The sequence below is a fragment of the Chionomys nivalis genome, chromosome 2 (assembly GCF_950005125.1).
Source record: "Chionomys nivalis chromosome 2, mChiNiv1.1, whole genome shotgun sequence".
NCBI classification, from domain to species: domain Eukaryota; kingdom Metazoa; phylum Chordata; class Mammalia; order Rodentia; family Cricetidae; genus Chionomys; species Chionomys nivalis.
This window is the reverse complement of record NC_080087.1, coordinates 44843051-44915139: the sequence shown is the minus strand read 5'-3', so window position 1 is coordinate 44915139 and position 72089 is coordinate 44843051. Positions and strand designations below refer to the sequence as shown.

At 38.5% G+C, this 72089-nt stretch overlaps 1 protein-coding gene and 1 pseudogene across 1 annotated transcript; one reads left to right on the top strand and one right to left on the bottom strand.

The window, feature by feature from the left end:
- The first annotated feature begins 22413 nt into the window (after nt 1-22413).
- On the top strand, nt 22414-22886 carry LOC130869890 (40S ribosomal protein S15). Its single transcript, XM_057762374.1, has one exon. It carries the CDS (start codon nt 22429-22431, stop codon nt 22864-22866), a length of 438 nt encoding a protein of 145 aa, XP_057618357.1. The 5' UTR covers nt 22414-22428; the 3' UTR covers nt 22867-22886.
- Nucleotides 22887-26727: 3841 nt separating this feature from the next.
- On the bottom strand, nt 26728-58276 carry LOC130867605 (elongin-C-like; annotated as a pseudogene).
- Nucleotides 58277-72089: the final 13813 nt, after the last annotated feature.

Sequence of the window (72089 nt, the reverse complement as noted above, 5' to 3'; positions counted from 1 at the left end):
ACTTGAAAATTGAAAGAGAGATAATAAAGAAAACATAAACCAAGGGAGTTATAGAAACAGAAATAATGAGAAAATGATCAGGAACCACAAATACAAGCATAAACAGCAGAACACAAGAGATGGAAGAGAGAATCTCAAGCGCTGAGGATATAATAGAGGAAATAGGCTCATAAATCAAAGGAAACATTAAATCTAACAATAGCTAAGACAAAATATCCAGGAAATATGGGATACCAAGAAAAGAGGAAACCTAAGAATAATAGGTATAGAAGAAGGAGAAGAAATCCAACTCAAAAGCACAGAAATTATATTTAACAAAATCATAGAAGAAAGCTTCATCAATCTAAAGAAAGATATGCCTATGAAGATACAAGAAGCTTACAGAACACCAAATAGACTGAATCAAAAAAAGTCCCCTCGCCACATAATAATCAAAACACTAAACATACTGAATAAAGAAAAATATCATGTCTCGAAAAACCAAAAAAATAAAAAAATAAAATAAAAAAAAAAGAAAAAGAAAAATATCAAAACAACACACTCTCTTGGTGGTTTCCTTCTGACTTCTTTTTTATTCTTCTATTTCTCATTTTTTCTTTATATCTTTCCTTGTGATTTCCTTTCTCATTCTTGATATTTTTCTTTTAACACTCTCATTCTGAATGTTTTCTTTTTACCTCATTTTTTTCCCTTACAGCTTATATATCCCAGTAAAATTTTTCAAGCACTATAAAAATCACAATGTGGTTACATTCTATTTTTCAAGTGAATGGCTACAATGAATACAAATAAAAACCGGTATTCTGTATTCCTTACATGATTAAACATTTTTTTTTTCCTCACGGTGCAGTTTATTGTTCTTCCAGTGTTCAGGTGTGCAAGAGTGTTCACAAGAACAAGTCAGCAAGCTCTTCACAAGCCAATGGACTCTTGATCCCACAGGGAGACAAAAGCATGAGAGTAGAACACCTTAGAGGGGGTCCTTGTCTCAGCTCATTCCTCAAGCCATACTGCACACCAAGATGGCGGTACTTCCTGCCCTGTATGAGCTGAGCTCAGCTACTCAAAATATGACAGGGGAAGAACAAGTTATCCCAAGAACCCACATACATTCATGTCCAGGCAACTTGTTATAGATTAACAGAGTGTGAACAAGGAAGGTATTTTTCTCATCCAGTTCTTTTGTTGGCAGGCTGCATTTTGCAGTTACAAAGAAAGGACCAATTTCATTTATCTCAATATGTAATTGTATAAGAAATCCTAGACGAATCACAGATCTAAACTTTTATATATGAAAAAACCAGTCAGCTCTATTTTTAAATCCTCAGGGTGCACAGCCAGTCATCAACAGTTTTTTATATCAGGAAGATTTTTATTAACTCTACATCTGATAGAGGGGTACTATCCAAAATATATAAAGAACTTAAGAACTAGACATCAACAAGCCAAATAAGCCAATTGAAAAGTGTGGTTTAGATTTAAACAGAATTCTCAGTAGAGGTACCTCAATTGGCCAAGAAACTTAAAGAAATGTTCAATGTCCTTAGCCAACAGGAAAATGTAAATCAAAATGGCATTGAAATTCCATCTTATGTAGGTGGAGTTTATTTATGTCCCAGCAGCTGCTCCCAAATAACCACATTGAGATTTATTATTAATTGCAAATTCTCAGCCAATAGCTCAGTTACTAGCTAATGCTTACATTTTAAATCAACCCACATTTCTTACCTGTGCTTTATCATGTGGCTTGGTACATTTTCTCAGTATGGCAAGTTCATCTTTTCTCTGAATCTCCTCATGATCCTCAGACTCTTCCCCTTCTTTGCACACTCTTTCTGTCTGCAAGTTCCACCTAACCAATACCTGGCCAGCTATTGGCCAGTCATCTTCTTTTCTAACCCAGTCACAGTGACATATATCTACACAGTGTAAAGGACTATTCTATAATCTTACCCCTGTCAAAATGACTAAAATAAACACTAAAGACAGCTCATACTGATGAGGATGTGGAACAAGGGTAATACTCCTCCATTGCTGGTGGAAGTGCAAACTTATATAGTTAATTTTGAAATTCATATGAGAGTTTCTTAGAAAATTAGAACTCAGTCTGCCTCAATACCCTGCTATACCACTCCTGGGCATATACCCAGAGGATGTTTTCCTATCCCAAAGAGTGAGCTAACTCAGACTCAGAAAGACAAACATAGTATGTACTTATTTATAAGTGGATATTGACTGTTTAGTAAAAGATAATCGTGCTACAGTCCACAGACCCAAAGAGGCTATGTAATAAGGAGGGCTGAAGTGGGGAAGCGAGGATATCCTTGGGAAGGGCAAAGAGAATAGATTTTTCCCATAGTCTGGGGAATGGTGGGGTTGGGAACAGGAGGGCTCAGGTGTTGGGAGAGGGAAGAATAAAATACTAGGAAAAACTAATGGAATTGGGGCATTTCATGGGTGGCATAGAATCCTAATGCAATGGAAACTCCATGAAACTTCTGAGAGTAATCCTACCAAACATTCCTAGTAATCAGGGACTAGGAACCTGACAGGGTCATCTTCTGTAACCAGTTTGTCCTGCCTGTAGAATCTTCTGAGACTGAAGCCATCAGAGAGATCAGAGAGACTTTATTCAGTAACTGATAGGAGCATAGGCAGAGTCCCACAACTAAATATTAAAAGGATCTGTGGAGGAGAGGGAGAAAGGATTGGAAGAACCAAAGAGGTCAGGAACATCAAAAGAAATTGCCCCACAGAATCAATGGGCCAGGACTCATGGGGTCTCACAGAGATCAGGGAGCCTGTAGGAGTCTGATCTAGGTCCTCTGAATATATTGTATTTTGTAGGGTTCCTGATAGTGGGAGGGGGTTGGAAGTGGGGTGGAGTGGGGTGTCTCTGACTCTTTAGCCTGCTTGTGGGACTCTTCCTCCTGCTGGACTTCGTCATCCAGGCTTGATGAGATGATACATACCCGGTCTTATTGTAACTTGTTTGGCCTTGTTTGACTGATGTCAATGGGAGGCCTGCTGTTTTCTGAGGAGAGGCAGAAGGATGGGGGTAAAGGGGTAGGGGGTTGGGGAGGTGGGTAGATGTGGGGAGAAGGGAAATGGGGGGGGAAGAGACTCACAGGAGAGGAGGGAGGGTAGTAAATATGTAATATATGAGAGAAAAATTAAAAAAATTAAAAACAAAACAAAGTCAAAACCAAACCGAAAAAAAAGTGTAAGGATTTGATTAGAATTATTTTTACTATATAGATAAATTTGATGGCTAAGTATATATTTACTATACTAAAATTTGACTTTAAGGGAGAAAGAATCTTTCTATTTATGTACCTCTTAAATATTATGCAGTAAAAGTTTTTGGTTTTCTTCAATAATATTTCAGATATATTTTTACTCATATCACAAGTAGTATAATAGTTACTGAGGAGGTTTGAGAGAGAAATGTCCCCCATAGTCTTAGGTGTTTGGTATTTGGGCACTTGGTCTCCAGTCAATGGTTTTTTTGAGGAGGTCATGGAACTTTTGGGGAGTGGAGTCTTGCTGACAGAAGTTGTAATCTGGGTGGGGCTTTGAGTGTTTATAGTTCCCCCTCTCCCCTTCACTTCTTGTTCACTTTCTGTGCTTCTTGCTTGGGTTTGAAGATGTGAATTCTCAACTTCATGCTCCTGCAACTTCTGCCAAGCTTCCTGTTATGAGGTACTTAACCCTCTGGAGCCCAAATACATTAATTCTTCTATATATTGCTTTGATTATGGGGTTTGGCACAGCAACAGACAAGTAACAGAGTCATAGTGATAGTGATATAAAGACAGCTGTTTTGCTTTGTCTTTAACGCTAACTGACCTTTTAATGTTGAATATTAATATTCTAGTATTTCTTGGTGTAGTGTAATGTTGGCAGTTGGTTTCAGAGAGATACTGTTTGACGGTGAAAAGAGTATTTAACCACATTTTTTCCTATGGCTTTGCACAAGGAATTGTTTTCCAGTTAATTAAGATGGCCATTATTCTTTGATATATTAATGCAATAAAGGTCATGAATTAATTTTTTACTGCTAAACTATGGTAGCATTCGTGGAAGTAATAAGCACTTCCCAGAATTTTATTTTACAATGTGCTATTATTCACAAGTGGTAGCATCTCTGGTTTTCATTGTTTATTTCCATTTCTTTCAAATGTTTGTAGTAGATTTATTCTAGCTTTAAAAGACAAATGGATAAACTACTCCTTTTATTTCACAAATGATAAAGCCTAAAAATATTCATATAGGAAATATTTTGTACTTGAGAATTAAACATGACTCCTGGATAGATTAGATTTGTCTCTATCTTTCTTTTTTCCTTACACACTATTTTAAAAGGGAAATGAAAAGATTGCAAATACACACATGGTTGTAAGGAACAGTATCATTCATGCAATTTGCCTTTATATTAATGCCATTCATAACTACGCTACTATGTCACAAGCATATAGACATTAAAACAACCAAGATATTCCACCACATAATTTCTTATGTTTCCCATTTATAGATCAAGTATTTCCCTCTTCTTTCTACTTCTTTGGTTTTCCATCACCACTAATAAGTTCTTTGTGTCTACGATGTCACTTTAAGAAGTAATATAAATGGAACCGGACAGCTCAGTTATTGGTTGGAAATTTATTGATTCCTCAAAAAAAAAAAAGAGAAAATCTCTGGAAATTTATCTGATCACAACTCTAGTACCTTTGCTTTACACATAATTTTGAAAATAAGTTTGTTCACAGCTACAAAAACATCTTTCTGAAATTCTGTTTAAAATTATATTGTTTAAATGCTGATGTAAGAATAATTGTGGTCTTCTGATGAATGACCTCAATGTTTCTCATTTACTGATCTTCCTTGGCAGTTTTCAGCGCCTGTGTTTCATGCATGTTTTGATGATTTTGACCTAAGTATTTCACTGAAGTGATACATTAATGGCCACATGATGGTTGGGAACGAGGCACGGCAGTAAACAAAAGAATCTTGGGAATATTCGGAGTCTGGTCAAAGCCTCTAACCAGTAGAGACGCAGGAATTCTAGCATAGTGAACAAACTGTTCATAGTCTTTCCTTTTTCCAGTAAATGGTTTTCCAGGAATCCCATTTCCAGGGCAAGAACATGTACTTCTTGTAACATCCTAGTGCCTTTTGGTTTTATTTGTTATCTCCAGAACCAGTTTATAAACTCACTTATCAGAAGAAAGAAATGTGTGTTTGTAGTTTTTTTTTTTTTTTAAATCTTTTTCTTGTTTTTTGTTTTTGGCATTTATTTATTTATTTCTTCATTTATTTATTTTTATTTTTCTATTTATTTTACATCCTGGTCACAACCACCCTCCCCCCACCCAATTTTTATTCTACCCCACACCAGTCCCCTCCTCTTCCATATCCAGGAAAGGACAGGTCTCCCATGACAATCAATAAAACATGGCATTTCAAGTTGCACCGGGACTAAGTACCTTCCCATGTTTTAAGGATGGTCAAGGCAAACCAGTATGGGGAGTAGGGTCTCAAAAGCCAGTAAAAGAGTTGGAGACAGCCCCTGTTCCCACTATTAGAATCCTGAGGGCCAGCATACACAACTGTAACATATATGCAGAGTGCCTAGGTCAATCCCAAGATATGAAAGTTGCAAGCTACCAAAATGGTATGCAAATATTGCTAATGCTAAGACTGCTCTGACCCTCTTTGAGGATCTTACATGCATACAAGCCTATGTCATTCTTGGAGCTCTTCCCCGAGGAGCCCATCCCTACATGTGAACAGGGCTTACTTTAACTTGGAAAGGAAGGTCCCACACTTGAGTATGTGTTTCTTTCTATGCGTCTCTCTTCCTATTTAGCCCTCACGCTGAGCCTATATTAGAATATATTTGGTAAACTCTCCAGTTCTGCTTTACCTTACTGGCAAGCCCAAGGAGTTCTGATGTGGTTTGAGTTCCCTAAAGATTAGCAGAACTTTTCAGGCTGCGTAGGCTGTGGGACTGAATCTCTGATCCCTGACTGCTGGCAAGAAATGGGTTAATTCTGTGAGGTTTGTCTTGTATCCTGCATTCTGTGACTCTGCTGAACTTAGAAGGAATTTTCAAAACGAATTCCTCAAATTTTCTTACAGAAAGAATTATTTAATGTACAGAGATATTTTATAATCTGCATTCCTCCTATAATCTGCATTCATTATTATGGGGATGGGGTACTTCCTAAACTGGGGTGACTAGGTGTAGTGGGGAACACAACCTCCTGTCTTTCTCGCAGCTGGAGAGGAGGGTAGCTTTTGATCTTCACCATCAAGTATAATATTGGTCAAATTTTCTTAAATCCTGTTTCCTCATCACTAGACATCATTATGAGATTTTCTTTTTCCTGGTTAAGCTGTTACTATGGTGAATGAAGTATAGTAAATGTGTTTCTCAAATATTGAGTCAACTTCATGCCTGTAATAAACTCCAAAGAGGCCATGGTTTACAATTTATTCATTTGTTTGTTTTTTATATATAGGGTCTCCTATAGCCCGGGTTGGTCCCACATGGGCTTCACAATGACACCCAGTTTCCATACTCTTTATATGCTGATGAATCCTTTTTCCTTATCAGCTAATATTAGTTTTATAAGAAGAATTGAGACCTGCCCTTTTCTCTGTTATTACTTCTCATATGTTTGGAAATGATCATGTATACCTGCCTTTTCCTTTTGGGCCACCAACCAATTCTCAAATCATGGCATGGAGACTTATTATTAGTTTTGAGTGCTCAGCCTTAGCTTAACTCTTTTCTGGCTAGCTCTTTTAACTTAAATTAACCTGTTTCTCTTTGACCTCAGGGCTTTTTACTTTTCTTCATTGTAAATGGAGATTACACTCTTGTTTCCCTGCCACCCAGACCCAAATAATCACACAAAAACTGTATTAACTAGAACACCATATAGTCAACAACCCAGGCATATTCCTAGCTAGATTTTACATTTTCAGTTAACCCATTTCTATTATTTTATATTTTTCCACGAGGCTCATGGCTTGTTACCTCACATCTTGCTTCTTGGGCGGCTACTTGGCATCTGTCTGACTCCACATTTTTTTCTCCTTGTATTTAGTTTAGTTTCTCACCTAGCTATATTATGCCCTGCCATAGGCCAAAGCAGCTTATTTATTAACCAATGGTAATAAAACATATTCACAACACACAGAGGGAAATCCCAGATCACTTAATTCTATATGTCTTTCTTTCCTTTTCATTCCATGGCTGGATGGGCGACTGGCCCCTTGCCCGAGGCCACTCCCTCATTCTCTTGTTCTCCTTTTCTCTTGTTCTGCTCTTCTCTCTTAAGCCTAGATATCTCATCCTATTTATTCTCTCTGCCTGGAAGCTCTGCCTAGCCTTTTCCTGTTTAGATAGTGGTCATTCAGCTTTTTATTAGACCAATCAGGTGATTTAGGCAGGCAAGGTGAAACAGATGCAACACATCTTTAAAAAATTAAACATACCTCCTTACTTCATTAAACAAATGCATCATAAACAAACGTAAGACACCTTTGCACAGTTAAAATAATATTCTACAGCAATCGTCTAGAACTCTGATGTTGAATTCTCTTTCAATGTTTGATAAAGTTCTCAGTGAAACCATCTTTGAGTGAATTTTTGTTTGTTTATTTTTTTGTTTTTATATCTCAATCAGTGTTTCCCATCTTTCCCACTTCCCAATTTCTCCCCTCCTACTTCCTCTTGGCCTCCATCCTGTCTACTTTTCCACCACTGATTCTCTTCAGATATAGGCAGGCCTCCTATAGATATCAGCCAGCCATGATATATCAAGTTGCAGTGAGACTAGGCACCTCCTCTCCTATTAAGGCTGGATGAGGCAATCCAGTAGGAGGAATGGGTCCTAAAGGCAAGCATCAGAGTCAGAGACAGCTCCTGCTTTCGCTGTTAGGAGTCTCACAAGAAGACCACGTCACATAACTGTAACATACATGCAGAGGGCCTAGGTCAGTCTCATACTTGAAGTTTTAGCTAGAGCAGTAAGACAACTTAAGGAGATCAAGGCGATACAAATTTGAAAGGAAGAAGCCAAAGTATTGCTATTTTCAGATGATATAATAATGCATATAAACAACCCCCAAAACTCTACCAGAGAACTCCTACAGCAGTTTTTTTTTTTGTTTTTTTTTTTTTTATTTTAAAGAGACTCTTAGAAGAAAATTATTTTTTTCCAGTTGGTCTTTTTAACACATTTCTGAATGGCATTGTTCACTTCAGCCCTTGCTGCCCTCTTGATTTTACAGGGTGTTCACTAACATCCCACTATCATTCCCTCTAGTAGGTATCCTTTGTCTTGTTTCCTTTGCTAGATCTTTATCCGTTCTTTTGACTGCTTTAGAAAAAACAGCATATCTTTTGCTGATTATCACCCCCCCCCCCCCATACACACAAACACGGCCGCCCGCCTGAGTCAGGATTTCTCTGTGTAGCCCTGGCTATCCTAAAAAAAGAACTTGTTTTGTAGACCAGACTCAGACTGACCTTGGACTCACAAAGATCCACCCACCACTCCTTCTCAAATGCTGGAATTAAAGGACTGCATCACGAGTGAGATCTTAGCTTAACCCAAAACAAAACAAAGCACAGAAAGGATTCTGTAGCTAACAGTAGATAAGCTGCTGGTCCAATTCAGCATCTTCATTTCAAATAAAGAAGAGGAAATCGAACAAGGCACCTGTGACACAGGTTCCCAGTTGGGCTGTAGTGCAGTGGTAGAGGACCTCCCTGGCTTGTGCACTGCCCTGGGTTCCCTCTGCAGCACTGTAGAAGAGAAAATTAGTAAAACTGAGTGAGTGGATGAATAAGCAATCACCTATTAGGTCAGTCATTAATATTCTGCTTCCACTCAAGTCCAAGTCTACAATATTAGTAAAAATATCTAGGTTACCTGGATATTGTGAAGGAAAATCAACTAAGGAAATAAAACAATATTTATGGTGTGTTTTACCTTCAGATTCTACTCTGCAGTTCTTCTCACAATATTTTGAAAATGTAGCCTTGCCTTGTCTATGACTGTGCTAATTATGTCTGCATATCATGGCTTGGCCTTGAGTAGTTTATCTTCAATGGTAATCTGGGATTAAAGGCATTGGATATCACTGCCCTGATATTTTCTCTACAGCAGTGGTTCTCAACATTCTAAATGTTGAGAATCTTTAATGCAGTTCTGATGCCCCCAACCACAAAAATATTTTTTATTTTTACTTCATAACTATAATTTTGCTACTGTTACGAATTGTAAGTAAGCATTTGATATTCAGGATATCTGATCTGCAACCTCTGTAAAAGGGACTTTTGACCCCCAAAGGGGTCAAGACCCACAGGATGAGAACCTCTGCTTGTGCACAGCTTAACCCAAACAAATTGCTCAACAATTTTCCTGATTTCTGTTCTCATGTTTTTTTCCTCTCTACCCTTCTTCTGTTTGATTTGTGTGTGGATTTTCTTTTTAATGTTCTAGGTTCTTAAGGTGGAGATATTAGATATCTTTTGCAACATTTATCATACTTTTTGTCTATTAAACAATATTAGTCTATCTTTTGCAGCAAGCATCATAATTCTGTCTGTCACAGCTGCTATGCTCATAGAGTTCAATATGCTGCCATTTGTATTCACTTTAACAGAATCTTGGTTTTCCTTGCAGCTTCATCTCTTCCTCCCTCCCTCCCTACCTCCCTGATGGAGGAAGGTCATTGGTTAAAAAATAAAGAAACTGCTTGGCCCTCATAGGTTAGAACATAGGTGGGTGGAGTAAACAAAACAGAATGCTGGGAGGAAGAGGAAATGAGCTCAGACTGGATAGCTCTCCCCTCTGGGGCAGATGCAATGAAGCTCCGACTCAGGATGGACGTAGGCTAGAATCTTCCTGGTAAGCACACCTTGGAGTGCTACACACATTATTAGAAATGGGCTAGTCCAGGTGCGAGAGTTAGCCGAGAAGAGGCTAGATATAATGGGCCAAACAGTGTTTAAAAGAATACAGCTTGTGTGTTGTTATTTCTGGGCATAAGCTAGCCAGGCGACCAGGAGCTGGGGCGGCAGGAACACAACCTGCAGCTCCTACTACAAAACCTCCCTCCCTCCCTCCCTCCCTCCCTCCCTCCCTCCCTCCCTCCCTCCCTCCCTCCCTCCCTCCCTCCCTCCCTCTCTCCTCTCCTTTCCTCCTCCTCCTCCTCCTCCTCTCTCTCTCTCTCTCTCTCTCTCTCTCTCTCTCTCTCTCTCTCTCTCTTTCTTTCTTTCTAATACAGGGTTTCTCTGTGTATCCCTGGCTGTCCTGGAACTCATTCCGTAGACCAGGTTGGCCTTAAAATCCGAGATCCACCTCCTCTGCCTCCCAAGTGCTGGGAATAAACGTGCACACCACTACCCAGTCATCTTATGACTTCTTTAAGGACTCTTCGTGACAAATTCTGTTACTTTTTCAGTCATTACAATAACATGTACACTATTTTGAGACTTGGAACATGGGGAAGCACTCTAATTTACTTTGCATGCATGTGTATATGTGTTTGTGTGTTATACATGCTTGTGTGCACATGGGCATGTATGTGTGAAGGACATGGTGCTTTCTTTGATCCCTCTCATCTTTGTGTTGAGACAAGGTCTTTCAAGGAACCTAGAGTGCACTGCATTAGCACTGGCCTGGCAATCCACCTGTCTCCACCCTCCCGGCTCCACAACCACAGCAATCCACCTGTCATCTCCACCCTCCCAGCTCTGCAACCACGGGTCCGGACCAGCATGCCCTGCTTTGCACGTTCCTGCTGGAGACCTGAACTCAGATCCTCGTGCTAGTGCATCAAACATTTCACCAACAGTCATTTCCTCAGAAGCCCTTCTAATTCCTTTCTTCAAACTAGTTCAACTTTGATCTTGAAACAAAGAAAAATGCATAGGATTAAAAATATCAACAAAGATATTTATAGGCGCAAATGCAAAATCCTCAAGAAATTATTTTCAAGTGACTTCAGTTTTGTTTTCAATAACAATAACAGTATTTTCTCAAGAAAGAAGTTGTTAAAAAGAGTTTCAATGTATGGAAAGAGAACAATGAGAATGGGCTATCTTTCAATAAGTGCAGACACAGTTCATAAAATTTAGCAAAAAGTATTTTAAAAAGTTAAAATAAAACCTCAGTCCAGCAAACAAAGAACATAGATAAGTTCCTGGGCAGATTAAAGATCTTCATGAACCACACAGCAAAAAGTTCTACATATCCTTGTGCAAACTGTTTCCATTAGAGCCAGGAAGCCTGGTCAGTGACATGCTTTAGCTATGGGTATCTGATGGTGTCGCAGAAATGATGCTGGCGAGTGGCCAGCTGCACTGAGCATGTCTGACAGATGGTTTGCATAGAGAAACTTAAGATTTTTTATGGGTAAACTCTTAAAACTTACAAAGGCCTCATTGTTGTGACTGGATAAAATATCAATTGGTTTCATTTTATCAGCAATAGCAAATTAGTAATAAAAATAATCCAAGGAATAAACATTACAAAAATATTTCAGATTGTAAAAGCTACTGAAAAAAATGGAGGAATAGACAAAAAGGCAAAAAAGTGTTGGTGCTGTGTTTGCAAACTCCAAACGAAAGATTGGAGAGTAGGTGATGCTGGAAGGGATGAGCCACAAAACTAAATCCAAACGAAAGATGGGAAAGAAGGTGATGCTGGAAGGGATGAGCCACATAACTAATGCTGAGAACATCTGACTCACTCTAGTATAATTACAATCTGGAGAAAAAAGGCTTTCGGATGTTCATCTTAAGAGACGTTCACTCAACAAGTAATTACTGAATCTGTCCTGCACATGTCTCTCTGCAGGAGGAAGTAAGCACACTCCATCGTGTTCATTGCTGAGTTCGGGGGGTCTTGAGAAGATTAGTTACAGAAAGTCTGTGTAATGTGAGGACTGACGAAGGAGCCCTTGGATTAAATTCCTTCTCATGCCAGTTGAAGAGCTAAGACTTGGGGGGAGAATGAGAGGCCTTTGAACCTGGGGATAGTTTTCTCCAAATGGCTCAGTAGTGCAACCACTTTGTTCCCCCCAGAAAACTTTAGGAATTTAAATGAGTGGGTATTGAGACACATTTTACTTAGCCACCTGCAACATTTAGGTCTTGTCTCTCTGCTGGTCTCAACCTACTCCATAACCCAGGCTCCCGTCCAGTTGCGGTCTGGGTCAGGGAACGCTGGTCATATAAAGGAACAGCAATTGCGGTTCTTTAAAATGCAGACCTTAGCATTTCCCATTCTGGTCAGCTCAGTGGGTGATACTATTTGTTCTACGTCAAAATACTGGAACTTGCTTCCAAATGGCTTGACCTAAAATAAAGATGATAGAGGAGTTATTTGCTCTGGTTTCCTCTTCCAATTGCTTTGGGTTTTTTTTTGTTTGTTTTCATGGAAACACCAAGGATCTCTTCACTAGCTGGTTAGGACATATTTCTTGTAGGATCTTCTCTTTACCCCAGTGCAGCAAACACTGCTGTTTCAGTGCCTTCTAGAAATTTAATATATAAAGGGACTATTGTCACCTCTTTGTGTTGGGGGTATCCAAGTGTAAACTTTGTCTAATTCAAAGCTTCTGTTCTACAAAAGGCACCTGCTTTACCACCACTGATTACTTCAGGATTTCTCAGTGTCTAAACTGAATGAAGTCACTATGGGTCTTTAGGAAGCAGTCAAAACTTGCCTTATTCCCTGATAACCTCAAAAGCATTAATTTATTTCTCTGCCTGAGTTTTAAACTGATTTTTTTTTTACCAAGTATGTCTTCTGATTTTTCTCGTTGTGGGATAGACAAACATCATGCTATAAATTTTTAGTATAACTTAGTATTTTTTAATCAATAAACTCATTTCTTTCAACATGCACACATCAGCTTATTTATTGAATGTTTGTATGACCAAGCTGTACTGCAAATGCTTGGCCACCTGTCAAGTTTCATTCCCATTTTTCATCGTAAGTGATGTCTTCAGTGACAAGAACGTTGGGTTCTAAGTGAAGAGAGCATTTCCAGTTTAATTGTTTAGCTTTAAACCCTGATCTGCCTTGCAATTACAGTTTGTGGAAACATACATTTTTTAGTTCTGTTACTTTGAATTCACAAGCAGTTTTCAAAATAAATCACTTTAGCATGAGGAGTTTACTAATAGTTTTGTTAGTGGATGTTTCCCAGTACTTCTAAAGTAGCTGCTTGAACACTTGTCCAGTCCTAAACTCTGTATATTCTCAGCGAACTTTTCCACAGTTAGATGGCCATTCTGGGGCTGAGCTTAGGGTTATCTACTTTACTATCAATTATATTTTCATACACGTATGTGTCAGACAAAAAGGAAAAGAAAATTGTGACAGGGTTGAAACAAGAAAAGCAGTTAGCTTCATACCCCTCTTCCACGACTCATGGCTCCTTTTGCTTGTCTCCTGTTCTTCCTCATCACCCACTTTTACCCTCTCTTGGTCTTTTTATTTCCCCCACTAAATTTAATGCTATATCCAAGCTTATACTTGTGTGTGTGTTTCAGTTTTCTTTGGAGCTATTACATTTTGTGTATATCACATTTCCATTATCTATTAGTCGGTGGACAGACATTTAGACTGGTTCCATCTCCTTGCTAATGTAAATGAAAGAGTAAATGTGGAGGTGTGCCTATCTCTGTGGCAGGACAGGAAGGTCTCTGGGTGGCCCTGAAGAGGAACAGGTGGCTTATATGGTTCTGTTTTTAATGTTATGAGAAACCTCCAAACTGCTTTCCAACATGACTGTCTGAATGCGCACTCCCATCGGCAGCAATATCACTTTCCCGGCATCCTCTCCAGCATGCGTTGTCGGATGTGTTCTCTCCGACTGAAGTGGGTTGGTTTCTGAAAGTAGTTTTAACTTGCATTTCCCTGATGTCTAGGAATGTTGAAAACTTTTTGAGATAATCATTGACCATTCATATTTATTCCTTTAAAAACTGTTCCTTCCACTAGCATTTGTTTATTGGCAGTTCATTCTTTGGAATTTAATTTCTGGAGTTCCCTGCAAATTCTGGATATTAGCACTCCTATCTGGAGTATAGCTGGTGTTGGCTCCCACTTTGTAGGCTGTTTGTGAGCTCTTCTGATGGCTCCCTTTGCTGTGCAGAAGCCTTTTTATTTCATAAAGTCCCATCTACTGACACTTGGGGCTAGTTTCTGTGCTGCTGAAATTTTGTGCAGAGAGTTCAGCAAAACAACAATAATCCTAAGTATTTACATAGCAACATTTCTGAAGCTGCCAGCAATGAGTGTTCTGTGACCAACCTCTAAAGCCTTTTAATCTAATGGTAGATTAATTTGGTTTACAGCCTAATTACTGGCTGGAGCTGCTCTAAAAATTGTTAAGCCATCACATTAAAAACTCAAAAAAAAAAAAAATCAGCTTCCCAATGAACTCCAGTACGTTGTATGAATTCTCTTTTTCTGGTGAGTTAGTTGATAGTTTACAATTTTGCATAAAAGTTATTCTTTTGCCAGAATATATACTTCAATATTTGTTCTTTATAACCAGCAGAGTTTCCTATATTTCTTTTCTCTTTTCTTCATCCCTCCTTTCTTCCTTTTCATTTTGTCTTTTTACTAGTAGCTGGTCTCTAGTAATGTTACCAGCAGCAGTGGGGCACAAGCCAATGACATGACTCCACATTGCTGCCTCTAGTACACCATATTTGGCTGAAGTTGGGGTTCTCAACTTCTCTGCAGAGGAGAATTTTAGATCGAGAAGAGGTAGAGTGTGTGTAAAGGTGGTGTTACCGTTTAAGCATGGGAACAGAGACTAATGTTTTGTTGGACAAACATTTTGGTTGAATACATAAATATTTAACCTATATATTCCAATACCTATATATACCCTTTGCCATTCTAAAGACATCGGTTTCTTTTCTGGTTTCTGTTATTTTGACAATAATAGTTCCACAACAACCACAGTTGCCCTGTGGCCTTAAATTTATCTTCTTTGGCTCCGACCCAGCATCACATCGGGAAAGTCAGGTAGACACCTAAAATGAGGACAAAACTAACACTAATGTTTCCTCCCCAAGGACCAGAGTGTTGAACGTTTCTATGTTACATGCATGCTTAAGTTTACACAATGAATTAGTCACCAACAAGTATCACAGTTGTATAAAAAGGTGCTTTTATCAGTTGCTATAGTATAGTTTTATAAACAATGGCCGATATTACAAACAGTAAGGATTAACAGAAAATCAGAGTGATTGATTAAAGCAACTAGTAAGATAAAAAAAAGTCATCTAAAATATATATTGAAGACGTGCTGAGAAAAAAATTATAGTCATGATGTCAAATTCTAGAGATTGATTTAAGCCTGCCACTCCTGAGAAAAAATACACTGCACTTAGTGCTGACTTGAATTTCGGGTCCAAGGGGACAGCCACTGTTTTCTTTCAACATGAAGCTACAACCTCATGCAGTATAGACAGAGCCAGGAGGGGTTGTGTTGCCACCCATCCTGGTTTGTGGGTGTGTCACAGATACTTTTGCAGTTCAAATCTAAGTTAATCATCACGTTTAGAATGTGTCAAAGGACTCAAAATAACCGAAGAATCGCAAGCACAAGGCTTTTTAATTTTTTTATAATCTACCAGACAAGGTTTTATGCTATTCATCTGCTAATTATCCCATGTCTCTCTTTTATTTTCATTTCTGACACATATTTTAGAAATAAGTCATAGAAAAATCTTGGTGGTATGATTATGATACCAGAGTCTGGATTGGATGTTGGATGATTTCTAAAATTGTTTGATGAAAGAAAGGCCTAAAATTGTTTTGTTTGTTTATATTTTTGTTAAGATAAGTTGAAAATTATTGCAGTATACATTCCAGTGGGAAAAGGAAACATATTTTGTAAAACACATTGTAGGGGAAGAGAGAACAAAAGATAATGAGAGAGAATTATTTCCAAGAATTCTTTTGTTCTCAGAACACTTATGTAGTATTGCAATGAGGTAATAAAGGGTCCAGGGACATAATTTCATTTGTCACTGCTGGCTGTATTACTCTTCATTGTGATATAGGGTTCCTAAGACAAAATCATACTACTTCCTTGTCATGAGATAAGATGTAGTTCTGTGTCATTTTTATTCCTAACTTAGAAATAAAAAGTAAGAAAAATGGTACTTTATCCAAGGTAACACACAGATCTGCAATCCTGTGTACACAGGTCCATCTTGGGGAATTTTTCACCCTGAGAGAAAAGAAATAAAGAAGGAAAGGGAGTAAGGAAGGAAGGAAGAAGGAAAGAAGGAAGGAAAGAAGAAAGAAGGAAGGAAAAAAGATAGAGAAAAAAAGAAAAGAAAGTGTGAGCAGACAGATGAGAAAGGGAGAGAGAGAGAGGAAATGGGTGAGAAAGGAGGAAGGAAAAGGGAAAGGGTTGGAAAGGGGGAGGGGGAAAGAGAGAAAAGAGGAATAAAGGTATCTATGTAGAAAATATTTACATACATTGGCGGTGGCGGTGCATGCCTTTGAGTCCATCACTTGGGAGGCAGAGGCAGAGGCAGGTGGATCTCTGTGAGTTTGAGACCAGCTTGCTCTACAGAGTGAGTTCCAGGACAACCAAAGCTATATAGAGAAACCCTGTCTCAAAAAAAAACCCCAAACCAAAAACAAAACAAAACAAAAAAAAAAACCCAAACAAACAACAAAACAAAACAAAACAGAAAAAACCCACATGGCTTAGATTTTCTTTCATTTTGAATTTAGGTAATTTATTAATTAGTATGTTTTTTCCTTCTCCTTGTAAATTTTGCATATGGTTTATGGTTTGGTCTAAACATATTTAGTTATTACTTTGTAGATATGCTACAATCATATGACTTTCCAATTAAAAAAATTCTACATTCTTTTTTTCTAGGTAGTCATGGTATCTAACAGTGTTCTTACAGTGAGGAATAATAAATCACATATATTTTCAAGTTAGTGTACTTTTTACAGATGTCTGGGGTGATTTAGGAAGCCATCTTTTGTGTTCTGTGTGATGCATCCTATCAAACATTAAACACCAGAGACAAGTTCTAGACGAGTTCTACTAACTAGTGTGGGAAGTTCTGTCTGTGTTGCTTTTATTGATTATTGAATAAAGAAACTGCTTTTTGCCTATTATAGGGCAGAATAGAGCTGGGTGGTAAAACTAAACTGAATGTTGGGAGAAAGTAGGCAGAGTCAGGGAGAAGCCTTGTAGCTACCACAGGAGACAGACACTTCTGTTGGAGCCCGTGGAAACTTTGCCAGTAGGTCACTACCTTGTGGTGATGAACAGATTAATGGAGATATAGGATATAAGAGATATCTAGAAATACACTTAAGTTATTGGCCAAGCAATATTGCAAATAATATAGTTTCTGTGTGATTATTTCTGATCTGAGCACCAGAAATGAAGGAGCAGCCCCCGCCAACAACTAATCTCTTCATTCTGCACAGGATCAGGATTTCGGAAGAAACTGGGTATCACTTATTTCAATATTGACCTTTTGCAAATAAGGCACAAGTCTAAGAGCTGGGACATGGTCATTGAGTAACTGAGGTCAGACACACAGTTGATGGCAATGGTGAAGCTCAATCCATAGCCCTTGCTTGCTGATTCAGGTGTTTTCTCATCTTACCTAGTTTCTTTCATCATTGCTGAATTTATCAAATAGACATGTGCTTGTTATAGCTTGTGTATACTTAAATATTGTTGCTCTAAAGAATCAAATGAGTGATTCCCATTAAGTAGCCTTTTTATGTTAATGCGTAAAAATTTCTTCTCAAATCAAGGGTGAAATTATGTATATTCATGCAGCTCCAATTTATAAAAATACAACGCAAGATTTTAATCTGACCAAATGCTTTCTACTTCTCCCATAAAGTGTTACTATCATAAATGGTTCAGGTCTTGTATTCAGTGTATTACTTCAAAATATTTCAAAATGTTGATTTATTTTGATAAATTAATTCCTCCTACAACTTCTATACTTCTTTTTTAAGGTCTTCTAAATTAAAATCACATTCCTTAAACAAATATCAGTAATTTATGTTAGCCTAAATAGTTCTTAGCTACCTCTCAACTCAGAGATTCATATATGTGTGTTTGTGTTTGTGTGTGAATATTGGCCAACTACTTGTTAACTGTGCTTGAATTGCTACATTGCTTTTCCTTAATTTTAATATGCTTGTAATTTACATACATAAATATTGCCACTCATGAGAAATTTGGTCAGAGATTATATCTTATTTACTAATTACTAAACTACATTTAATTGGACGAAATAAAGTTTTTGTAATTCCTTAGCCACCCGAAAGGCTGCACTTTCGGGTTCTGAGGCCAGCCCGTGTATCCTAGGTGCACGTGCGTGAGTCACCCGCCATCTGCGTCACCCCCGCCCCCACGTCCGTGCACAGGCGCAGGGTGTAGTGTAGCCTGTCATCAGCATCTGATATAGATATGTCTTCCCCGTCCTGCACATTTGCTGGGAAACCTTTAAAAGCTAAAGGTGCCATTTCCACAGCTTCTTCTTCCACTCCCTCTGTCCACCCCCTCTGTTCACCACTCCCCCAAGCTCAGCCGCACAGATCTTCTTAATAAACTTATACACGTGGGTTTGTTTATGTCTCGTGCTCTATCCCCATCTCCGCAGGACATTTTAGTTCTAATATCCTCTTAGTAGTCATAAGAAGTCAGCGAAAGTGGCCTCCATCACGTGTGCTTATCTATGCGGGTTTCTGGAGCTGAAGTAGAGGAAAAACCTAATGGCGCTGAGAATAAAGGACAAAAAGTGCATCCAAAGACCAGACTGGAAGAGAGGGAGGGACATGGGAACAGTGAAGATGAAAAATACACTTTCTAATCAGTAATTGTTAATTGGTCATGAAAATGGTGAAGAAGCAACACTAACTCCAAAGTTTCCTTGCCTGAGAACACTACTAGATCTAATACAAAGACCTCCCATTCTAACAAAAGAAAATCTAATATTTATTCATTCAACATATTTTAGCATATATTATATCCTAATTTTTAACATTATTCTCCTATCTTACGTTATGAGACACAAGTTTTTCATGACTCTGTTTGGGATTCCTTAAACAGGAGTTGACTTTTGTGACTATGTATTCATGCTTTCCTTCGGCAGGACTTTTTTCAAACAAATAGAAATGTCATCAAAGTCCTATTAAATGGTCCCCAATAAGCCACCCTTTACCTATAGCAGTTCCATTTTTCAGCTTGACTGGTAGGTTTTTCAGTCTTGTTTATATAGGCAGTGCCGTTTTCTATGTCTTTAAGTGTCTACTCTTTTCAACTAATAGAAAGAAAAACAAATACCCAATCAGGTGTAAAAAGCCAAAATCTCATCTTTCTGACTTAGAAATGACTATTGTGTTTATTTAACCTATGTGTGAATGACTGTATCCTCACAATAGTTGTATCAGCCATGTATCCCGGAAATCAGAACAGATAGAGATAACCACCACTGTCTAAGTCAGAGCACGTACTCTGCAGCTGAGAAACCCAGAACTCTACACAGGCAAAGCAGCTCTCTCCCTCCTGCTTCCTATGCCCTTTGTCTATCTCCAATAAAAGGTTAAATGAATATGCGTCATTTCTTTGACTCTCACTGAAATGCATATTTTAGTTATTAACAAACTTTGAAGAAAAAACATTAAAAATGTCAAGAGATGATAAACCACCACGGGGCTTCCTTATTATTTATTATTTTTTTTAGTTTTTGGATGTCTAATGGTGACATGTTCATGGCTTCTGACTCTTCCAGGTTTCCTGTAGACAGTGATGTTCCAAAATTTCCTCATGCCCACCAATTACCAATGCTTTTCAGCCACCCGCAGAAAAGTATGCATTCTTTTTGTCTCCTTCACAAGTTCTTGTTCTCTTTTGATGCTTTTAGAAAACAAATCATGTGTGAAGCAAGACCATTTTTCACGTTCCTAGCACAGTAGAGGATCAGTCAAAATATTTGTACAAGACATGCCGTGCTTCATGGATGGCTGGTGCTAATTAGATGGAGGCCGGTAGGCGAGGCTTCTCTCCAGGGCACAGATGGATTCAGACATTCTGATAGAGACAATTGAATTGGAAGAATGACGGAATTCGCTCCATTAGGCTGAGCGAAGCATCTGAAATGAAATCAACATAACAGTGCCCCTGTCCTTTACTGTCAAGAGTGGAGACCGGGATTTATCTTGCATACGTGCCTCAAATGCATCTTACCAGGGCAACGTGTACCGCCTACCCTAATCCTGCCTCCACGGGAAAAGATTAAAAGGCTTGAGCAATTATAAAGCTGAAGATTGCAATGCGTGATGTGATTTATAAGTGGATAGCAAGGGGAAAGAGGCTGTAACAAGTTCCAGCCAGCATCTCTCTCTCTCAGGTGTGCTTTTGTTTTGAGGAAGTAGAAGGCGGTTATTTTTTCATGAGTCACTATGGCAAAAATTATTGCATTGCTTGTGTGTCTCCAGTGCGTAGAGGGTGGCTTGTCTCTTACGGAGTTCAGTATGTTGCCTTCAGTAATAAATAGTACTTTATTTTATAATGCCTTGTGAGTATTGTTGTGAATATTGTTTAACCATACCATGCTACCTTGTTGAGTTAGTCAATGCTGCTTCAAAGTTTGGTGGGGGTGGACCAGTGAGAGTTTATCCTGGCCTGTATTGGTCACTATGAGTACCCCTGAGTTAATACCACTGTGACCTGTGAGATCTTCTACAGGGAGTACCTCAAAGAATACAAGTATTTGAATAGATGATAGGAGAGAAAACTTAACTATTTTTAATGTTACATAAGAAAACAAACCCTAAATAAGAAAGTAAGTTTTAAAAAGTCAAAGTTTGAAGCCGGGCGGTGGTGGCACACGCCTTTAATCCCAGCACTTGGGAGGCAGAGGCAGGCGGATCTCTGTGAGTTTGAGACCAGCCTGGTCCAAATAATTCTCATTTATCCCTGGGCTTGTCAAGGACTCCTTGGTTTCCACGATATTCCAAATGTGCAGGTACACATTTCTTACTTACAATCCTTTTACCATATTAAAAACTGACGTATTAAATACAGACTCTATACTAACTACATCGACATTCATTGTGACATTATACATTACTTTATTGTTCTGATTTGATGGATAGAAAATTAGGTTCAAGACAAATAACTTGCTCAAAACTATATAGCTAGTGAGTTGTTGGACACAGAATTTAGACCACAGCAAGTCTGACTGCTGATATTAATAATGCTTTAAAAGAAACTGTATGGTTAGGTGTTAAATACATCACTGTTGTGTTATTTTTATGTATATTATATTATTTTTATTTTTTAACATCTGTTTTTTGTGTGTATGCACGTGTATGTATGCACGTGTGTGTGTGTGTGTATGTGTGTGTGTGCATGCCACAGCATGCTTATGGAGGTCAGAGGACAACTTTCTGACAGCTATTTTCTCTGTTCGCAAAGTAAGTTCCAGGAATAGCTTGGCAGCAAATACCCATACCCAGTAAGCCACATTGCCAGTACATATGAAGTTATGATAAAGTATGCAATACATATGTGTGTATAGGTTTCTATTATTGATCTGACAGTTTTGAATTTTTAGCTACATGACATCATAACAGAAATAAGATTGGACCTGAATGACAGATGAGCAGATAAGGGTGCTTGCTACTGAGTCTGATGGCCTGAATTCAATCTCTGGAATTCACATGGTAGAAGAAGAGAACCAACTCACACAAGTTATCCTCTGACCTCTATTCATGTGCTGTGGCATGCTCATGCCACCAGCCTTCTCCCTGGCCATGAAGAAATAAATAAATGTAATATAAGAAATAATTACATAACACATTTTTCATTGTTCTGATAGAATTTAAATTTTTGTGGAGTATTAGACACTGCTGCCAACTGGTAACCATACGAACACAACAAAATGTTCAGGGCAGTGCCCACACCATAGCAAGTGCTCAAGATATTTGTAAAATAACCAAATAAAAAACATCAAATGGTAAGCAAGAAAATAGTCTTCAAATTCAAAGAAGGAGAAAAGAAATAATGTTCTTTCTCAAAACGTGAATTAAAATACTATAACAAGAGAAAAGTTTGATCTGCAACTAAGTCTAAAAAGATTATGTAAATTATGCATATGCACAGACTTTCATACAAATAAATTCACATTTTTTTTCTCAAAATGTCATATCTGATAGTGGTAATGATGATGTTTTAATGGCTAGTGCCATTAGGGGGAAGAAAGATGCTCACACATCTGTATGCCAGGAGCTCTGAAGCCTGAGTAAAGAGTGTGCATTATAAGCTTGAGTGTCAAAAGCATGTCAAGTCCTTTTCCGAGTCGCCGCCAAGATGGCCGAAGTGGAGCAGAAGAAGAAGCGGACCTTCCGCAAGTTCACCTACCGCGGCGTGGATCTGGACCAGCTGCTGGACATGTCCTATGAGCAGCTGATGCAGCTCTACAGCGCCCGGCAGAGGCGACGCCTCAACCGCGGCCTGCGGCGGAAGCAGCACTCGCTGCTCAAGCGCCTGAGAAAGGCCAAGAAGGAGGCGCCGCCCATGGAGAAGCCCGAGGTGGTGAAGACCCACCTGCGGGACATGATCATCCTGCCCGAGATGGTGGGGAGCATGGTGGGCGTGTACAACGGCAAGACCTTCAACCAGGTGGAGATCAAGCCGGAGATGATCGGCCACTACCTGGGCGAGTTCTCCATCACCTACAAGCCTGTGAAGCACGGCCGGCCTGGCATCGGTGCCACCCACTCCTCCCGCTTCATCCCCCTCAAGTAGCTGTGGCCAATAAAGACTCATGTTCAAAAAAAAAAAAAAAAAAAAAAAAGCATGTCAACACTGTTGGCATATAAGAGGTACACATTAACTTCTGTGTACTTGAAATTAAATGACTAACTTTTCATATGAATATTTAAATTGTTTTTATGAAATGATAATAAATCACCATTCAACCAGCTTGCTTCGGAAAAATTCAGTGTAATACTTAATATCAACAGTCGGTGTAATAATTTAAGACTTTGTTCAGAGCTCAAGCTTCCCTCCCCAGCTATAGGACTGGTGCTGGAGGGAGGACTATCTGTTGCCTTTTCCTCACATGACTGGCTGCCTCCCGACTCCTTCAGCATCAAAACAGGGGTGATGCAAAAGAGAGCACGGATAGGGAAAGGACCAAAAAAGAGTTTAGATGACAAATTTTTCAAGATCTGGTACTCTAAAATTTTGGAAATGGTCAAATGTACTACTACATTTGTGGATCCTTAGATAACTTTGTAATACTTGATGTGTTGCCCTGAAGTTTACTGATTGTGGGTTGATGCAACTGTTTTGCCTTTCTCAGTCCTTGAGCATCTCTTGGACCACCTTAGCATCTTTTTATGAAGGATTTTCTACCATTCTGGATAGCATATACAATACTACTCTTGGACAGACTGTAGAATAGCTCCATTAGACAAATACCTTTATTTATTTGTATATTATTTGCTTATTGTGTGTGCATATGTGTCTATGGGTGTGACACATATGTGCTACTATGTCCATGTGAAGGTTGGAGGTGGAGGGAGTTGGTTCTTTTCTTCCACCATGTGGGTCTTAGGGAATCAATCTCAGGTCCTTAGAACTTGGAGGTAAATGTTTTTACCATTTTGTGACACATAGATCATCCCTAGAAATTATAACAACCTTGGCCTTGTGTTGACCACAGTTTTTTCCTCAGCAAAAGTCCTCTGCTTTACTGCCTCCTTCAGCAATTTATCCAACTTTTTGGCTCTGTCTTCATTTTGACAAGTATAATGGCTTTTTCAGAAGTCTCAGTCACTGTCCTTGAGGTAAGTGGTAAGCCTCCCGGTCACTCTCCGGTGGAGTGACAGTTGGCATACCTTATTGATAGCTCTCTGTAGGGAAAGTCTCTCTTCAACCACAAAGTTTCACCCTTTTCAACTTCTACCCTTTTAAATAAGGAAGATGTTCTGAAAATTGACTTGAAAACTCTCTTTTGTACATTATATCTAGGTGATCAAATAGCTGTGCCTCAGGTAAAATGGAGATAGAGTTAAAGACAGGATCTCTACTGTCTCAGTCTAGTTGAAGATGGCTAAATTTCTGATCCACTTGCTTAAACTTTCAGGGTGCTCCAATTACAGGCCCCCACACCACATCTAGTTCTGTGAAGCTGGGGCCGAACACTCTGCCGACCGAGCTGCATCACCATCCTTACTTTTTTTTTTTTTCATTACTGCTCTTGTTGACAGTCTCCTTTTGTAGCCCAGACTGGTCTCAAACTCGCAATTCTCCTTCCTCAGCTTCCCAACTGCTGAAATTGTAGATGCACACCACCACATCTGGTTACAGGAACATGAAACCAAAGGCACTTTGAAAAATGGCAGTATTAAGGATAGGACCCAGGGTTTCACACATGCTGGGCAAATGCTTTAACACTGAGCTAGATGTTAATACTTGGCAATCTTGTGTAACAGTTTCTACATAGAATCATCTGTATTCAATGATCATCCCTCTGCTGAATTTACCAGGAGTTCCAGATGTGTTCTCCAAGTAAGGGACATGGGAGTTATGGGAACACCTTTGAATCTATTTATCACAACATGATAAGCAATGATAACACATTAGATCCATACGGGTATTCACCCATGAGTGTGGCTATGTGTCTACAAGATTCTACAGCTATGGAGCAAACATGGACAGGCACTAGGGTTTGACATCAGTCATTTTAGGAGAAGGGTACAGAACATATTAGCATGAGAAGGAGAAATAGGGGAGGAAAAATGTAGCAATTTAAGAATAAGAATGCAGGGGCTGAAGAGATGGATCAGCAGCCGAGATTACTTGCTGCTCTTGAGGAAGACCAGAATTGGGCACACCCACCCACATCAAGCAGCTTAGCACTATCTGTTCGTCCAGCTCCAGGAGATCACATGCCCTCTTCTTGCCTCTTTGGGCACCTGCATGCCCATTTTATATTTACACACACACACACACACACGCACATGAAAATAGAAATAAATAAATATAATAAATATAACCATTTATATAAAGGTAGCATTTATTTTCTCATGTAACATGTGATCTATTTAGATATATATCATGTTTGAAGAAATTTATGAATACTACTTTAACAAAAGAAAAAGATTTACTCTTTCTGTCTCTTAAAATGCTTCTATAAAGTTGACTGTAGGGCCTAAGTGTTATTTTTTTTAAGGATAAAGTGAAAATAGCAACAACAGAAAACAACAGAAGAAGCAAAGATGTTAGTAACTAAAATAAATTTTTATCCTTAAATTATTGGAGACTTTGGGGATCTTAAGTTGTTTCCATGCATGATTGTAGCAATTTGACTTTAAATCAGAACCCACGTTTGTGTGTGCTTATGTGTGCAAGAGCATGTGCGCATGTGCACACACACATCTCACACAAACCCAGTCATATCATACCAAAGCAATGATTGCTTTAAATATGGTTTACAGAATTAGGAGGTGGAATTCAGTGAAGCAATGTCATGATACTAAAAGCTAACTATAGAGTGTTTTGGTTTTCCCAGGAAAAAGCAAGCAAAACTGTAGGCCAGCTTCCCCATAGTTCAGACAGTTTAAATAATCCCAATATGTGGAAACCAGTGACAGTAGATAAGATGAAAATTGTATAACATAATCATCTATATGCCTGTTTATTTTGTTATAACAAAATTCAATTGTCATTCCGAATCCCAGTGTGTTCAGTTGAAAGCAGGAGAAACTGAGCCAGTGAGGTGAGTTAGAGAAAAAGCGCACAGCTGCCTGGTCTGGCAGTCTGTGTTCATTTTCCAGGTCCCACGTGGTGGATGGAAGGAACTGACTCCCACAAATTGTTCTCTCCCCTTTGGACCTGGACTGGAGACTGGCTCAGTGGCTAAAATCACTTGTTGCTTTTGCAGAGAGCTAGGATTCAATTTCCAGCACCTACCTGGTGGCTCACAACCATCTGTAACTCTGTTGCCCAGAAATCTGAAACCTTCTTAACTTTGTGGACATTAGGCAGATATGAGGTGCATATACACACATGCAAGCAAAACACTTATATATGTAAAATAATAAAACGAATAAATCTATAAGGCATATTTTTGACTTTCATTTCCCAGTTGTGTCACATGCAACATTCTTTACCACATATACACAAAGAAAATATTAGATTCTTTTCTTTCTTTCTGGTTTTGGAAACAGTGTTCCTTTGTGTAGTCTTGGCTCTCCTGGAACTCACTCTGTAGACCAGGTTGGTCTTGAACTCACAGAGATCTGCCTGTCTCTCCCTCCTGAGTGCTGGGGTTAAAGTGGCACCTGCACTCCCACCCACATCCCATCCCCAACTTAGACATTTTTTTTTTTAACAGAAAGAATAAGAAAAGAAAAGGGGAAAGTCTTCTAGGTATGTTGATTGCATTGGTAGGCCTACAGAAACGAGCATCTGCGAGATTTTCCTGGGTCTGTCTGCTTTAGAGGTCACAGTCACCTCCCCACTGCTCCTCTCTCCGGAGCATCATACGCTTTGACACCTTTTGCAGTTTTTCTCTTTCTTCATCCAGACTCTTTATGCCGTCATTCATTTCAGTTTTTAATACTGAAAAGATTAGCACTGTGTTATCATTTACTTTATTTAACAGTCTAGGGGTTTGGCAGCCATTATCAGCGCGGGTGAGATTTCAGGTGCGGTTGGGAACTCAGCTTTGTCCGTGGAGCTGTTAGTGTAGACGACCTTGTAGGTCAAACATGTTTAAACTTTTCTCACGGGCACATGTGACTGTCGCTCTAAACCTGACTCTCATTTCCTTCTCAGCAAACTGGCCTGGTCGGTCCTTCAGCGTGGCCTTTATTGTTCCTCACGTTACTGCTTGCTCTCTTTCTATGATAAATTTATGACCTCCAGAAGGAATTAATTGGACACTCACGGCATCAGGCTCTTCACAGCCACTGTAGGTCTTTCAAAATGTAAAACTTTGTTCCTACTGGGACCTAAATAGTCTCCTGGTGAGGCAAGGACACAGTTATCTGCCTGTGTCTGAAGGAAAAACCTAGTGTTCCCCTTTCCCTACATTTTTAATCCAACATGCTCCCTCCCACTTGCAGAATGGAACATGGTTCACCGCCTACCCTTCACATCCCTGTGAGGACACGTCTCCTTTGTCTTTATTGGTTTGTGTTTTTAATTGGTCACCTCCAGCAAAAGGGCAATCCGTCCATCTACTTAGCATCAGTTATGTATGCTGTGATGTGTTTATTAGCAATAGTGTTGATAAATTGACACATCTTTTAATTAGTTTGTAATGTGCCTGTCCTCAATGACTCCACGCACTCATACACCATGTTCTCCTTAGTACTTTCTGTTTTTTGTGACTCGAACACTTCATAGCTGAAGGAATCTTAGCAACCAGGCATCAGTGTTTCTAAAATCTATGAAGTATCCTAGACCCAGGGGTGGTGTAGGAGGGTATTCTTTCTATGTGTTGTTTTCTTTGGTTGAATAAAGAAGCTGCCTTGGCCTTTTGATAGGGCAACCCTTAGGTGGGCAGAGTAGGCAGAACAGGATGTTGGGAAAAAGGCAGGCTGAGAGAGCCGCCATGGAGCCAGCTGCCAGGTAAAGACATGCTGAATCTCTCCCGGTAAGCCACAGTCACATGGTGATACACAGATTTAATAGAAATGAATTAATCAAGATGGAGAGTTAGTCAATAAGAGGCTAGAGCTAATGGGACAGGCAGTAATTTAATTAATACAATTTCCGTGTGGTTATTTTGGGGGTTAAGCTAGCTGGGTGGCTGGATGCAGCCTGCCACTCTTCTTACTACACAGGGGACAGGAGTACTTGTCTTTATGTATATATTTTGCAACCTTGATCAGAATCGCTCGGGAAGGGTGAAAGAACAGACTTTACATTGGTTGAGTATGGCCTTTGAGCCCAGCATTCAGGAGGCAGAGGCAGGCAGATTTCTGGGAGTTCAAGCTCAAGGCCAGCCTGACCTGTGTAGTAGTGAGTTCCAGGACAGCCAGAGCTACTCAGAAACCCTGCCTGTAAAACCAAACCAAAACAAACAACAGTAAAAAGAAAAGTCCTTGCTGACAGATTCCTAAACTATTGTTTTGCAATTTTGTACTTGAGATTCATTGTACATGATTTTTCAAATTAAAATTAAGAAGGAAAAAAGGATCAATTTTAAAATTTTACAGATTGAGAAGAATGCTAGGAATTGACTTGCCGGGCGGTGGTGGCGCACGCCTTTAATCCCAGCACTTGGGAGGCAGAGGCAGGCGGATCTCTGTGAGTTTGAGACCAGCCTGGTCTACAAGACAGGACAGCCTCCAAAACCACAGAGAAACCTTGTCTCGAAAAACCAAAAAAAAGGAATTGACTTAAGTGATTCTGAGATTATGACAAAAGTCAGTGTATTTCTTAAATTTACTTCTGTTTGATTTTATGTGACCTAATGAGTACAAGTAAGTATTAAATACTTGCATTTTTAGCTTGAATGAGCTTGTTCCAAAGATTGTGTATGTTGCTTTGACAGTATCAGAAATTGTGCTTGACCAATGAATAAAATGATTGAGAATCAGCATATGAGATGGGCCTGTCTGTAGCTGAGTATTGCCGAAGCAAACATGAGACACCTATACCATTCCATAATCAGAACTGAGTTCAGGTCTTAAGAAATTAATTCTATGCTCTCAGATTATATAGTGTAGTATTGTTCTCTAGATTTTTCTTAGTTTAATGTTTAAAAATATATGAGGTTTTTGAGGCAAGATCTCGGTATGCAGCCCACAATGGCCCAGAATCCATGATTCTCCTGCCTCAGCTTCCCAAGTGCTGGGTTTACAGGTATGTGTCACGTCTCAGGAACCTTTTATTGCATCACGTTGTTTTCCTTCCCATGTGTCTGGTATTGAAACTTGTGGTTGAACAAGAACCTATCAGATTCTGTCCCGGGGCTCTTCTACCATGCTGCTCTAGTGGTTTTAAAAGATTTTCTTCATTTTTCTCTTTCCAGGAAAGGGTCTGTCACAAAATCAAGTCTACACACAAACTGCAGTATCTGCTTAGCCATCTCCTATTTTCTCTCTCCTTCCTGATCATTTCTTCTCCCTTTCTTCTTTCTCTCTCTCCTTTTCCTGTTTCTCGTGTGTCATATAAATACACAAATAAGGAGTGAGAAATCCAACACGTTAGCATCGCTCACAGATTGTTAACAAACCTCAGATGTGCTTCTAATTTAAGAGCCAACTGCAGTCTTCGTTCAGTTCTTCAACACACAGCTGCACGCCATGCTAGTCACAATTTCCCCTTTGCAAATATATGATTAAACACTGGCTTAAAGAAATATGAGGACAATTTCCTCCTGCTTTCCTCAAATATCATCTTCAATATTTCAAAGAATCTTTCCCTTATTTATCATCGCATCCTGAAATCTTACTCTTAAAGCCATTGCTATTTGTGTGTGGAAATAAGACTCAAATGCATTCCCTGCCATCCGGCAGAGGTACCATGCCAAGTCTTGAAGCGTGCATACAGGCTTGCCCTCTAGAACATGTGCTTTGTTTCTGCGCCAAGCAGATTCAGCCTTAATACTGAGCACTGGCTGCCATTATGGCCCCAGTTGTTGCAACACTTCCCTGAATATATAGTATAAATGTATATGATCATAACTTGTAGGGAAAAAAGGGAACCAAAGAACATTGAGTAGCATGCTCAACAGTCCTGAGAAGAACTGAGGTCCGTGTGGATGGAGTGACTTGCTTTTGGTTACAGGACCAGTTACGACAGTGGGTCTCCTGTTGTGGTCACCCCCAACCATAAAATTATTTTGTTGCTACTTCATCACTGTAATTTTGCTACTGTTATGAATCATAATAGAAATATCTAATATGTGATCCCCAAGGGGATTGAGACCCACAGGAGAACCACTGGACTACAGTGAGGATGGGTTCCAAGTGATTTCTCTCTCTCTCTCTCTCTCTCTCTCTCTCTCTCTCTCTCTCTCTCTCTCTCTTCAACTTTATTCTGATTTTGGTTGTGCCTGCATGAGCCACTATAGCATGGTAGTTTGCATGAGCTATGAAGATTCACACTAAACAGACTATATGGTTTAGTGGGACTCCAGTGTTTATTAACTGCTATCATAAAGTAACTAGGATGCGATTTTAAGGCTGTTCTTAAGTAATATCTTAGATAATATTATTATCTTTTATAAAACCTGTTACTTACCTTGAGGGCTGATACACTGGAATGAATTTTCATAAAACCAGTGGGAGTGGGGAACTGTATTTTTAGCCTTTCTAGATCAACATTAAGACTTTTGTTTTCTAATTGATGAAAACAAGATCTTAAACTTTGTAAGGTAAATTTTATTGACTCCTTCACATAGTTAAGGACAATCTAAGATGATGTTTATGGTCTGTGACCATTGGAACATATGAAAATAAGCAGGACACCAAGGCTTCTTAGGTGTCTGAAACAGAGAAGAATAGCATCACAGAGCTGTGCAAGGATCAGATGAAAATGTGTCTACAAAATTCTCAGCATAGTGTTGGACCATTGTAAGCCACCAGCATTAAAGATGCCGCATGTTTGCTGCAATTTCTCAATGGAAATCTAAAGGAGACAGGTGATCTGGAGGGAACTTTGAGATGACTTTCCCTGGCATCATTTTTGCAAGATACTTTTGGGCTTATTTCAACTGAGCAAACTCTCTTGGACCAAGATTATGAATTCCAGCAGTTCAATGAACTAAATTTTAACATATAATAGAGAAATTTATCTGTCTGTCTATCTATCTATCTATCTATCTATCTATCTATCTATCTATCTATCTATGTCTTCTGGCATGCTGACATCCTATTTGTGATAAAGCATTATCTGAGATTCACCTGGACTTGCCTCCTAAGTGCTGGTATTAAATGCATGTGCCACCCTCCCTGGTTTACTTTTAATCTTTTGAGAAGAAACTTGAGAACTTTGAATGAGTGATCTGTTGCCTTTGGAGACAGGTTGCGAGTAGTGCTGGGCCCAGTAACTTATGCTTAGGAAGCCTGCTTCTGGCTGTTGTTATTTTATTCATTTTTTTTAAAACATACATTTTCCCCAATAGTCCTATAAGCAATGTGCACTGTGCCTGTAACAATAGGGTAGGATGGTTGGTAACACAGAAGGTTTTCATTAGCTTTTATAGGAAGAACCAGAATGCCTTTTAAACAAAAGCCAACACATTTCCAATTTCTTATCATTTTTTGCTGTCTTTACTGAAAATAGATGTTAGAGACAGAAAGAGGTAAAAGAACTATGAAAAACAGAGAAGAGACAGAAAATGCGTCTACACAGAATTAAAAAAAAAAAAAACCTGAAATTGCAAAATAATACCAAACTTGGCAAAGTCTAAAGCAAATATGTTTTAAATTTGGCCCTGGGAGATTTCTGTGGTGGAATCCACAAAGGACAACCGAGGAAGGAGTCTTCTCCATTTAGATCCTCCTTGATGGGACCTGTAATTTATGCGGTCTCTGGTTAGATCTGAGAGAAGAATTATGCCCATTTGTCTTCAAAAGAAGTTTTAAAGCAGAAAGCTAAGCAGGTATACAAAGGATTTTACATTAATAAAAATGTAATCGTCTTTCTTTGAAGTGAAATAACAACCTTCATCCAGGCTGCCTAATGCCCCAAGTATTTAATCTTAAGCATGCAACTTTAAACAGTTTGCCTAGGGAGAACTGAGGTCAATGTGCCAGGGCTGTCTGGCCTGTCAGGTGAATATCAGAGCACCAGGAGGATTGCCCCAAGGTCCCTTTGAGTTGATCCTTGCGGATGGGTAAGGCGAGTGTTGAAGGCATGTGTACTGGAGAACAAAGCAAGCGCAGTGTGCTCACAATGTTGAGTCAGAAGGCTCATTGATATTAATAACCTGATTTGAGAGATGACACTGCCAGTTCACTTATGGGACAGGAGCAAACAACATTTTGCTATGTGGAATTAAAAAAGGAAGCCTTAATGCTGGAGGCAGGATGATTCCGACAACTTTAGTACCCATCAAGGGTAAGCTTGAGATCAAAGTGAGATATTCTAATGATCAACTGAGTGACCCTGGATGAACAGCATGGCCTAGACATCATGATCAATTCTGTTTTTGTGAATAAAGATACAATGAAGGTAGAGCTCAACATTTTTGTACAGTTAATATGCAAATGAGCTTGCAAGATAATTGGTGTATATTCTGGGATGGTTTTTACCCACCCCAAAGACCTTCTTACCAAAAATTGTTTTAAACTTCCTTCCTTCCTTTTTCCCTTCCTTTTTCCCTTCCTTCCTTCCTTCCTTCCTTCCTTCCTTCCTTCCTTCCTTTCTTTTTCTTTTTATTTTTGAGATAAGACACCATGTAGGTAAAGCTGGCCAATAACTTACTGTGTAGCTGAGGATGACCTTTGACCTCTAAACCTCTTGTCCTCCTGTCTGTACTTTCCAAGTGCTGGGATTACAGGTGTGCACAGTTACACTTATCTTTGATTTGAAAACTCTTAGGTAAAAGATGTTTTCCCAGTCAGCAATGAGTTAAATTTCCAAGCATATATTTGGAGACACATATGAATCAAAATCATCTACAGAAGGTTGTATCTTCATCTTTAGGCACCTTGGACCCAGAAACAGCTAGCTAGCTACAGGATTGAATTTTACTTGCATTTATTTAATTAGTTGGTTGTTTTTTTTTTTAGTTAGTTTTTGTTTTTTTAAAGACAATGCCTCATATCCCAAGCTGGCTTCAAGTTCCTGATCTGTTTGTCTCTCTTCTCTCAGTGCTGAGATAACATGTGTGCCCCACACCACCTGGCTTGCTAAAGAATTTCAGAAGAAGGGGCTTAACCGTGAGACCCATGAGAAAGTGAATTTCTATGGGGGTCTTGGCATCACTATTTTCACCTTGTGCATTTGATGTTTGCTTTTGAGTCAGTCTAGAAGAGGCTGCTAAGGGATTAACCCCAGAGCAATGGCCCATCATGCTTCCTTCTCATGCCTTCAAAACACATGCATCATTCAACTTCAAATAGGATGTGGTGAATTTCATCTAAATAAAAAGTCAGTATTTTTTATGGGAAAGGAGTTTTTATTTTTTTTTAAGATAGAAATCTTTTTTTAAAAAATTTTTAAAATTTATTTATTAATGAACAATTTCCACCTCCTCCCTGCCTCCCATTTCCCTCCCCCATGCCTCCTCCCTCTCCAGTCCTCAGAGCGGTCAAGGTTTCCTGCCCTGTGGGAAGACCAAGGTCCTCCCCTCTCCATCCAGGTCTAGGAAGGTGAGCATCCAAACAGACTAGTCTCCCATAAGGCCAGTCCATGCAGTAGAATCAAAACTCAGTGCCATTGTCTTTGGCTTCTCAGTCAACCTTCATTGTCAGCCACATTCAGAGAGTCCAGTTTGATCACATGCTCCATCAGTTCCAGTCCAGCTGGCCTTGGTGAGCTCCCATTAGATCAACCCCACTGTCTCAGTGGGTTGACGCACCCCTTGCGGTCCTGACTTTCTTGCTCATGTTCTCCATCCTTCTGCTCCTCATTTGGACCTTGGAAGCTCAGTCCAGTGCTCCAATATGGGTCTCTGTCTCTATCTCCATCCATCACCGGATGAAGGTTCTATGGTGATATGCAAGATATTCATCAGTGTGGCTATAGGATAAGGTTAGTTCAGGCTCCCTCTCCTTTGCTACCCACGGAACTAGTTGGGGAAATCGCCTTGGCCACCTGGGAACCCCTCTAGAGACAAGACTCTAGCCAACCCTAAAATGGCTCCCTTGGTTAGTATACCTTATTCCCTGCTCCAGTATCTACCCCTCCTCCATTTCAATTATCCCATTCCCCCAAGCTCTCCCAATCCTCCCCTAACTGAGAGGGTAGAAGAAAAGGAGTAGAAGATAAGAAGACATGATTCCACCTTTTTTTTTTAAAAGAGTGAAGTTAAACCTTCAGCTAAAAAACACTAAAACTTTTGCAATATCTTGGATTATTGAATATTGGTTTCTGAGCTTAACTTTATAGTAGCTAAAGACATTTTTGTCAATATATATTAGAAACTCATGCAATTTTCCAGATCCACTCCAGTAAAAACTCTCTCAAATGCAATGTGTATTCACCCTGCCTACGTTCCCTGAGAAAGGAAGCAGGGGAGACGAGGGCAGAGCACATAACCAAACAGCAAGAAGATGTTGTATTGCAGACATAATCAGGAATTTCTTGGCTGTGCCTTCCCACTTCCCTATTTTTGTTTCTAGACTAAAATGACAAACAACACATTCCACTTCCTCTTTTTCTCTTATAACCTAGTTATAGGTCTGTTTTGCTTGAGGTCAGTTAAATAGTGCCCTTCATTTAGAGGTTATGTAACCGTAATGTAAGAGGCAAAACCATTCTCCATCTGGTTTTCTGAGACACATCAGTATAACTGGACATTGCAGAACTACTCTAGTTCCCAAATGCAAGAAGAAGTGAATTTTGGTATTTTCCCAAATGATAGCTCAATATAAGAGGGTGGGGAGGCACAATTTTATAGTTCGTTAGCGTATTAGTTTCTTTCCTATTGCTATGATATACCACCATTGCAGCTCATAAAAGAAGGCAGCTAGTTGAGCTCAACTTTCCAGAGGGTTAGAGTTCATGATACTCAAGTGAAGGTAGGCGACAGAAGCAGCTGAGAACTCACCTCACAAAATGTAAGCAGGAGGCAGAGAACACGGTGGCAATGGTAGGAGCCTTGGGAAATTCAATTATTGATACATCTCCTCCAACAAGACCATACCCCCTAACTCTTCCCAGACAATTCAACCAACTAGGGACCAAGTATTCAAATATGTGAGCCTGTGAGGGCCATTCTCAGACAAGCTACCACAGTTGATGTTCATCCCATAAAAACAAAACACAATAAACCCTAAACACCTAACTTGGAATAATAAGATGTAATCATGTAAATTTTGTTTATTTTTTTTACCGTGTGAACAAACAAAAATTGGAAAGTTTTATTAGTGGCTAAGAATCAAGCAAAACATATGATTTTCCCATTGATGAGCCCTGATGATCTGTTAATTGGAAATCTTAACAAGAGATCTGGAATTATTGAAATTCGTAACAGGGATGTATGATCATATTCCAATGTTTTGTCTCTTTGTGTTAATAGCTTTTAATCCTTTGAGACCATCCATTAGTCTGTTCCCAGGGGAAGAAGATAAACTTTCTTGTAAATCTTTAAATTTCCATTAAAAATAGTAACATAAAATTAAACTACCTCATACTTAAGCATTATCCAGGGAGTCCGCCTGATTTCAAGGGTTTAATATGGATATATAATGGCATGCTCTCAAAACTCTTAGCATTATAGTGAGGATGAGTAACTGCAGAACATTTGTATTTATCAAATACCCCACCCCCAGGTCTTATCACTGGTCTTCAACATTTGAGCATATTATCCAGGAAGCTGGGACACATATCCACATATGAACAGCTATATAGGTTTATATTTAACATCAAAATGTGCACGCTTAACATGAACTTTCATTTCAGTGGGAACATCAGATGGTGATGTCTGTCCTGCCAACAGCTGTAACACCCAGTATAAAAGCTGGACGATCACTGTTCACTTGTATTATGTGCTTTCGATGTACCTGTCAGTGTAAGGACTTCACATGTCTTCACCTTGGTAATCCTCTCAACAGAGTGTGAAGTCGTCACTAATTATCCTCCCCTTGTTAAATTTAAGGGAGGAGCACAAAAACATTCTAACTGCTTTGCCCGAGGTTGAAAAGCAAGGGAGTTGAAAGGTTGGACTTTTGAATCCCGGAATTGAGTCCAGAGTCTGGGCATTTGTTAATGTAATTATACAGTCTCCTGAGACTACATGCCTTACTCCTCATAGTTCAAGCCCTCAACTGAGCAGATGAGGGCAGTGTCCCTTCTCTTCACAGAATCTCAAATGAGAATATTTATAAAATTGGATGGCATGGCAGAGGAGAGGTTAAGTAAGGTTTAACTAACACTGGGTATTTGGAGAGTCAAATGGAAGCTAACTGCTTTATAAGTAGTAGAATAACAGCTTCCTACCTACACCTGACTGAGGAGCTATTTACAACTGTTGACTTCCTGGGGAGGAGGGAGAGTCAGTACTGTTTAAGGACATGGTCCTGGTAGATCGACCATGTTCCAATGGATGGACCCACAATCACAGGCAGCTCAAATTGGACTTTGGGTTATAAAAATAAAACAAAGAGAACACAACATTGAGAGAGGGATTTTAGAAAAAAGTTCGGGGTCATAAAGAAAGAGATCATGTGAATTGCGACAAAACAAAACTTTACTCTTGATCTAGATGGTGGGCTTCTCACCAAAGCTGAGTAGCAAGCATACTGAGATAGGACGTGCACTTGGATTTTATTCTGTCTCAGGTGGTGATTCTGTCCTTTCCCCATTGGCTGAGATCTGACATCAGTCATTCTAGACTGGCTATTTTGAAAAGGATTGACATGAAGGAAATGAAGAGGAAAGCTCAGTCACTTCAGTCTGAGACTGTAGCAAAGCATTTGTGTAAACAATGGTCTTATGGGGAGTTAAACATCTGCACAAAATTCCTGCAGATTGGGGGAGATAAAAAGATTCCTTGTTTTAAATACATTTTATAATATTAGATAAAAATGACTAATATTTAATTTTTTAAAAGGATAAATCTGGGAGGCATTGGGGGAGTAGTAGGTGGTAAATATAATCAAAATACACTATATATGAAATCCTGAAAGCATTAATAAATTTATATATTTAAAATTTTAAGATGAATAATTTAAAAAGTGGTAATAACTATGAGGAAAATGAAGGAAGCAGGGAAATAGAAAATTCTGAACAAAAGGAATATTTTTGACAAGGTATTTAAAAACTTCACTGAGTTGATATTTGAGCAGTAACCCAAGAGATTAAAAAGATAGACATGTGCAAAAATCTGGAGAGGAGAATTCCAGATGCAAGCAACAAGAAATATAAATGATAATTTGATTTTCTTTATGTTGTTGCAGTTTTGTCTAATTGTGAAGAAAATAAGGGAGCGTGATCTTTCCTTATTTATTTTAAGTTCACCATTTTAATTTGTATTAAGAATAGAGCATGTTAAGTTAGAAGTAAAAATCAAAGAAACGAATGCTTTGAAAGTGGAACCACTACCAAGTTTTGTAAATGGACTATACAGAAAAGAAGAAACAGGAATGACTAATAAGTTCAAGTAACTGGCTGAATAATGGCACTATTATCTCGACTGGGAAAGATAGAAGATGAGTTTGGAGATTCAAAGGTTGATCTCTATTGCTTTGGAGAAAGTTAAGACAGCAGATGGGACAGGAACTAGAAAGAATGTGAGCATATGCTTACCTATTTTCATGATCTACCAGACATTGACATAAGTTTGGGACAAAAAAAAATGAGCAAGTGATGATGCAGAGTTTAAAGGGGGATGTATGAAAACTAGCATCCTTGATTAAATAAGAGAAGAGAGATAGACCATATGGTAACAGGATTTGCCTGACCCAATAATCCAGTATAATATGAGAAAATTTAGTCCCAGACAGAGATACGATGGAGTTTTCAAAGTAACATAGCACAGACTTTAAAGAGAAAAATGTAGAGTTCAATAGTTCAATAATAATAATAATAATAATAAACTTTGATTTCTGGACTTACATAAAGTAAGGAAGATAATGAGCAGGAAGGTTGATAATATACTTTTTCTGATAGAAAAGCAATCTTGTCACAAAAACAGAGTACAATTTCCAGGAAATGTTTGATGCATAGGAAAACATGGGGTTGCAAGCTTAAGGTGAGATCTCAGCCTGTTTGCACATTTACCTGCCCTGGCAGACAATGATGGATTTACCCTGAGTTGGAGTCATGCAAAGTCTTTCAATTGAAGATTATACTGGTAAGGTAACTAAGTTTATGTGCAAAAAAATTATCTTAGGGTGGAAATAAAAAATCTTTGTTAAGGGCAAAGTGATCATCAGTTGGGAAACGTGATGTTATTGATAGAGTCAACAGACTGAGTTTCAGTGTAACAATATAATTGTTACAGTGAGAAAAGGAGAGTAAGTTAAGTGCAGAGTTACAAGTGATGTTCAGAGTAAGTTGTTTGCTCTCTGTCTCAAAGATGATCAGTGCAGCAAATGGTGTATGAATGGAGAAATCAGTGGCCAACTGGCATTGGTAGAAAATTGGTGTGCCAAGAAAGGAGAACAAAGAATTGAGAAGTGGGATTATCTAGTCTCTTTCTGTTAAGAGTGTTGTCTCTCTGAAAATTCTGATGGCAATGGTAATGGAAGGAATAAGGTAAGACAGACAATCATATTTTCAGTGAAGAAAACAACAACCTGGAGAGAATGAGTGGCAGCCCTTGGGCGAGTATTGCAGAGTAGAGACCTACAGTGTGAGTCCTAAGAGAACAGAGACAGTTTGAAGGTAGGTGGTGGTGTCTGATGACAAAAAGATGTGTATTCTAACATAAATATGAAAAATGGCACTCGGTAAAAAATAGTGTGATGATAGCTTATGCTGGAGAGGTTGAGGGGTAAGGGAAACACTCCTCTATTGCTCGTGGGAGTGCAAACTTGTACAGTCTCTTTGGAAATCAGTATGGTGATTTCTCAGAAAACTAGGAAACAACCTACCTCAAGACCTAGAAATACCACTTTTGGGTATATACCCAAAGAATGTTCATTCATACCAGAAGGACATGTGTTCCAACTGTGTTCATAGCAGCATTATTCATAATACCCAGAACCTGGAAACAATGCAGATGCCCCTCAACTGAAGAATGAATAAAGAAACTATGGTACATTTACACAATGGAGTACTACTCAGCTGTAAAAAAATAATGACATCTTGAAATTTCAAGGCAAATGGATTGGTACAGAAAAAAAAAACATATTGCGTGTGGTAACCCAGATACAAAAAGACAGAAAAAATGTACTCACACATAAGTGACTTTTAGACCTACAGCAAAGAAAAACCAGCCTACAATCCACAATCCCAGAGAACCTAGACAATAAAAAGGACCCTAGGAAAGACATACATTGCCACGGATCAGCTCAGGGGAGCCACTCAGACCGTGGGAGAAGCAAAGTCTTGGTAACAGGAAGGCACAAGTTCGGCGAATGACAGACAGACACAACACACAAGAGAGTGTGCTGCGATTTTACTGAATTCATGTTTTCATTATATTGTTTTCAAACAAAGAACAAATCAGAAGGTCATGTATCCTTGGTTGGCACAGTATGAAAGCTTCTTTTAGTCACATCAGCGATATTTAAGAAAAGTACATTATTAGGAATAAGTTTTAGACATAAAGCATCCTTAGAAGAGGAAATCTTGTCCTTGGGAATGTAAACCTCAGACAAGTGGTTTCATCTTATGAATAGAAAGTTTCTGTCTCATTATCGCTATCATGGCCTTTCCTCTTTCTAACCAAATATACCTAATCAGTTCTCTGCACCTGCTGAAATATACTTTTTTGTACCTTCTTATGCAGCAGACACTATGGGGGTTGGGATCTAGCAAGCCTATCCATAAAGTTCAAAGTATAATATAACAGTATTTGTCCATCAACATTAACCCATCTATTCCCTTGCTCATCATACACCCCGTGTATGACAAAGGTTCTTCTGTAGTCTTGTACATTCCCATACTGTGCTTCCCTATCCGAGAGCTGTTCCTGAAGATATAATCCTTGTCTTGTAGATATAAGAACATCACTATTATAAAAGAGATTTTGCAAAGCCCATATCCCGCTTAGCCAGCTACTCAAGAAACCCGTCTATGCCCCAACAGCAGCCAATACCGGGCTGTCTGCCATTGACCTTCAGGAAGCCTAGTCCCACGGGACACGTAGCTCCAATCCGACATAATGACATATGTCATGTCACACAGACGACACTGGAGTTGGTGTGGCAATACATAGATCTACATAGGAAGGAGAAAAAGACAAGATCTCCTGAGTAAATTGGGAGCATGAAGGGGCACAAATGAGGGTAGAAGTGGGGATAAGGAAAGGGAGCAGAGAAATATGTACAGCTCAACAAAAACAATACGAAAAATAGACAGTGTGCACTTGGGTCAGAGGACACATTTCTGCATTAAAGGGTATGCATAAAATAATATGGCAAAAACTCAAATGGAAAGTATAACTAATATGCAATGTTGGTCCAATGGTTAGTATGTATACTTGTTATCTTAAAGCAATAGTCTCATTGATAGTGGAGGAATAAAGCTTCTGGAGGTTGAGAATATGCTCCAGGATGTCATGCACTTACAGTGGAAAGAACCTGGATTTAACTGATCAGAGAACCTGCCCTTCTTTCATCATGTTACTGTCTATTCCTTCACCTTATCTTCATGGAAGGAAAAATGTATTTGGATGACAAAACTACCTTATTTTTACTCTCATGTATTCTCAGAAAGCATATATCAGTGTTGGCTGAAAAGCTAAAATGCAAAAACCAAAAAAAAAAAAAAATCATTGGAAGAAGAAAAAAAAGCAAGGGAGAAATCTCCGGCTTCCAGCATCTTCTTACCTATTTATAACGATAGGTACAAACTTACACATACACGTAGAGACAACTAGATAAAGTTATCATTTTAATTGAATAGATGTCGCATATAAGGGGCATAACAATAAAGTATCTAGGAGAGAAGCCACTGTGCACTGGAGACAATGGAAGGCTCTGTTGAAGATGAAGGGTGAAGGTGATCTGTAATGACAGGAGCAAAGAAGATGTATTAAGTAGAAGTGAGGCCATGGAGCAACTTCTGGCCTGTGAGTTCAGTCTTCAGCTTGTGGAATGTTTACAGGTGTGTTATGGTGGCCTTGCTTATGTTGGCTGTTTTCTCTGTGTTCCTTTTGTCTTCCTTGGGGGTTCAAAGAACTTGCCTCATGTTCTTTAGTATTTATCAGCGTAGTTAGTAGACAACTTTGAAGACTTGAGAAGAAAATAAGGAAGCATCTTTGAATTCAGCTTTGTTTCTCTGGATGAGATTATCTTTGATTTTAGGGTAACACTAATAGCTAACAATAAGGCGTGCATCCAACAGAACGTTTAGTTATAATTTTTTGGATTTGATCATTAAATATGATTTTCAAAAAATTTTCTACATATAAAATTTCATTGTGGTTTGGCAAAATGTTATTTTGTTATGAACTTTATCTTCATGAAAAATCCAATGGAAGCTTCAACGAGTCCTACCACGGATATTAATAACTCCCTACAGATATTTATTATTCCTTATTTCCTATCTTTTAGTTCAAGATAAATAAAAAGGGGTGCATTCTTGCTTTATTTGTAACTTTATCGGAAATATGCTAGTTTCCAATTTGAGATGTTTTCAGGATCATTTAACTCGATATCCCATTTAATTCACAATTCTATCCCATGTGTTGTTGTAGGACATCGGTGCTATCAGACATCATCTTCTCAGGTCAACTCTGACCCTAATAAAATTGTTCCTGAAGTTCAATTCCACACTCTGCAAAAATCAACATGGTCCTTCTTTTCCTTCCTTGTTTCTTTTCTAGGCCAAATTTACTGATGGATTAATGGAAGGACATCAACTTTTAAAAGTAATGCATATACTTCTCTCTGTCATATAGTCATATAGCATATATGTAGATATATATGTAAATATATACACACATATCATACATACACATATGTATATGTGTAGATACATATCTATCTATCTATCCTCTATCTGTCTATTTATCTATCTATCCTCTATCTATCTATGATAAAGAAAAAATCTCTATTCATTGTTACCTTGGTTATGTTGTTACTCAAAAATAGTGTAGTATCAGGTTTACTTATACTTAAGGGTATTTTCATTAATTAGCCTTTTTTTCATTCTCAATGTTTTCAACTTTATATTTCCTTTTATATTCATTGGGTTTAGAAAAATAAAGGACCTTACATAATCATTTCCTGAAGTATAAGAGGGGCAGGAGAGGTGGCTCAGTGGTTAAGAGTTTACTGCTCTTACATTTCAGGTCCCTGAACCACATTTGGGTGTTCAAAATTGCCTATACCCGCAGCTCCAGGGGAGTCCACAGAATCTTCTAGTGCCTGTGGGCACCACTACACACACACATGCGCGCGCGAGCGCACATACTATTAAAAATTAAAATCAGAAAGAATGAAAAAACTAAGATGCATGTATAAAGAAAGTCAACCAGTTAGCCTCAGAGTGAAACATGGTTCTTTCTTATTGGAACATAGAGGCACAGACATACCACACACATACACACACACACACACACACACATCCTAATTAAGCTTCTACCGCAACCAAAGCTAATATGTGCTAATATGGGGCCTGGGATTACAAGATAAGGAAGATGAACACAGGAACAATTGATTACAGTACAGTTTGGTATAATAAATTCATGTGCAGTCTGGTCTAGAGGTCACAAGAGGTTTATGGAGTATGGCTTTGGAGAAACAGTCATATGAAATTAAGCTAAAAAATTCAACTAAGATTCCTTTAAACTGAGAATAAAAAAGAGGACATAAAAAACAAAACAAAACAAACAAACAAAAAAACCCAAACCAAACAAACAAAAAAACCAGACAACCACTTGAGTGACAGGTATGGAGGTATCAAAACTGCATAGGTTATTCAAGGAATGGCCATTGCTTTCATCTGGCATCAGGTTGATGAAAGAGCAGAGTCATGAGATAACTGGGGAGGTAAGCTAGACCTGGTTTTGGAAGACCTTGTTACTATACTGCAGGAGTTAGATTAATAACTTTGTAAGGGACAAAAAAGTGCTTAAGTCAGCATATTAGGAATGCAAATTGTGATTGCAGGGAGTGTGTATCAAAGAGAAGATGCTAGTGACATAATTCACGTTCTGCATGATTGGGCTCTGCCCTAGAACAGTTTCAGGAGAATTGAAGGAAAAGGAATAGAAGTCGGACCTCAACATCCAAGCAAGGACAAGATGTTGACCTAATAGTTTGAGAAGGTGAGGAAGGAACTGAAGTTGCCTTTTGTACAGGATTGTAGTGGATCACATTGCATTAGCATGCACTATAACAAGCTCACGAATGACACAGGAAAGCAGTCAAGGTTCCAGCATCACACTCTGAGACAATGGTCACTTGTGAATGTCTACAATTAGCCTTCTCCAAAAGGTCTTCTTGGAAATGGATTTTACCCAACTCAAGTTTTTAAAGGATAATATCTAAATTTCTTTCTACATTTTAGTAGTAAAGAATAAATCTAAACTTTTAGTTTTTAAGCATAAATGATGTTTTAAAGGCCTATTTTCAAGATTGATTAAACATTAATAAATGTACAGGTTTGGGAATACTTGAATTTGAAGAAAGCATTTTCAGAAATGTAATGTTATAATCTCTTCTCATGTATACACAGATACACATATGAATGTGTAAGAATTTTTATGTATTTACAGGGATACACATATATTTTATGTTATATATTTATATATATTATATTTCATGTAATATATTTTATAATATATTATATATAATACATATTTTATATATTCACATAATATTATTTAGGACGTATTTGGTTTGTTATATATTAGGAATTATTTTAAATGCCTTGCAAATATTTACTGAATATTCAAAACACTACAGAGATTTTTGTTAGTTTATTGATTAAGGTTGATTGTTTGATGATTATTGTTAGTTCAAAGAATCTCTGCTAAAGGTTACAACAAAGTTATTTAATGGAAGAGCTTGACTTTGAATCTGAATTAACGGCATTAGAGTTCTTAATTTTTTTGTTTTTCTGTTTTATTTTTTTAATCCTTAAAGGATATAAGGAACTATCATTTATCATTATTCTTGTGTATTAGTATTCAGGTGGAGAGCCAATCGAACTTTCACGGATTAGTTGTCTGAAAGTTATATGTTATAGAGTGTACTGGATGGAAACTAATTAAACTAGTGCACAGAACAGGGTCTTTCAATATGTAATTTAGTCATGAGTTGGGGATCATTAAAGACTGGGCCAACTCACATAAGGGAAAAATATTCTTCACTCATAATTTTTATGTCAGTTCTTTGCAAAGGGATGAGAGTGGCTACAAAGATTAAAGGTATTAATTAGTAGTGGAAAATTAAACCTTATCATGTGCATAAACACAAAATCTCCATCGATTATTTAGGCCTCCTATTCACTTGTTTGTATTCCCAGATGAAAGTTCATTGGATCCTGGAAGTCCAAGGAAACACATGCTACTTACAGTAAATGGGCTGGCTGAGGAAATGGACTCATGAATGGGCCTAGTGCCCACAGCGCCCACACATGCATGACTTACATTAAAAAACATCTATATCCCTATTTCCTTTACCTGATATTGGTTAAAATTTGAAAGCTTACCTTAGAAAATGATGCAGGACTTGGAAAGATAGAGGGACTAATTTTGAAGATATATGTGTATATACACATGCATATACATGTGTGTGTATAAATATATATATTCTTGCTCATATATATATATATATATATATACATATATATATATATATATACTGGGTTATATGCTTTAATGATCCCAAGATAGTTTGAGTATACTGAAACACATTCTATTGTTCTAGGAGAAAGATGGTTTGACCAGGAATTTATATGAAATGTTTCTCCTGTATATCCCTATTTCCCCCAAATAACACAAACACATTTATTTATTGTGTTGTGTGCATTTAAGTGTAATCATTTTTATTAGCATGTATTGATTATGTAAAATATTGGCTTTCATTATCATCTTTCACACACATCATATTCACCTTTATCCGCTGGTCTGTGTACCTTCTCTTTTCTTATTGATAGTCCTTCTGCCCTAATAATGTCCTTTTAAGTTTTTGCCTAGGTTCTTCTTGATATTTGTGGAAAATTATTTCAGATGAGGTAAAAAATCAACACACTTTATTCTAACCTTCAACTTTTACACTAATTAGCTGAATGATATTGAGGGAACTTTGTAACCTTTCTTGTTCTAATCTATGAAAAGGCATAATACTCTGTATCATATTTCTCTGTTTGTGATCATTAAATAACAGAAGTAATATATAGTGCAAGAAAGTCTTGTTTCTTCTGAACATTTCATTCTATTTTTTAGATGTTGGATGTCCCACAAAGACGCATGTATTAAAAGTTTGACATTTAAATTGATACTATTGGCAATAAATGAACTTTAAGAGGTAGAGCCTGGAATGGGGTCTTTGGGTTACGGAAAAATGACTTCAAAGGAAATTGTGGGACCTTGATCTCTCCTGCTTCCCTCTCTTTATCCTCTCTCTCCCTCCCACCCCCTCTGTTGTTTCTCTCTTTCTAGCACCCCCCTTCTCTTTCCTACTTCTTACTTGACTAAGTATGAGAAGAGCAATGTTACTCTACTATGTTTTTTTTAAACAATAAGGCCAAACAACCACAGACTCAAACTCTAAAGCTGTGAGTTCAAACAACCCCATTTCTTTGATAAATTGATTATCACAGGTATTTGTTATAGTGATGAAATTTGAGTAATACACACTCTTCTCGATTTTACATATGAAGAGTACATTGTAATAAATATTAGGGGGGAATGAAATGTGTGCCTGTGGTAGAAGTATCCAGTGTTTGCTTTTAATTTTAATGATAAACTATCAATGATACAATTAGCTTTACACATTGATTATTTTTGTTATACTCATAGTTAAATTGAGCTGTGAATTAAAAATAAGACTTGCCCACAGTAAAAATATATATATTTTTTTACTAGAGCACTGAACTGGGGTCATTATTCATTGACTTTTCAGGAAGTTCTATGACATACTCTCTAGCAGCATGGAAGTAGACATCAGATAACCCATGACAACAGTGATGAATATTAGTATAATAACCACTCACACCCAGGCATTCACAGGATTTGCTGTGATGAATCCAGACAACTGTTACACATGGTAGAGGTCATTGTTATTGTCCTTCCATAAACAGGGAAATGGACTGAGGCAGATAAATTTCCACAGCATCACACAATGAGGAAAGGACAGATGCGTTTGACCTGGGTCATCTGAACTCATACTCTGGACTGTTCCCAGGATACTCTATTTCATTGCACAGAAACAATGAGAGAGAGAGAGAGAGAGAGAGAGAGAGAGAGAGAGAGGGAGGGAGGGAGGGAGGGAGGGAGGGAGGGAGGGAGGGAGAGAGAAACTAAAAATCACTGGATTTCCCCCTCTAGCCCTAGTGTTAAAGTGTTAAAGGAGAGGGGGTCTCTCAGGCAGGATAAATCCTGGAGATAGATAATAAAAGTCATGGACAAGATTTTAGAGACTGTGCTTCCACCAGCTATTGCTTTAAGAACCGTGCACATATTGATTCTTTTAATGCTTAAAGCAACCCTCAACTCTTAGAGACATCATCCACTACTTTATGTTACAGGCACCAATGAATATTTACTTACCTGTGGCTCTGCAGTGAGTTAGTTGAACATTTGTGTGTGACCCCAGGGTTTCTGACTTTAGGGGTTTGGGTAGGATTACTTACACGTTGCCTCTTTCACAAGCTGGCATTAGATAAATTTTGGGGAGATCTCTAGCATCATGATGCTGAAAGCCAGCCAGGTAGGTTATAGAACAATAAAGTCACTGTGGATTGGGTTTAAAATCAAGAAGGAGACGGAGGTCTAATAAGGCAGAAGAGGCAGACTGGTCCTGCTAGGCACATAGCAGGATTGTGGTTTGTAAGTATAATGGGTAGAACCAGCTAACACATTTCAAGAAAGACAGTAGAATAAAGAATAATAACTAAACTAACTTCTGGGTAAGAAATATGAGATTGTAACTTAAAAGTAAACAAAACAAAACAGCACCAACACCCATGTGCCAATTTCATCAGTAACTCATAATGGAATAACTAGCATGTGTCCACTCGAGTGAGGAAGAGTGAGATGGTCAAGGGCAGGGGCTCTTAGCCTATGTACTCTGTCTCAACACTGATCCATAGGAAAGGGTGGCTTTCTAATCTGCAATAGCTCATACCCTGTTTAATCTGCTATGACAATTTATCAGTGTTGTTGGGAAGAAAGGCTTCAATAACCATAAATCAGCTTACTGGGATAAAGCTGAATTCATATTCAAGGGCAAGAATGAACTAGTGTGTGTCAAGAGCCATGGATACAGCTGTGAGACTGGGTGTCTAGCACTCTTTCTAGATGTTACTTCCAGGACATTTTCCTGGATCCAGTAGGCTTTACCTCTTAGCAACAAAATGATATTCCAAGCTGATATGCACCGTAGCTGTTTTTATTTTCCCTATCCATCTCAGTATTTTCTTTGAGTATTGAATTATTTATCTTCTCCAGTCTGTGTCACATAGTCAACGGTGGTCTAAAAAGCACCTTCTATCATATTTTTTTCTAATTCATTTATCCATTGTCTCCATTCCCAAACCCTTTGACAAAAGAAACTGTTATTTTAGTTTATTTTTCTCTTTTTGTACAGTAAATGAACATTATGGGTCTGTATGCTTTGTTATGATTTACGTTTATGTTATTATATCAGATTGCTGAATTTCTTCCGTTTTTTAACTCACTTGGTATTTAACGGTGTTCATATCACTTTGGCATTTTTAGTCCTTTGAATCCAACAGTAGCATCATACTCATGGTTTCCCGCAGGGTGGACTCTGTACTGTAAATAATTATTATATGATTTTAAAAGGCCTGAATCTCTCAGACTGTAAGCCCAGGAGAGCTTAAGTAGGAATTTCTTTGGCACAGATATCAGGAGAAATAATGTTCACTTGCCATCATTGTTTGCATGTTACCTAACTGCTCTTCAGAATGGTGTGTTTTCAATTCATGTATTTATGAGGAGCATATACTTCTTGGGTGCAAGTGTATTACTTGTTTGTAGATCTGTACTTCACAACTCAATACAGAAAAAAAAAATGTTTAGTGTGAGTTTATTGAAAAAATGAGTGGGACCAGATACGCCAGTCCAGCTAATGCAAAAGGAAATCAGCATGGTCAAATATAAATGAGACCCACGCGGCTTAATTTGCCTACATGGAAACTCTTTCAGTTTGCCCGTGAAGAAGAGAAAAACACTATTCAAAAGTTGCCAGAGCTTCGGGACTCTGTGTCCTGTCTTTGAACTGCTGTTTCCTCAGAGGAATGGAAGTGATTTCTATTATACTGAATATAAAGGGCATGCTCTGTGGAGCTTCCCATAATTGTTCCACGAGCAAACTGTACTTCCAACACCACTTCTCCCAGAAATCAACACTGTTTCCCCTCTCACTCTACCTTCCGGTTAAAAAAAAAAAAAGAAAAAGGAAAGAAAGTTCCTGTTTGCGATGAACAGAGGTCGGGTTCTCCGTGGGAATGTTCACAAAGAACTGACATCCTCTGCAGACAATGGCACCGTGTCATAGGGCACGTGTTACCCTCCACATCGGGTCCCCGTGTGGAATGTGTGCAGCCTGGGATAGCTATCAGGGAATGACAGACTTATGGCAACGTTGTGGGTCAGTGCCAAGCCAATTGGGAGGTGGTCAATAAAATGACACAGGATTCTGGACTGAAATCAGTGCTGGGACAAGAGTAGGAGTTTTGGTAACACAATCCTAGAGCATTTCCAAGCATGAGTCTAGGGTCTAAAGGGAATCAGTGCAAAAACTATATTTTTTCAATTTCTTATGGCCAGAAAAATGTAAATGAGAATAAAACTGGTTAATTCCACCACTTAGCATAATCTCTAATGTTTGAATTTTACACCATGTCTTTATCACCAATAATATTGAAAAATTTAACTGCATATTCTGTGTTCTATCAGGGTTTCTGGTATAGTGAAATACTGACCAAAATAAAACACCAAAAATAACGGTGGGAGGATGGGTTCATCTGGTCTTTACTTCCACATTTACAGTCCATCTTCAGGGGAAGTCTGGTCAGAAGCCCAACAACTTGGAGTCAGGAACTGAAGCAGAGCCCACAGAGGAGAGCTGCTTACTGGCTTGTGTCCATAGCTTGCTCAGTCAGCTTTTTGTTTTTTTATTTTTGTTTTGTTTTTTAAGAGGGTTTCTCTGTGCAGCCTTGGCTGTCCTGTAGGTCACTCTGTAGACCACACTGGCCTTGAACTCACAGAGATCTGTCCGCCTCTGCTTCCCAGGTGCTGGGATTAAAGACAGGCACCACCACAGCCCAGCCTCAGTCAGTTGTCTTAAACAACATAGGACTACCTGCTCAGGTGGTTGGGCCCTACCGCATCAATCATCAATCCAGAAAATGCCCTACAGACACGCCCACAGACCAGTGTGAAAGAGGCGATTGGTCAACTGAGGTTCCCTCTTCCTGTAGTTTGTATCACTGACAAGTGTCCAAGGTGTGTTAACCTCATGTAGAAAGGGGAACTATTTAATAACAAGATGGTAATAGTTTGAGATTAAGAGAGAACAATTTTAGCATTGATAAATTGATGACTTTTGTTTTGTCGTGAAGAAATCCCTGATAGAAAGAAATGGAGGGAAGAAAAATTGTTTCAGAAGTTTCATTCCATGTTTAGTCCACACACTTGGCAAAAAGTCACAGCAGTGAGGGTAAGTGACAGAGGAGCTTTTCCATGGTAGATGAGAAGCAAGAGAAGAGGTATAGAGGAAGGAGTTAGGAGAGATACAGTCCCAAGTGTATATTCTCAGTGACCGACTTTCTCCTCCTGGGATCCACTTCTTACCTTTCCTCACCTGTCAATAATACTATTATTGTTAACCCATCAAGTGTTTAATCTATAAATTAGGAGAGTTCTCAGAATTGTATTACCGCTGTAAATACCAGCAGAGACACACCCAGAGGTATTCATCATTAATCCTCTAGTGAAATGAACTGGCAGCTTTATCTGATAATTTAACCTGACATCATCTGAGAACCTAGGGAACCAGGTTCCAGCATTAGTTTTGGTAGAGGTTGGGTGATGTAAGATTTCCATGTGGAGGGCTTTGGTATCTCTAAAGCAAATACAATATGTGGGATACCGCTGAAGTCTGTTCTGATGTTAGTAAAACCCTGGAAGTTTCATTAAATCTTGCATGCTTTCTCTCACAGGGGTTGGGTGAAACTAAGTAGCTGATTCAGAATTTTATATCAATTATCAGATTGCATTGCTCACCAGGAATAGTTATAAAAAACAAAACAGTTTTCATTTCCCCATTAGCTCAGCAGGTTGTTTGTCCAACGTGAGTATCATGACACATAGTAAGGATGAAGACAAACTTGGAGAATCCCCAATACAGTGATGGATATGAATGAGTCACGACTAAAGATGTTCTTCTCAAATGTTGCCTCTGCAAGCTTTTCTTAATGAGATTTGACTGACTATGTGATCAAAATAGCTGCGAAGGAGAAACACCTTACAGACAATCCCTGGAAAAAAAAATCATAATTTCTGAGTTTGTGATTAGTCACCGGATCTGGCGTTAAGTGATAATGGCAACATTTTCATCCCCGATCCATTTGCTCCCTTTATGCTCAGCATCATACTGTGCCTGGATCATTCATCTGAACCATGGTTTGCAGACACAGTAGATGAACAAGCAGAATAGCAGGCTTGGTAACCTCATGTGCCACTGAGTCACTCTACTGGAAACAGGTTATTTTCAGCTTCCTTGCTGCATGATGAAACTTTGTTTAAAGATAACACACAAAGTAATAAGTAGCTGGTGGTCAAAGTCCTAAGTAGCTGATTGATGATCAATCAAAATTGGGGTCCCATTTCCTTTGACAGACTGGCTTAATAATCCTTCAGTAATGTCTTTATCCTAATGACTTCCTGGAAAAACCCTTCAAACAGATACCTGTGTTAAGAAAAGAATCCTTCAGTAATGTCTTTATCCTAATGACTTACTGGAAAAACCCTTCAAACAGATACCTGTGTTAAGAAAAGAATCCTTGGGCTGGAGAGATGGCTCAGAGGGTAAGAGCACTGACTGCTCTTCCAGAGGTCCCGAGTTCGATTCCCAGCAACCACATGGTGGCTCACAACCATCTGTAATGAGACATGGTGCCTTCCTTGCCAGCAGTACATTGTATGCTTAATAAATAAATCTTTAAAAAAAAAAAAAAGAAAAAAGAAAAAAAGAAAAGAATCCTTTATTTAAGAGAAGGGAAAGGAAAAGTGGGAGGAGCAGAGGAAAAGATGAGAGTAGGGAAACATCTGCTCTGGTTTACTAGATTGTGCAGCTATTTCAACACAGCTGTGCCAAGTTACCACTGAGTTTAAACAACAGAGGCTAGCTTCTCACACAGAGAGCTAGGGAGCACACTATCAAGGTGCGACAAATGCATTTCTATTCTGAGGAACTTTGGCCACCATCTTGTTGTGCGTTCCCATAGCTTCTTCATGTCTGTATGGGAAAGAGCAATGGAGAACCTTATTGTTCATTTACAAGGGCCTGGTATCCTCCAGGAGCTACAGCCTCACGGCCTCCTTCAGTCTTCTGTATTTCCCAAATGTGTCATCTACAAATATCATTACATTCAGGATGAAGGCATCAACATACAACTTTACAATGACATGCTCAGTGCATCATAGAAGATAATTCCTTACCCTGTCTCTGCATATTTTCAAAAGCAGACAGAGTAAGCCTTTTCCTAAACTCACTTTTCAAAATTCTCATAAAAAGCCAGGCATGGTGGTACATGTGTCTATACTGTAACTCAGGAGGCAGAGGAAGGGGATTGATGAGAATTAGAGCACAGCCTGGTCACACACTGAATTCTAGGACATCCACATCTACATGATATCTCGTCTCAACATATTGTAAAACAAATAGCTTTGAAAGACGGTTAATATCATTTTGGGAGGAAAAAGAGTAGTTTTATTTTTCAACCAGTTCAATAAGTATCGTGCCTCTTTCTGGAATAGAGTTGCTGTGCCAGCTTTGGAGGACTGGGCCTCCTATACTCAGGGTTTTGCTTCTGACACAATCTACAGGGTCTGCATGTGTCTTTGATGTTTGTTTTTGCTACCCATGGAAATTAAGGTCCAAGAATTAATTAGTTCAGATATCTTGACTCCAGCTATTATTGTGAGCAGTAAGCCTCATTTGTATTGTCCTGACCTCATGTTTTAGCCAACGTGGACTATTCATGTGTGGCTTGGTGCAGTGGGATGATGCTCTTGTACAACATAAAGATCTGTCACTCATACTAATTTAATAAAACGCTGATTGTCCAGTAGCCAGGCAAGAAATACAGGCAGGGTGACCAGACTAGGAGAATTCTGAGAAGAAGAAAGGCAGAGACACAGTCACAGGCCAGAGACAGAGGAAATAAGATAACAATGCCTTACTGAGAAAAGGTTCAAAGCTATGTGGCTAAAGATAGATAAGAATTGTGGCTTAATTTAAGTTATAAGAGCTAGTTAGTAATAAGCCTAAGCAATAGGACAGTTTATAATTAATATAAGCCTCTGTGTGTTTAATTGAGACTGAATGGCTATGGGACCAGGCAGGACAGAAACTTCCGTCTATAGCTTGGCTTTCTCAGGACCTCATGGTTGACTTCCAAGGGTAAGCATGCCAAGAGTAAAACAGAACTAAGGTAAAACTGAGTGATGTTTCTCAGCCCATTCTTAGGAAAAGGTTCACACAACTTCCCTTCTGCCCCTTTCTTTTCATCATAAGTGAGTAACACAGTTGGGGTGACCCATAGTCAAAGTGGGGGAGGATTAGATTTTACCTTTGGGATGAGGTACATAAAAGTATTTCTGGACATGTCTTAGAACCATTACAGCTGAAGAAATAAATGTGGGAGTAATTTTGTTAGTGATAGCTGGATATTATGAAGCAGGGCTTCTTAGACTTTTCTACTTATCACCACTTTTTGCCTAGGAAAATTTTTTAACAGTCTTAGGGTATATATATATATCTTTATATATGTATATAAAGATAGGTATGCTATACTAATTAAATAGTTACTGGTAAAAAACCATAAGGAAATTTATTTTGAAACAATTCTCTGCACACATAAAATTTTATTATTTATTAAAGATGAAAGCAAATTATTATAACACTAATAAAAATTAAATCTTGACTGAATATTTACAACTATAAGTCATAGAGCATCTTCAACAGATATTAGGGCTAATTGATACTTTAATTTTATAATTATCAATGCTGAGAATGCTGTTTCATATAAATGGTAGAAGTAAGTTTAGGATCATTTCAGAAAATTTTGTTAAGTTTCTTCTAATCCCAAGACAAAATTCTTTTGATGACTTTTTAAATGACACTAAAGTCATCAGTTCAAATGACCAGTTTTAACTTTATTAGAAGCAACATTAACTACTCAAGATGATATAGAGCAACCTTAAATTTATGATTTGAAATCATAGCAATTTAGGTCCAGCAAGGTATTACAGTGAGTAAAGGTACTTGCTGGTTAAGCCTGAGTTTGATTTCTAGCAACCATATGATGGATAGAAAAAAATCTGAACTCTCTAAAGCTGGCTTCTGACATCCACCCATGTGTTGCTATGGTATTTTGGTGATTTGAATGAGAATGGGTAACATAAGCTCAGATATTTAAATATTTGGTTCCCAGTTGGGAAGGATTGGGAGATGTGGCCTTCTTTGAGGAGGTGTGTCACTGAGGTTGGGTGGGCTTTGAGGTTTCAAAAGTCCATGACATTTCCAGTCTCTCTGCCTCATGTTAGTGGATCATAAGTAAGCTCCTAGCTACTGCTCCAGCACCATGCCTGCCTGCCTGCTGCCATGCTCCTCCCCAAGATGGTCATGGACTCACCCTCTGGAACTGTAAGCCCCTAATGGGCTCTTTTTCTTTTATAAGTTTCTTTGTTCATGGTGTCTCTTCACAGCAATTGAACTAAGACAGGAACATATGTGGATGTGCATATGTGCACACATACACAGCACACACACACATAGGTAATATAAAATAAAATGAGAACAGAATCCCATGAGTTTAGGCCTATTCCTATTTTCTATATGAAGCTATTACTATTAGTTAACCCTTAGTATCTACTTTCTGATGATCACTTCATTAATTTAAACTTACTGTTTCTAATCACTCAGTAGAACAATCAATATGTATCCCACTACAGAGCCTTAAGAAGGATTTGTTTTATCAATAAAGATACAGAAGTCTAGGGAGAGTACCTAAGAATGGCTTGGTCAGAAGAAGGAAACAAGAAGCCAGACTCCCCAGCGTTTTGCTTGGCTCAGTCTAGGACCATAATCAGGAGGGATCCTTCTGCCTCCTTAAACACAGGCTTCTACCAGAAAGAAGAGGCATTTGCAATTGCTTTACAAGTATTTTGTTGTTGTTGTTGCTGTTTAAGCAACCAAATAAAATTTTATTGAAGTGTTAAAGAGGTACACCCCTAAGCTAAGGAGAGGATGTGAACTGCTAAGCATTGTGGGTGATTTTTTTTTTCGTTTTCTTCTTTTAATTTAAAAGATTTTCCTTTTAGCTAGGAACAACAATTGCTGTGGTGCTCTAATTAGAATCAGACTAACAGAAGAGAATACTAATGGACTCTGAACTTTCAGAGAGCACAGTTCTGTCCTGAAGGAAGCCCTGTGTGAAGGACAAAGAAAAGGAAGGAAAAGTAATGATAGATCTCACCCACAAACAAGCCCTGTTTGGGAGCAAAGGACCACCTCCTAATTCTCAGAAATGCTTAGGATACAGCCTTTCTCCCCAGTCATGACAAACGAAGCCTCTTAAATAAGCGGTATCAGTCATGTCCCCAAGGCCAAAACCTTCCAGGATTAAGATGAAAGACAGGATGTGGTTGGTCCCCTTGTTTAGTAATCCTCTGGTATTCAGTTAGGAAGTAGTGTTAAACTCGATTCCATGAAAATGTTGAGCAGCTATGCAGGGGCAATATTGTTTAGCCTTAGGAGAATAAAAAGAAGGAAACCAAACCCTCAAGGAGTGGCCAGTCTTTCTGCTGACGTAGACAAAAGATAGAGAATAGGCTGTTAGCATAGATGCAGTTCTTATTATTAGTTTTTAAAATCGTTCTTCAACATAACCTATTTCCATTTGTCACATCATCCTTCTTATCTGTCCGTATTTAAGTTACAATGCATTTGAAGCAAATATTTATTGAAAGTGGTTCTATTCAGAACCTTGGATATTTGAAATAGAGATTTCAGAGGTGGAAACCTATATGTAGTATCCAAAATATGGAGAAGAACAGCAGGTGATTGGTGAAGTGGGGACTAAAGTATATGGGAATCTCAGGATTGAGGGATCCCAATGGTCAGTCATCCAGTTTAATGATGAGCCTTGGCTGGGGGGAAAGAATCCATTTTGTAGGTTTCTATTCTTCAAGTTCTGGAAAGCCTTTTCTTGGATTGAGATTCCTGCTAGTCTAACAGACTCATACTAGAATTTTATTTCCTTAAATCTATCATTATTTTTCCAGACTAAATTCATGGGTTTTGGGTTCTTATAAACTCAGTGGCAAACTTATACTAACAAGTGTCTCCTTGGGAGAAAGAAACACTGAATCACATATTATGTGCCAATTTTCATGTGTTAAATATTCCGATCATGGTAGATTTAAAGCTACAATCAGGACGTCGGCAGAATCTCAAAATTCCTAAACGTTTAATAACTGGTTCCTGCGGGTCTGTAAACTTCTTTCTGTACATCCCTGCAGATCTGCCAGCTAAGAGGTTGGCTCTCATGCTCATCTCTCCTGTGCTTGCCAGCTTTCTTCCAAAAATATCAACTTCACTGAAAGCCATTCATCCTATGCAATGCATGAGGGGACTGATGGAATTTCTTCTACTGTAACCTTTCTCATTAGGAATCAGAAGTGGATTTTCCATGAAGTGATTGAACAAGACACCCAATTTGGAAAAAAAAAATATTTTCTAATATACCAAAAGGTCCTGAAAATTGTAATAATACTTTTTTAAATCTCTTTTTTTTTGTAAATACGTAAAAGTCTTCTGACCATTCTAAACTTGAATCTCCAAATGAACTGTGAAGATGCCTCTCCAACCCCTCACCCCACAACACACATACATTTTCACCATGAACATGAACTCACAGACACTACGACTTTGCTTTTATATGGTATCTTTCTATAATTATAGTCTCTTTCTATAACCTTAACTCTCGGGTTATTACAAATCTGTACCATCAACTACCATGAAGCTCAGTCTATTTCAACAAACCCTGGTTAGACAAAGGTATAGCATTTTTATCAATATGCCAAAATGTTTGACTGTCTAGGGTTTGTGGTGACAGGTAATCTCGGTGATTTTTCATTGTGGATGTATAGTTCTATTTACACACATTTTGGGATAATGTATATCAAAGGTGATGATCTATACCTTCTAGAAACTCTTAAGTCTTTTAATTCACATAATTCTAAATGCCATGTAAGTTCATTGACATTTGGAGACTGGTGAATGTAGATGGTGAAAGCCCTTGGGTGGGCCACTCTAGAAAGAGAGTAAGCTTGCAATTCTATTTCAAACATAATCAGCTGCCTAGATTCCATGCCTAAAGTTAGCTAATACATTTTCATCTGTTAGTAATTAAGAGTTATTTTAAAATGTTCCCCGAGCCTTTCCTCGGCATTACCTATAAATCAAATTACAGAAAAACAATTTGATTTTGAAATCATTTTGGGAATATTTCCTTCTTCATCTGTCTTGCTGGTATGCAGCATTTGCAGAGTTAGAAAAGGAAACATGAGAACCACAACCAACTGTGACAAAAAAGAAAAATAGAAATTCAAAATTAAATACATAAAGCAAAGTCGAAGCAGAAACATGTATTACAAAGAGACCTGCACAGCCCACAGAAGGATGAGGTCCAGGGGTTTAAAATCTAGACCCAAGAAAAGAGGATTGTAAGTCGATTCACAAAAGGTGTGATTCCAAACTCAGCAAAGGGATTATTGGCCTTATTTAGATTAAACTATTTCATTCAGCGAGTGCCCCATTCTTTAAATGAGATCTTGCTTACAAGAATCCAAATTTCTTGCATTTGTCGAGGAATAATTTCATTTAGTAACATAAAGAAAATGGACAGTGTCTGAGAAGCACCTTCATCCCTCAATCATGCCCTACCTGTTCACACACCTTTGCTTGTCATGCCTGTCCAACTTGTCCCCAAAGCTCTTTTCGTCTCTTGCCAGTCCTCAAGACTTAATCCTCCTCCCTGAAGTTCCATTTGGATCTTTTCCATTTTTATTTAATTCCCCTATTTGTAATGTACTATGCTCACTGAGAGCATTCATTGTACACTGATGTATTAAACTAAATTCTTTTCATCCTTTCTATTCTGTAATTTATGGTGCCCAGAAGCAGAGGCAAATATATTATGAAAAGAAGAAGGTAAAGTTACTTAAGACTTTGAATTATTCCCATTGATGGTACTAAATATCAGGTATTAAAAAATAAACTGCAGCAGACTTTAGCTTTAAGGGGTGATTTAAGTCCTCCGGTTGGGTTTCGGTCCTAGTTATTCCACTACAGACACATGGCTTAAGGTCTTGGGATATCCTGTCCATCTCTGAGAGCTATTAATTCAAGAGCTATTAGGTATGTAAAATAAAACAAACACAAAATGCACAGAATAGAACCTGTCACATAAGTTCTTAGATTATGCTACCAATGGTCATAGGATTTATTCAGAGATTATAGACATCATTATATATTTGTAAAGTATATGCCATCTATAAATGTAACAACAGAGAACAAAGCCCATTATGTTAAGTGAGAAAGTGAGTAGCAAATAAGATTTAGAAAAAAAAAAGTGAAAATTTTGGGGGCCCAAGCATGCAGAAAGACAGCCACAGGCCTGCACAGTGCCCCTTGGCCAGCACAGGTGGGCACCACTTTGATGAACAGGTAGGCTCACATGATAGGAAATGGAAGAGAAGACATCCTGCACTGTGGAGAGAGGCGGAACTGGAGAAAGGAAGGTAGTGAGGAAGAAGCTGATATGGGTGACCTACACTGCCACCTGGGGCCATGTGCTGTTCGGGTCTGAACTGCCACGTTGATATCAGAGGGCCACGATGTGACTGGGGCCATACCAAGAGTGCAATCACCACAGTGATGTCTGGGCCCAAGCTGCAGCAGAGAGACAAGTCTGGGTCCATGGTGGACGTCCATGACCCTTATTGCCACGGAGGGTGAGGGGGCATGGGAGAGCTGGCCCCAGTAGCCTGGGCACGGGAGAAGTGGTTCCGCCCCTCTTCATTTGCCTTGTGAGAATTGCCTAGCCACCAGATCCGGAGACCTGACCCTGATAGCGTGGGCATGGGAGCTGACCCTGACCCTACCTGATGGAATGGGAGGTCCCAGCAGAGGCCAGGATTGATCATACAAGTCCACATCCAGGGCTCTGAGTTGGCAGATCCCAGCATCTATGTTATCTTCACTTGCTGGAACAAGGGAAGGGACTGGTCCTGTGGTACAGTAGCTGCAGAATCTCCAGCATATCTTAGAGAAGTTTCAGTGAGGGTCTGTTATTGATGGTATACCAGCAGCCAGAGGCCTTTTTAAACCAGACCAACCAGAGCAACTACTCAATGCAATGAACATTTGTAAATAATACTGCTTGAGCAAAAGCACATACTAACTACATGACACTTCACAGCTTCCTATTGACATTGGCCACTATGACAAAAGAATCTTTCCTGGAGAGGTGGTAAAGACGGAGGGTTGAAAGGTTTATCTTTCATTTTTAAATTTTCTTTTGGGGGCAAGGCTACAGGGGTGGCAGGCAGACATAGAAGGACTGGGAAATGCTTGGAATTGCAGTGCATGGTGTGAAATTCTCAATCAATAAAAATATGTTAAAAAGTGGAAATTTTTCTCAAACATGGAAAACAAAGATTAAATTGTGGGAGAATTGTCTGTATTCTGTCAATCATGTTTTAAATAAACGCTGATTGGCCAGGCAGGAAATATAGGTGGAGAAACCAGGCAGGAAGTAGAAATGATGTAATGAAAAGAGAATTCTGGGAAGGAGGAAGTTGATTCCTCCCACTCCTGCCTAGACCAGCAAAACAGCAGGATGTGATCTGCCTCACTGAAAAAAGTACTGAGCCACATGGCTAACATAGATCAGAAAAATGGGTTAATCAAGATGTGAGAGTTAGCCAGTGAGAGGTTAGAGCTAATGGGCCAATCAGCTTATAATTTATGGAGACCTATGTGTGATTTTCTTTGGGGCTAAACAGTTGTGGGGTACTGGGCAGGACAAAAACCCCAACAAACAAGCAAACAGCCCTCATGTTACATTAAATGATCCAGCAATATTTTTTGAAGCCGTCTGTCTCCCATGTAATAATGGCACTTACAGCTTTAGAGTAAAAGCAACTATCTAATAGGACTAAAGACCCATTCAATAGAAAGGAATTCATGTCTGCTACTGAAAACCAAGCCAGCTCTCCATTGCTGGTGAGGTCATGGTCTTTGAGGGAAAACCTACTGCTTCACAGTAGAGAAGATACTGCATGCCCAAGAGTTGTGGAGCACGCCTTTAATCCTAGCACTTAGGAAGTAGAGGCAGGTGGATCTCTGAGTTCTAGACCAGGCTAGTCTACAAGAGTGAGTTCCAGGACACCCAGGGTCACACAGAAAACCCCTGTCTCAAAGAAAAAAACAAACAAACAGACAAACCCCCCAAACAAAACAAAAAGATACTATATACTACACAATATCTAACTGCGTTATAAATACCTACCCTTATACCCACAGGTAAGTGTAGCTCTAACTGCTCATCAAAGAAGCTTAGCTTTTGCATCATATGGAGACAATCACAACAAGACACAGTTCATCACAATGATACATTCATAGCACAATCCTTGTACCTATGGCTCAGGGAACGTTCTGCAACAGTAGTAGGAGAGATTGTAAGAGGCCCAGAACTTCTGGAGGATAGAGTCTTCAGCATATACCAAGGAAACTGCACTCAGAAAATATGGTCACCCAAACAAGACCCGCAGAAAGTCAGTACCAGTCGAGATCCTGAGGTCAATGGGAGAAATCACAAGGCCCTGCCCATAAATGAAGAGCTGCAGGCAATAATTAGTGGCTGCTGAGGAAGGGAGGATTATTCTTGTCTATGAACAATCCCCCCAATACATTGTCTAATCCCACGAGGTCAGCTCTAAACACATACACATCTGAGAAACACCAAATGGGTTCAGTAAGTATGCTAAAGAAGGGGAGAGTATGTGTTTGAGATGAGAGAACATGAAAGGAGCTGGAAGGGGGAAAAAGAAGGGATGGGCATGATGTAAATAGATTATTCCTGTGTAAAATTCTAAAAAAATTTAAAAAGTAAAACATTGACCTTATAAGTTAAAAAATAAAAGGTTTATACTCAAAAAAAAATTCAATAGCTTTTCTCTAAGTGTGTGGTAATAGTATTTCAACTCTTATTTCTATTTTATTTTAAATGTTCAAACCAGTCTATGTATGTTTACTACCTAAACGAGAAATTTGATGTCGTCTCATAATTCAAGAGTAGTAAGTTTGTGAGTTTGAAATAGAAGACAGCATAATACTATAAAAGGATTGCAAATGTAAATACACATAAAATTATGTTGGAAAAGCATGAAAATGAAATCTTCACTTCACTCATGAACAAATTCAATGGGGAATATAAGAGAGACATTATAGGAAATTTTTAGAGGTTACATGTTGGGCTTTATATAAACAACTGATAGATGTGGACTTGGAATTCAGTTTGCCTTCTGTCAGTGACTGGCACTCTTGAAAGGAGGAAGAAAAGGATGCTGAGAAAAAATAACTTGAACTCTGCTACAGTCCCATCAAGTCCCACTGTAGCATGATGGGGATGATGAGGCTCTGGATGGCTCTTCCAGTGTCACTCTTGAGAGCATGCGTTGCTCAATCACTAAATGTAGACTGTTCTAAGTGTTTTACCTATATTACTCCAAAAAATCCTAATAACATTTCAAGATAGAAATATTTTTAGAATTGAATGTATTTTATCATTAAAATTTCCAGACTGAAACTTCTGTTTTGGAGATGTTAAGTGTCCCAAGAGCACAGAGCTAACAAATTTAATCCCTGGCAGCTTGGCTCGAGAATCATAGCTCAATGCTCTAGAGAATAGAGGTCCATGACTGTACTCTCACACCTGATGAGGACTTCATCTTTTGTCCGTTACCGGGTGGGAAGATGAGAGGGCAAGTGGAGATGGAGATTCGCAAATGCAAATCCACAAAAGAAAGACTCACTTCTAACCACCTGTTATGGCAGAATCCAGTCGGTTCCTTAAGGAAGGCAATAACACCTTTTAACAACCTTAGCACTTTCTTAAAATTGATTTTTAGATTTTTAACATATAGCAATGTTTTGCCTCTACATGCATGCCTGGTGCTGGTGAAGGTCAAGAGAGAATGTCAGATTCTCTGCAACTTGAGTTATGAATGGTTTTGAGCCACAAGGTGGGTTCCTGGAATCAAACCTAGGCCACTGCAAGAACAAGTGTTTTGACTGCTGAACCATTTCACCAGCCCCAACCTTGTCACTTTTTAAGGAAGCTATCTTACAATGCTACCACAATGTCCTACCTGAGTTTTGGGGAGAACACAACATATTGAAATACCAGAACTTAAGAAAGTTAAAACAAAATGTTAAAGCCCTGTCAGTATTGCCATTCTTAGTTCTTAGTGACTTTAGTAATAGTTTTGGAGTTTTTTTTTTTTTTTTGATTTTTTTGTTTTATTTTTTTTGTTTTTGTAAGGAATCATTCAATTGAAAACCACTGTTTGGAGGGGGTCAATAATGAGAGCTAGCAAGAAGATCCAGACTTTTTTTACATGTAAAAATCTTTGCTTCCCACCCTGACAGTTTACTTCCTCTACACTGGGAAGAAATACCTACCAATAGTGATGGAAAGAATAGAACTTCTGCCTTGAATGCTAGAACACAAGAAGGCTTTCCTGTTTTTACAATTAGCGTGCTCATTTTTTTTTTTTTTTTAGAAAGTGCACACAGTGATATAGGAGAGAGTCCCTTGAGCCCAAACAGGACACAATTCACTCAGATAATTATGCTCTATCATTCATTTTCTCCTAGGGATAAACTAGGATAAACACATATAAAAAATGGGTAGCTATAAAGAATTTATAATCTTCACAAAATATGGGAAGCAATGGTGTTCAGTGAAAAATTATGCTCACAGGATCAGATGTAGCGCTAGAAGATTTCAAGTTTCATAAAAATACTCCAAGAGATCTTTGTATGTGTTGCAACATGTCACACTTTCGGAAAGGGGTGGAAGAAAGAAATCTCTCGCTGTCATTTTGATTGTATTGATCCCGATCCAGCAGCTTCGAAGCCAAAGCATCAGTGACTCATTGACCTGTCATGAATCAAAACCCTTGAGAAATGGAATGATCTAGATATTGACGTGCACTTGGAAGTGTGTAAAATTTCCTCCCCAAACAGAAGGTTGGTTTGTTTTTCCTCTGCTTCATGATTGCCAACAATTATAATTAAGGAAAATACATATAAGAAAATTTGGCATTCCAGTATTCAAGATTTCCATACAGTTGGATCATCTGAAAAATACAATTTTACATTTAACAACTAATATCTCCATCATGTAGTGGGTTGAAGTTACAAATAATTAGTTATAAATATTAAAATGAAACTTGAATTTAGGGGCTTTAATTTCTTCCCCTTTCCCATTTTTTTTAATGGTTGCGTGTAGGTGCATATGGTGGGCCATGGTGGGTGGGCCAGAGAATCATCCTCGACCATTCTTCCATTTTATTCATCGAGGCAGGCCTGTCAGTCAAACCAAAAACTTAATGAGATGGATGTCATCTTGCTCTGTGGAATCCTCTGTCTCCACATTCCAAGGCTGGAATTATGTCAGCAGACACATGTGTAGCCATCATTTATATAATGATGAATATTCAAACTCAGGTCTTCCCATTAGCATGGTCACCACGTTTGCAATAGAACTCTATGTTATATTTTCCTCATGGAATATAAAGGTTTTGTTTTTATCCTAAGCTAATTATTTTACCTATTCATAACACATCTCACTCGAAAGCATAATCTTCACAAAATATAGGCAGCAATGGTGGGCTGTGAAAACAAATTGCACTCGCACGATCAAATGAAGCCAGAGAAGACTTTAGCTTAGGGAAAATACCCCAAGAGATCTCTGTGTTTTCATATGTGAAATCTTTGAAAAAGTTAGCAGTGGTGTTCAGTGGAAACAGATTGCAGTTACCAAGTTTTAAATATAAAGCAGTTAGGACACACACAAAGGTCAAGCTGCCATTAGCCAACATGCTACTAAGGTCAAATGGAAGTAATTCTCATTATTTTATTACATGCCCTTTACTGAAGAACAACAGTAGCAGTGTGACCTAGTTTCCCCCAGGATTTTTCAAATTTTCTTCCTCCCCTTTATCTTTTTATATACCAAGGCTTCCCCCCCTCTCTTCCCACTTGTAATTTGAAAATAAAGAAAATAATCATTGGTTCATGGAATCCCATGACCCTGCAAAATGAGAAGAGTGGTGGCCCAGAAGGAATGGCTGCAGTTGCATGTATGCCACAGAGCTGACATCTAAGCATTTCTTTAAACCAGACTTTTCCACAGGAATTGTAGAATATCTAAGGTTAAATCTCAGTTGGGAAATCCTTAAGCAATCACAGCAAGAAAGCCAAGAATTAGCTATTATGTTTGTTTGTCTTTAACAAAGGCATTGGGCAAGCACTGTATATAAAAACAAAGATAATATCAAACAACAATCAGTTTTAGGTATTTTAATTCTGACCACAAATAAAAGAAAAATCCATTCAGCAAAACTACACTTCCTTCCATAGGAGCAACACCATGGCCTGGGAATGCGGCTCTTGTTGACAGAGACTTAGGCATTTGACCTGTGTATGAAGACGTTGGCCATCTGGGGACACCACCAGATGGTGAAGTAGATGTCAGAGGGAAAGAACATGACTTTCTTTGTGTTCTACTACAAGTATTCTCTTTTCCCTGTATCTACTCCATAAAATACTATTAGATAGCATTTGACGTGCTCATGGTCAATCAATTAAAAATGAATCCAATTTGCTCTTACTTTTGTTATTGGCATGGCTATTCCATGAGGCATCTGTCTAAACAACTTTGACAAGAATAGCATATCTTGATAGCTAAATTTGAGATATCATAAATAAAACAATGTAAGATACATTGTTTAATTTAATTAAACAAAGCTTTAATTCAATTCTTTCCTAATATATTTCCTTATATATATATATATATATACCATACTACGTACACATATGTATATAAATATGTATATATGTGTATGTATAACCATCATTCATAGACACAAGCCTCACTTGGATTAATACTCTTTGTCTAGCACCTAAATAATAGTTAAGATCTTATAGCCATATGTTCTTTTTATTCTTAAAATTACTTGTGTGTATAAATGTGTGTCTCATGCGTATATGTGCCCACACACCATAGGATATCATTGGGTTCCCTGGAGCTGGAGTTACAGGCAGTTGTGAGATGCTCAACATGTGGGTTCTTCAGGAGAGGAGCAGGCTCTCTCAATAACTGAGCCTTCTCTGCAGCCTCTGTAGTTGCCAATCTGACAGTTTAACAGTATTTCTGAGTTTTGCTTTTTCCATCACTCTGAGTGATGTAAAAGGGAGCTGTGGACTGCATTCCCGCCCAGCTCCCACATGGCTAGCTTTATACCCGAAATAGCAGCACACAAATTGTATTCTTTTAAATACTGCCTGGCCCATTATCTGCAGCCTCTTATTGCCTAATTCTTACATCTTATTTTAACCCATATTTAGTAATCTGTGTAGCACCACGAGGTGGCTTACCAGGAAAGATCTTAACCTGCATCTATCTCAAGTGGGAGAATCATGGCGACTGCCTGACTCGGCTTTCTCCCAGCATTCTGTTCTGTTTACTCCGCCTACCTAAATTTCTGTCCTATTAAAGGGTCAAGGCAGTTTCTTTATTTAACCAATGAAATCAACACAAAACAGAAGACCCCCATATCAGAGTGAGGTGAACATGTCTGATGGATTCAAGTAGTTTTTGTCTGTTCTTATGAGAGAATCAAGATGACAGCTTTACTTTCCAAGCATTGGGCAGTAATACAGAGTCACATTACTTAAAAAAGTATGGTTTAAAAAAAAAAAAAACAACAACAGGATATAAAAGAATATCTGTATAGGATCTAAACTGTTACATAACCTGAAAAAAAGCAACATGTGAGATTTAGTGATTTTAAAATCAAATGGCATTGAAAAGAATGAAAACTATTTAGAAAAAAACTAGACCTACCTTATATGCAGAAAGACTTCAAATTTGTTTTGTGATTATGTGTGAAAGAAGATCTGCTAGTCAATAAATCAAAACTAAAAGGACTTTTCTATGGTTCAAGGTGAGCAAAATGTTTCATTAAAAAGTCTTCAAAAGCTTAAATCCTAAAGTGAAAGGCTGATGGACTTGCTATGTTAGCATTAAGGCTTCTGGCCCAAACCAGCAGAAACAGACCAACTAGAAAATGAAAAATTTTCATACCAATGAGACTATTTAACTACTAGATTGTCTACAAATAGATTTCTACAAATAAACAACAAAAGAGAAAAAAGACAAGGAAAAAATGGAACAAGCTGAAAAACAACTTGTGTAAGGGAAATCCAAAATTAGCCACCAAATACACACAGTAGTGTGTGTTTATAGTGTATATGTATATATATAGTGTGTATGTATATATGTGTGTGTGTATATATATATATATATATATTGCTGTCTAGATGTCAAAATATTAGAATTACAAAGGCATATGAAATAAAGTGTCAGTTCAGAAAAGGGGAGACAGGTAGTGCTGATGAGAATATCAATAAATTCTACCAGCCTAAAAAAAGAACATCAAGCCTGTACATAAATTAAGTACACATGGACCTTATAAATTTGCAAGGTTACCCTGGGTAGATATTTCAAATAATTCTCAATCAGGTGCATATGTGGATATGTAAGATAGAGTCTCATGACAACACTTTCAAATGTACATTAGGCGAATGGGTTTGATGATTGTGAACGGAGTAGATGCATGGAAGATGATAGTTCATCATATGGGATGCAGAGTGGGAATGGAGGCAGAAGCCTCAAACAACATTTTGAATGAGAATATAAAGTGAGACTTCTTAAATCCAATTTATGGAAAATGAAAACATAAACTAATGCCACATATGTTAAGTCTTTTACTTAAATACGTTTGAGGGGCTGAAGGCAAGGTGAGGACCAAACAAGAATAGGAGTAAGCGTTGAGATAAAAAGCACAACACAAAGTAGACTTTCCTTGGTTGACTTGCCATGACAGAAGAATGACAACTGCAGACCTTCAAACAAGCAATAAATACATTCTAAATAAATAAAGGAAACCTGTAATCTTTTATGGAAAAATGCCATAATGCATTTAATAGAAGATTCTGATACCTTCTGCAGGCCTACAGAAACCTCTGCCTGAACTTTTGCTAGCTGGCTCTCCTTTCAGCCCTATTGTTCCTACCCTTAGTATCTGGAACATGCTGCACTTTTTCCTCTCTGAGAATATTTGTCCTTTCAGCTTCCTTTCAATGGAGAGCCACTTCTCATCATTTCTGTCTGCTGAGTTGTCATTTCCTAGGGATGTTGTATTAGTATGTTTGCTGTGACTGATAATGCAACTCCCCTAACTACGAGAGTTTTAACAAAAAGGTTTATTTTGCCCCATGGCTCTGGAGTACAAGGTCAAGGGGCTGCCTTTTTTGATGACCTCCTTTCCCGCTGAGTCCTGTTGTACACAAGATATCACATAGCAAGAGACAGTGTATGTATGTGTGTAGGCATTCCCGTCTCTTGTCTTATAAAGCTAACAGTGTTTAATTTTGTGGGCTCCACTCTGAAGGCCTCACCTCTAAGGACCAGAGTTCAATGAAATTTCCACTCTATTGTTACCTCATAATAGGGAATAAACTCTACCATGAGGTGGGAATGATAATTATTGACATAATATTTATACATCTTTTATATAAATACTCTTCACCAATTTGTCACGGAGCTCCTTGTTTGTTCTTTTAAGGATCTTTACTTTCATCCTCAACCAAAGCCCCTATTTAATTCTTTGTTCACTCTAACTACAGTCTAGTATCACTTTTATGTCTCCAACTTGCAGGGAAATTCCATCAGGAAAGATTCTGTGCTTGCCCTGGTCATTGCTGTTCCTGTAACCTCCAGCACACACACATAGAGCATTAACAGCGTAAGAGGATAAGTTAGTGAATAAACGTATGGATAAGCTATAGATACAGGAGTTAATATTGACAAACTTTAAGGGATAGTTTGAAAGGGTAGAAGAGCAGAAATGGGCAAGTTTTTGTAAAATTATCTTCCTGATACAAATACATAGAATAAGCACTTATTTGTATGCACAAGTATGTGATTTTATAAATGAAACTTAGGAAATACTTGTCAGATTTATTTATTAATAAATGATGTGTATGTATGTGGGCCTGTGCTGGGTGAGTGCAGGCATCCATGAAGGCAAAGTTCAGAATAGGGAGTCAGTCTTCCAAACTAGAGTTCCAGGCAGCTGTGAGAACTCACTTCCAGCGATCTGGAAGAGCAACAGGTACTCTGAACTGCTGAGCCATCTCTCCAGCTCCCCCTTGTCTGACTTCAGTGAGTAAATTTACCTTCTAAAGGCATACCTTTTATATAAATCCAGTTTTTATGAAATTAATTTATTTTGTGTTGCTTATAATAGAGTGCCAGACACTGAGCGATATAAAGAGAAAAGAAGTTCATTTGGCTTACAGTTCTGGTGAATGAGAGGTCCAAACGGTTTGGCATTATCGTCTGGGCATGTCACACTGTGGCAGTGAAGTGAAGGAACCAGCCACATGGAAAGGGTAAAACAAGGACCAGACGGGGGAAGGACTAGTCCCACTATTTTATGTCTTTTCTCACAAGAGCTAATTCAGTCCTCTGAGAAGTAATCCATTCAGAGACCAATATTAATTTTCTCCATAAGGCAGTCATGACCCAGAAAACACTACATTTAGTTTTATTAGTGAAATTTTTGAAGTGTTGTGCCAAGCTCATGTTGTATTTAAAACACCACGGTTGTTCTTATATAACTACTCTAGTGCTGAGGTACAGTAGATACATTTTTAGCAGTTCATGGTATGGCACCGATAAGTCACATTAAATAATAGCAAAAAATATGTATGTCTATATACCTCAATAGAAACACCTATGAGGACTGTGAGATACAGAGTTCAGTAAAGTGTCAGTCCCACAAACACTAAGACCTGTATTCTAGGCCTAGACCCCATGTCGGGAAGGCAGAAAATGGAGACTCTCTAGGGCTTGCTGGCCAGCCTATTCAGTCATATTGGTGAGTGCAAGGCTGATGGGAGGCCCTGTCTCAGGGGTAATGAATAGCCTTCTGAGGCTCACACTGAAGACTCTCCTCTGGTCTCCACATGTGCCAGCATGCAAAACATAACAAATGAACAACCTTCCTCAAACCAAAAACAAACAAACAAACAAAAAACCCAGCAACAAAACCTAGTTGGATGGTGTTGACCCTTGCCTTTAATACCAGCACCCTGGGGGGTGGGGGGAGAGGCAGATGGGTCTCTGTGAGTTCTAGTACAGCCAGGTATACACAGAGAAACTCTGTCTCAAAAAAATAAAGAAAAAAAAGCACTTCAGAAAAAATTAAAGAAAGAGGTATAACACCTTAAATTATTAATTTATAAAGAAAAGAATCATCAAAATTTAAAACTACTTTATGCTTTATTTGTGATACTTTAAATGCCTATTAATGACAGTGAGGGTTTGTAATACTGCTAACCTTCATTCTTCAGGAGCTGCTTTCTTTGGAGAAACCAAGTCACGTGAGGACTATTTAAGGTCACTCTGTGAGTCAACTCCTTTGCTGGGAAGTAAAACCCCGGGTAGTGAGTCAGTACATTCTAGGTGGTGAGCTCAGGCCGCAGCCCTCAGCCGACATGCCCTGTCAGCCCGAGGTCAGCGGCAGACTTACAGAAACCATAGCTGTGTTCGGTTACAGCCGTCGGAATGCTATAGACATTGACATGTGCCCTCTGTAAAAGGGGGCACAAGCAAATGATCACAGAATGCTAAAACAGACAAGAGGCTTTTCAATGCTTTCATTTACATTGCTTAGACTGTATAAAAATACAGAAACCCTCTAAAATATTCATGCACAGCATCATGCATTGGCAAATTTAATAATCTCAGCTTCTGACTGCTGACAACCCAAAGGACCACTGCATCTTCCTATTCTGCAGTACTTTGGGACCCTTGAGGACATCTTTGACTGTAAATGACATGAGATGCTCAAATGCTGGTATGGTTAAAACATTTTTGTATGCATGAGTTGTTTTTCTGTGCGTATGAGAAAATATCACGGCCAAAGGCAACCAAATAAAAGTATATTTGGCGTGACTCAGTTGAAGCATTCATAGCAGCACAGGCCTGGCCGGTGGCTGGAGTAGGACACTGAGAGATCATATTTCTACCTGCGAGTACTAAAAGTGGTCACAAAACCCTAACCCCCACAGAGCTCACATTCCTCATTTCCTGAGCCCCTTGTGTAGATTAAACCTTGCTTGCCCAGGAGATGAGCCTTAAAGATGAAACCTGGTCTTGAAGACATATAAATTGTTTAGTACATGCATTAAAATTAAGCTGTTGTTATAGGTATTAAATATGTGGTCAGAAAGACACATTCATATACATGTGGATATGTATACATCTTTTAAAGTCAGACTCTTTGGCTAGCCAAGACAGAACTAGGCTGAAAATTTTGATTGGTTGCATTCACAATGCCATAGTATGTTATACTTAAGTGTGTAATATATGTACAGATTTTGAGATAAGGTCTAATTATGTAGTCCAAGTTGACCTTGAAGCTGTGATGATTCTTTGCCTCCTCTTCTCAAGTGCTGTAATTGTAGGCTTGGAATAGTATTCCTGGCTGACTTGAGTGTATTTTCAAAGCCCACTGTGGATTTGCAGAATCTAGGTGAGTTTTGACCATGTAAAAGTGGCTTGAAGTACAACATAAAAAAGCACAAACAACTTCAAATTGAAACCTGATATAGAATTGTCATTCTTTTATAGTTAACAAGATACATATCTGTTTTTCAAGACATAATATAATTCAGTATTTGAAACTGATTTAGAAAAGGATCATATTTTGCTCAAAAATATGGTTGTGAGATTTATACAAAAGGGATTTCTATACCTAAATGCAATATGTTGTGCTGAAAAATAAAATGTTCTTACTTATGGTTTCATGCAAACAGTTTCTGTGACTAATAAGTACTGTATAACGATATGCTATGTGGAGAGCCACATACATGAACAGAAGAGAGACCAGAGGCCCTGACTCACAGTTCTTGGTTTTTAATCACTACCTTACTTCCATTCCTCTGACTCCTGTTTGCAAGAAAAGAATACTGAGCTAAAATGAAGAATGAGTTCCCCTAACTGCACACAACTCTTTGAGAGGTAACACGGTATAGTGGGGACATATTTATAGTTAGGAAAACTGTCAAAATCCCAAGCACACATATTTTTCTTCTTTCCATTTAGTTAACTGTTCAGCAGAACAAGACTAGCCAAGCTTGCCCTTACAGTGAGTTATGATGATGGTTGATGAAGATGGTGATGGCTGTGATGGTGACGATAGACAACTGTGGTTGTGGTTATGAGGGCTAATTTCACTGAATCAATTAACTGGGCTAGATGATGCCCAGATAACTTGACACACTGGATCTCTGGATTTATCTGAGCAGAGGTTTTCAGAAGAGATGAGCATTTCTATCATTTGACTGGTTAGAGATCCCCTTCAACAATAGGGCATCTTGGTCTTGGCTGATAGCCTCCAGAATTGCTGAAATGTTTATCTGGTGAGGGAAGTCTTTCTGTATGTGTTGCTTTTATTGGTTAATGAATAAAAATCTGTCTTGGGCTTGGCTGGGCAAAATAGAGGTAGGTGGGGAAAACTAAACTGAATGCTGGGAGAAAGAAGGTGGAGTCAGGAAGACACCATGGAACCACCAGAGGGGAAAGATGCAAGCTGACAGATGGAACCTTGTTGATAAGCCAGTCATGTGGTGATACACAGATTAATAGAGATGGGTTAAATTAAAATGTAAGAGCTAGCCAATAAGAAGCTAGAAATATGCTTAAGCTATTGGCCAAACAGTATTGCAAATAATATAGTTTCTGAGTGATTATTTTGAGGGTCTGGGGAGCTGGGAATGAACAAGCAGCCTCCTACAACATTTATCTCTGATGTTTAAGCCACCAGTCTGTGATGCTTTATCATAAAAGCACTAGCAAACACAAAAAGGTTCTCTTTCATTGAAGGTTCAGTTTGCCCAAGGAGTTTCTGTGGCTGAGTCAACTGTGCTACCATTTAGTGTCTAGAGTACCAGACCTTTTGGCACTCACATACAAATTAGACATAAGAACCGAGGTCTACTTTTCTTGCCCAAAAGATTGTTAATGTTAAAGTACACATTTGCACGATTCGTTTTTTATTGCAGATGCAATGGCTTTAAGAATTCAGTTTTAAAGTCAAAGTAGTACAGAATATATTACTAAGAAAAATTTCATAACTATTGCAAAGAAATTAATGGCAATACAAGATATTAAAGATACATTCCTCAGTGAAATGCAAGATGTTCTCTACATATGACTCTAGTTATGTTCTTATAGGGATGTTTTGTTTATACTTCTAAGAGAATATAAATAAAAGAAAAAATATGCATCTAGCTTCTCTTGCTATTTAAATTATTTATTATGTATTTGTGTGTGTGTGTTATGTAGGGCAGTATGCACACGTGCTATGG

What these genes read in the sequence shown, in the direction of transcription:
- LOC130869890 (XM_057762374.1), top strand. Translation starts at nt 22,429, where the DNA reads ATGGCCGAAGTGGAGCAGAAGAAGAAGCGGACCTTCCGCAAGTTCACC.